Below are 72089 nucleotides of genomic sequence, written 5' to 3' on the forward strand. Positions count from 1 at the left end.
TTGTAGAATTAGATTGTTGACTTCATTAACAGTGTCATTCCTAGGCGATACTGTTGCTCTTGAACACAGCCAATGAAAGTCTCTAAAGAGATTGTTTTTTAAGGTCAGGATATACTGCATCTGTAAGATGCTGCAGGCTGTGAACTATTAACCTAGTGTCTCATTTAGTACGATTTCAGCACCGTTAGTGTTCAAGTTTGGAGAAGAAAATGCTCCTTCTCCAAGGTTGAGTAGTTGTTGTGGGCAATCATTATACGCAATTCTGCTCTTATGTTTGTTCGCAAATTCAGACTTTGAATGGAACGCCATAATCAAGATGATTTTAAGCATGCATGAATGATGTCTGCATGTTTCTCTTTTGTAATGATGGGAAGTGTCTGTCAAAAATCACCAGCAAACACAAAAATATCCCCACCCCCACCCATGACAGCATCAAAGTTTGTGAGGTCCTTTAACGTTAGGTCATCAGCTTCAACAGTAACGAGACGCTGCATAGTTTCAGAATATATAGAGTCTTCCGTCCGGCATAACCATGCTGCTCTCATCTGAGATGTCATTTGCGAGAGTTGTGATTTTCTTTTAGTCATGTTGTTATTATTATACAGTTACAGTAACTATAACAGTACACAAAAAATGACATATCACTTTACAAAAAACTTAACACATTAGATACTTTACATAATAATTCAATAAGATAACCTAATCTAAATGAGTTTTGAAATTAAAGCAATGTCTATGTCAAAATTTCTTTGATTTTTAACATAAACAGTCTCTGTCGCTGGAATATTAAACTTAAATATATGGTATCACGGATGTTTTTGTAAAGATAATAAGGTTCAATATTTTTGCTGCACATTTTATTTCTTTATTTTTAAAATTTTAGGCAGCGCATGCCGATAAATCGACCAGACTGCTAGTTTTTCTGTTTTTTTTTAGACTTCAATTTCAGCTATTGTGATTTCTTAATGAAAACACTTCTTTAGCAGAATAAAAAATAGCCTGTAGCACTCAAAGATAATGTATCATCATATTAGTGAAAGAATTGTCAGAAAAGGATTATGTATTAGTTTCAGATATTACCCCCTACATTCAAACATACAAAAAAACTTTATCTCTTTATAATATTAGTATGGATTACTTTTTGAGGTAAAGTTTTTTACTTTGAAAGTTTGTTGATTAATTTCTTCTTTTATCAAACACTGAAAGTATTCACTCACATTTATTTTTTCAGCCAACGACCACGCATCAACTCCAAAACTGTTGATCTTCCAAAACTTGAGAAAATGCCAGATGGCACGCTGGGGAAGACATACTGGAACTTTTTGTCATCAAATGTAAGTGCCTATCATGGTGTTGAGCGATCCCAAAAAAAAAATATATATATATATATATATAGTTATGAAATTTTGCAGTATCATTGCTTACTGCTTGTTGGATAGAGCAGTATCAATTGTCTTTTGTTATATAATATTTCAGATGCAATATGAAATAAGAGGTTGTATATATTTTTCATTTTAGATAATTATTTTTATAGTGCTAAGAATATGCAATTCATTCTTTAATGATGTAAGACATATTTTTTTGTAGGTATATTCAAACAGGAAAATCTGATTAAAATACTGCCATCTAAAAATTGTTCATTGTAACAGCAAAAGTATATATAGTAAGAAGTTCTCTGTGTGATAAAAATCAGATATAGTGTAAATACATATGAACATTAAATCTTGTGCTTTTTAGCTTATAAGAGGGGTTGAACTCCATAGCACACGTGCGCTGAACATGAAGTGCTAGGCTCCAAAAAAAAATATGAACACACAGAATGATTAAAAAGTCATTTGGCAAACTTTAAAGGTAGGTCTGGCATGCACGTAACAAATCATTTTTGACGTGACGTCTAATAAATCGATGAACGCTGGCTGCACGCACGAAAAAGTGTCCTGTTACGTACATTGTCCCGTTATGCTCATTGTACGCTTGCGCCACATCTATCTCTCTTCCACTCGATTGGAACAACCATCAATTTGACTTTTTCCAGGCACATTAAACTTGAAACACTCCCATTCGTTTCCTACTTTTCCTATCATCATCCTATCCTTAACAGAATAACACAGATTTGAAGAAGTTAAATAGAAAACATGTATAAAACTTATAGTCAAAATAATCTTTCGTTAATGTAATAAACATATTTGAATTAATGAGTGCAAATAAAAGTAAATTTATCAATTAAATTGTAGATTTCATTTCACTCCTTCTTTGTAACCATACAAAATAGTGATTATTCAATAAAAATGATTTAATTTTATTCATAAAAGTATGCAATCATTTAATCAATGTATTGTTATGACGTTGTCAGGTTAAACTATCGTCCATAAACCGACTATAGACAACCAATTTTTTTCGATAGAACATGGCTTCTCAATTGAAAACATCTGATGATGTTGATGGGGCATTCGCAGGTTTTAATAGCATTTTCGATACAGACGCTGTCCTGCACTACCATTTCCGTTTGTTTCCCTTTGCGTTTGCACAAGATGGATTTCCCCAAACTTATGACGGTAGTTCTCCATTCTACAGCGACAACGTTTGTTTCTCAGCTGATCCTGCAAGTTACAACTCACTCGCTTGTCAAGTCCCTCTAGCTGTTGCCTTTTCTTTTGCAATCCCATGTTTTATTGTAAAAATTATTTGTTTGTGTATGCTACCTACCCTGAGTCTGTCTACATACTTTTTAATCATGTGTGTGTCTGTATGGGTGTTTGCATGTATGTGTCTCCTACAGAAACAGTTATTAATTTTTTTTATCTCCACGTCCCACCTCTTTAGCCCACATCCCCCCACTCCCCAGTTTGAAGCAAACTGCTTTGTGCTGGTTGCACCGCTGGTGACCCGTTGTTCCAGAAAGTGACCCCGGACTCGCGTCTGATGGTGCAGTTTGTTGATGACGTGAACATGGGCTATGTCATCCAGAGGTACAGAGAAGTGCACGACCTGGTACACACCTTGCTGCATATGCCTACAAACATGCTCGGTAAGCATTAATACCTTTGCGTCTGTCCCGGGCACAAATGTTTCCATCCAGTTGGTGGGTGAGGTTAATTCTGCTTATAGATTAAAGAAAACTGCCTTTATTATGGGCCAGTTTTCCACATGGAAAATTTTGACCCCTATATCCCCTGGGGATCAGTTTTTTTTAAACATGTTGGTGTACTCAAGTGGGAGACTAATGTATCATGATAAATGACTGCACCAGGAAAAATGTTTACACACTTTTATGTGTCTAAGTTTGTTGCCAATATTTGTTTCAAGCATGTGCAATTTAAATAATGAATAAAATAACTATATTTGTGGTCACCAATTCTTGACAAACTTTCTGGTGTGCTCAAAATCACCATAATGGGCCCTTAATTGATTAATGGCATGACCATGTTAGTATCTTAAATTGTTGTGGGGTCTGAGTTTAAGTTGTTCACACAGAGCCCAGATATGTGAGCACTAAGTCACAGTTCGGCCAAAGGGGATGAGGGGTCATATCACCACCAAGGTGGTTCAGGTTCAATTCCCGCTGGGTTTGGGATTTTCGGGGCTAAAATTTTTCTTTCCCAAGCTTCAGTATTGGTCTGTGTATTGTTCTTTCTCTCTCATACAATTGAAAGCACTACCAAACAACGGCAAATCACCTTTCCAAGACAACCTTGTGCTACCCCAATCACTCATGTCATGTGATAAACCAATGGACTCATCATGACTCATGTGTAAGAACAAATTTTTATGGATATATTTTTCGGCTAATTTTATTTTTAAAACAGGAGATTTCTGTTTTTACTGTTTTTAATTTTTAAGTGAAACTTCTTTGCTAAAGGGGCTATAATTTTCGAGCATTGCGAAAATTCTGATTGCATGAGGAGACTAGTTAGGTACATGGTGTGAGAACCAGTAGAGGAGGAGAGTGCATCAGCGACGATGCCACTCTAACGCATGCGCTACTGGTTGAATGGGAAGACGGAAGAAAAGGGGGGGGGGGGATAGGTACTTAGCGTAGCATGCTGTATGCTAGTTGTAGCGTTTGCAAGGGGAAATGGTAGGGGAGGGTTAGAAATGATGCAGCACTGATGCTACGGAATTCTCATAATGCTGCTTTGTGTTTATTGATTTGTGACAATTAACTTTATAAGTATCATTCATTTTTATGTGATGAGTGTGATTGAAAGTATAAAAAAAATTATATACTTAAGAAGTTAACTTTATAAGTGTAATTTATTTTTCACACTGTGATTTAAAATGTCAAAGGACTTATAGATTTGAGAGATAAACTTTATAAGTGTAATTTATGTACGATTGGAGTGTTTTTCTTTATTTGTTCTTTCATTTTATTTAGTTGGTGATCATGATTTAACATCATGCCTAAAAGATAATAGAAAGGCAGAAGCAGGTAAAAGATATTATCAAAGGTAGTGTGGGAATAAACCGCCAAAAGAGGTGCCAAAATTTGCCAGTTAACGAATGCAAGAGTTCAGAGTGTGGAAAAAGGCATTTTAAATTTGATATACCAGCATCTTGACTATTCTCAATTATTATCTCTTGTTCGACAAAAGAAAATACTGTTATGATTTATTAAAAATGAAATAATAAATCGTTGTGGGAAAACTACTGGGTTCGTAAATGGATAGCCCAATTAAAGATTTTACTACACAGTTTTTTTGATTGCCAATATTTACATCACTAACCAATAATCTTCTAAAAATGCCTAATAATCAATTACACTTAAAAATGTGTACTCCCCAGTCACTCTGTTTTTACACACCGCACACCTCGCTGGGCCGCACCACTGGCGCAACTCTCGCCGCAGCACTCCTCGTGGACCTCCGCTCGACGCTTCGCTCGGAACTTCGCTCGGGACTCTCGCCGAGAAACTCGCTCGCCCAGGAACTCCGCCGCACCCGCGACACTATCGCCCGGATCAACTCCCAACTGAACCGCTCGGAGACCGGCGTCTTGGGCTTATATAGGCCCAGGCGCCACTTCTAGAAGTCGTGAGCGCGGCTGGGGCCAGTCGCATCATTCCGCGCCGACCCGACGCCAGATATCTCTAGACACGCGTCGACAGCTGCCAGGTGTCAGTTACGTCGCTGAGATAAAGCGTCGCGCGGTGAGCGGAGGGAAGGAGGGAGGGAAAGCGGCAACCCTTGTAATCTACCAGACGCGCGCGACACGTCTCACGTCGAGGAGGCCACGTGACGTCAGTGGCCGTGCTGGGCCGCCAGCCAGCTCTGCACCTGCGCGCCGCGGCCCAGCTTACGTTTCGTAACAATACTAATACTATGTATTTGTGTGGTACCATAGAACAATAAACAGTTAACATATGGAAGAATTTCAATTATTAAAAACAAATTTTGAATAATAGGTACTTTGTGAGTATTAGAGCTAATTTCCTAACTACAGCTATTTGCTCCTTGTTTTTCCACTTGGATATGCCTTTGGAGTCCATTGCCTCGTACCTAACCGTACCACTTCTCTACTTTGGAAGATCTTGCCTTGTGCACTCTTTGGAAATGAACATGATCTTAAAGTTGCCTGCAGTTCTGCTAAAGGGAGGGTAACTGTGTCATGACTGTCCCGTATGTCCAGGAGAAGTGACGGTGAAGTGGGTGGAGGCCTTGCAGACTCGACTGCCAATGTGCATCGGAGGCGCCCTGTTCGGGGCGATGCGACTCGCCCCCAAGTGAGTCCGCAAGTGCTTACGTATCACTGTTTTGAGTCACTGTGTAATTAACATGCGAAAGCCGATTCTCTTTAAAACTAACTACATGCACTTGTACTGAACTTATTCTTTATCGAAAGCTAGGCTCAGGGGCGGCTTCAGGCAGGGCCAGCCGGGCCTGTGTTTTTAATTTTTATTTATTTTGTTTGTCTAGTGTTCTGTTAAAAACATGGACAGTAATGTGAAAAAAGGAAACTTAAATTATTATCTTAAAATTTAATGTGCCTGTCAATACTAATTTCAATTCATGATTTCGTATTAGAAAAACTTTCAAAGATTTTATTGCTACTTTTAACGATGTGATTATATCGGCAATTTTATCTTAATCATTTATAAAACTGACCTGAGGATAATACAGCAGGAAAGAATATCAAAATATCTTAAGATAAATCAGCAAAACTATCGTCAAAATAAGTTCCAGGTTGGGTTAAAAATGTTTGGATTAATAAATTTTTAAAATTTTTCGGAGTGCCTCCAAAAAAGCTAATATCCCAGGTCCCTGCAAAGTCTAGGGCCACCACTGGCTAGTTTTATCTTTTGGCATAGTATTTTTACATGTTATTAATGAACAAACAAATTATATGTTCAGATGGGTAAAGGTAGTGGCAGATAAATGGTGTAAAGATAGAGGTAAATGGAGGCAGGTTACTGAGATGACCCTTCTGAAGGCTGCAAACAGTTGTAGATAATGCTATTCCAGCAAAGTATCGTGCTAGATCACTCACATTGGAGGTTTTAATCCTGGCAGGTTTCAAACCCAAATTTTTGCAAGTGGTAAATGTGACAGTTGTTGTGACCTGGTATGCCTATTTTTCCCCACGTCTTTGTTCCCTCAATCCTCCATTCATATTTCATACTCTTCACTTCATTACCTGTAATGACCCTGAAATGGGCGAGACTAAGCTTCAGAAAGGTGATGCTTACCTGTCGCATCCGTCACACCATCTGTTAGCTGTTTGTAGTGAGGACAGAGTGTGCTTCCAGGCAGCGGCGCAGCTACACCAAGCACTACCTGCCGTGGGCCATCCAGACCGGCAGCACTGCGGAGTTCCTGATGAACGTGTACTACGAGAAGCGCTGGGAGCAGCCTGTCGAGGACCTGTGCCGAGAGCTCAGGGTCCAGCCTCTCGCTCTGCCCCACACAGTCTAGCCGAGTGCTTTGTCAGTATGCATGGTTCAGGGCTACGCAGACACTTTCATAACCAGTCTGTTGCTGCTCAGAATTCAGTGCAAACATAGCCAGGTTTACACTTGTCGAATTGCCAGCAAGTCAAGAATAGTTGTTACACCACTTAATATCTTAAATATGACTGGCTGCGTATCTGTGTTTCTTTCCGTTTATGAACATTAAAGTAAGAGTTGGTGTAAAAGTAACTAATTTGTGTTTGTGGCAGTTAAACATTTTGCAGTCTTCACATGATTGAAACATGCTCACAAGCCATCAGTGTTGACTTTGTCATCTGGCAGAGAAATGACGGAAGATTTTAATCACGGCTTTCATTAATGTTAAATTAAAGGTGAGCCAGAATTGTTATTCTGTATTTTTCAGACCTGATGGTAAAAAAAGGTAGACAGTAAACGGGTCTTCTTTGTCAAAACATTTATTGATTAGTATAAATTGATTTTACTTTGAATAACTCGAGTGTACTTAGACCCATTCTAATGGATTTATAGAATAAAAGTAGAGTCATGCGAGTATGGACTTTTAAGGTCAAGTCGAGTTCGAGCGAGTATTCAAGAAATGTTTCGAGTTCGAGTAGTAAAATCCATAAATATCCATTCTTTATATATAACTGTCATGTTTAAAGACCAGCAAATATCAAGGCCCTATATAAATCTCGGGTGTGAGGATTCTCATTGCTGCAAATATTTTCATGGTCTTTAAAAATTTTGTTTCTTTTGAAAATGCAGAGCATTATTAAAATTTACTTGTTAACAAAAAAAAATGTATAAAGGCATGTTTTAATCACTGACACCGAGCAAAATTTTATTCAAAACCATAGCATAAGTGGAAAAGTATTTGTCAACATTCTTACCAGTCACCAAGCTGCAGGGTATATTAAGGATTTACACTGTTTCAGGAAATTTTTGTAGCCATACAATAAATATCAATTTTTTTTACAATAGTTATACTGTATATATTTTCATATACAAGCCTAATCCTAAACAAAACTCAATATTAAAAAAAAAAAATACAGCAACATTTTACTATAGCAGTGATTATAATCAACATTTTTGTAAGTCTTTCATGGAGAAACACCAGCTGTTCAATGTGCTCTGTAGAAAGGTTTTCTTGGCGTGTGGATACAGTGTTTCCAGCACATGAAAACAGTCTTTCACTGGCCACTTGTGTGGCAGGTATAGCCAAATAATGCTTTGCTACACCTTTCAATAAATGAAATTGTTGCTGGTTGCTGTGCCACCATTGACAGACATTGTCAGTTCGGTCAATTACTGGTTCAGAAATAAAGTTTTTAAGCTGATGTTGTGCTTCATCATAAAGTGTCCCTGTAAAAGAAATAAAATTTCAAATAAAATTTATCTCTTATTTTAGTTATTTTGGATTTATGCTGCTACACATAAAACATTTCCACTTTTTAAAGTGGTATGAAATATGGGTTAAATTTTGACAAAAGGTAATTTAAAATAAGAAAATTATCTTGAGTCAGATTTTTTTGTTGGAAATTCATTGAATTTTACGTGAACAATATTATAAACTAAGATAGTGTGACTAAATGTATAGGACTTTTATTGCACATTTAGTACCTGATGAAGCAGATGAATGTATGTGCTTCATCGTGTCAAATGCAGACCAAAGATTGTAGTTGTCTTTGTCAATGGTAGATGAAGAACTGGGCTGCTGTTCACTGACGGACTGCGTTGTAGAGCAGAACTAGTATTATTCAATTCTTGAATTTCTTTTGAAATCTCATGCAGTCCAAGAGTAACTTCATGGCTCTCGAGCAACACAGACTTAAACCTAGGGTCTAGCAGCATAGCATTTCTAGACAGCTTACAGCGTTTGTAGTCTGGAAATCTTGACATGATACTGTTTTTCAGCTGTTTTGCAAACATAAGGCCTTCCCCACTTTCTCCTGCTGCAATATGCTTGTTGATTACATTCAATATTCCATGCAGGACTGGAATTCTCAGAGACATTGTAGGTTGTTTGTCGACACACATTTCATTGGTAGCATGGTTTATAGGCTGTAGTACTGTTACGATACCAGCAACCATTTTCCACTGTTTGGCAGACAAACCATCTCTTCCATGTTGTATCAGATCTGCCATTACAGGTTATTTCTGTTCTAACAGTCTTGACAGCATTATAAACTCACTATTCCACCTTGTATCAACCATCTTAAGAAGGGTATGTTCTGGGAACCCCATATGCCTTTGTTTGCTGTGCAGTCGCTCTCTTGCAGCATTGCAGTGGTTGTAATATGACACAATGTCACGAGCTGATGCTAAGAGTTCCACCACACCTAGTCCTTTCTTAGCATCTTGAATGGCCAGTTGGAGGGTATGTGCGAAACAAAAGATGTGGTTAAACTGTCCATTTGATAGAGCATTAATAATGTTTCAAGCATTGTCCGACACTACATACAAAGGAACACACAAATTGTCGAGTCCCCATGTCTCTAGAAGTAGTGTAAGTTTCTCCTTGATTGCACTTCCTGTGTGGCTGCCTGGGAAGTGTGATATATCCAAAATATGTTTCTTCATTTCAAATGACTCTGATATGTAGTGACAAGTGAGGGAAATATACCCATCACCAGCTCGAGATAACCACATGTCAGTGGTGAAAGAAACTGAATGTAAGCCACACTGTTTGTCATTAGAAAGTTCATTTTGCAAACTGCTTATCTCCTCGTTATACAAGGCAGGTATTATCGACCTCGAAAATGTCGAGGCATGTGGTAGCTGATACTTAGGTTCCAGTACTGAGCACAGTTTCATAAACCCTAGATCTTGGACAATTGAGTAGGGTTGCAAGTCCATAGCAATAATTTTCCCTACACTTTTAGTAATTTCTTGTGCACGAGGGTGATCCTTCGGGAAAACTAATGGCTTAGAAAAGGAATCACCTAAAGTCAACTGCTTCAGTCCACTTCCTGTTTTCCTCTTAACACCTCGATTTTGTTGATTTTGTTCACTTCGTTGTTTTTCTTTTTCGTGACTCTTTTTGTACAAAGCTAATTCGGTTTCGTGCAAACTGAGATGACGAATTAAAGCACTGGTTGATGATGATGGTGTCTTCAAATTCTTTCCACAATGTTTGCACGTGGCATTTAAACTGGCCACTTTGTCATAAAAACTCCACACGACAGTCTTTGAAGACCCACCTGGCAGTGGTTTCACTGCTTGCAGACTGCTCATTATGTAATAAATTAAGAACCCATAAAACGAAAAAAACTAACGTATTTTATGCTGTTGAACTGGGTTCCAAACTGCTGCGTATAAAACTGCTGCTGGGGAATTTCACCGCTTCGTGTCTAGCCGAGCTCGGCGCGTCCCCTATCGCACGAAAAGCCGTCTCAGCTGTCTGTTATCTTACCCGCCCACACGAAAAGCCGCTGTGGTAGCTTCTGCACGAGCGAGCGCGTCCGGCCAGGCCTAACATTTCAACACATTCCCTTCCTTATTTCAACCTTCTGCGTGAGAAACTGTCAGCATCCTCCTCCCCTCCCACACCGCGTGCGACAAAAGCCAGGTTGTATAGTCCATTCTCGGTAAAATAAATATTCTTATGGGCTTACACGACTGTCCTTCGCCGTTAATAAATACTTCATAAGTTATTATGATACAATTTGTTTATTAGTCACACAGCAGTTTCTGCTGAAAAATCACTAATACCTTGAATTTTATTGAATAGTAAAATTTAGCAGTGCCGTAAATATATTTATTTTACTGCATAGTTACTTTTCCATCTGCATTCCGTGTTTTTTTCTCTTTTTTTTTTACGCTGTGAAGGGACGTGGAAAAGATAATTGCTTGAGCTGTCAAAATAAACATCGCTGACGGCAAGGGCGGAAGCGCATCCTGTCGGTCTGTCGCTGTGATTGTCTACTCCAAAAACATGTCACAGCATTTCAGGATAGCATTGTTCTTATATCTTTCGTTTATAGCCGAATGTTTTCTATCTGAACCACACAAGTTCCTTCGCCACGTTTTGAACGAAAATAACCACCAGCCGGCTAGCATAGCCGAACTCGCATGACGCGAATTCACTTAGCGGGAGTATTTATCGGAAGCCATTGTTCGGGGTATGCGAGTCAGAGGTGTAATGGGTTTATTTTATTTACATGCGCAAACAAGGTTAGTTAACACGTAATTTTAAATATTTTTATACTTAGGCCTAACCAAAAAAGTCTGAAAAGACATCATTAAACTTGAACTCGACTCGTGAGTCGTGAATGGCCATGCCGAGTCCGAGTACTAATTAAAAACTTGACTCGAACTCGAAATTCAAGTACTCGCAGGTCTCTAAATAAAAGCAAAAGAACGAATCAGTTAATATTAATTTGTGGGCGCCAACAACTTCTTAGAAGTTGTAATTATAAGTAAACAATAAAAGTGTGTTAATACGTAGACTTGAATATGAATGACATAATATACATATCATGATCGAAAAATAACAGTTATCAATTTTCAGTGACATTCAATTACTACCAACTGATATTCATAATTTGTTTCATACCAGTAAAATAGCATCAACCTCATTGAACCTGTTTTATTGCAAGTCTTCAATCAGTGAATGTTTACTATACAAAATGAATTAATTTTTTTATTATCCTGACTACTCAGTAGGTAGAGCTGGGTATGTCGTGGTAAAATTTGCTAGTTCGTTAGATTAGATGATATACAACATTTAAACATTAACTCAAGTTGTCATCGACTTAAGCATTCTGGTATTGGCGAAAGGGGTATGTATTTATTGATTTTACATGATTTTTAACTATTACGGTGTGTTAGTTTTGCAAAACTAGTACCTAAGTTTTACTAGATTCTTTTATAAATATATGACCGACCTGTAGGAATAGTTCATTGTACTAGAACTATGCATTACGGTTTCTGTCTTCTTTATACGGGAACTCAGCAACGAATATTCCGCATCTTCATCCTTGAAACGCCTCTCCGCTGTTCCGTGTCTTTGTCCTGGAAACGCCTTTCTACGACTTCGTCCAGGGAACGCCTCTTAGCAATTCCTCGTCTTCGTCCTGGGAACGCCTCTCGTTGTTTCCGGATGGTCTCGTACTGTCAATTATTCAGTATATTTCTTTCTTCGTCCTGGAAACGCCTAAATATTTCTTCCAATCTTCGTAGCTGTGATTAATATTCTTCATCTTGGGAACGCCTCAATGTTTCTTATAATCTTCATATAAATCGTAATTCTTCTTCAGGTCAATAAATATTTCAAATTATCAATATTATAAATTTCTTCTATTATTTCATGCTAATTTTCAAAGTATTCAAAATGTCTTAATTCCAATTTCTTTAGTAATGTAATTTCACGTCTTGTTTCTACGAAGGTTCCTATATCAATTCCCCTTTTCGTTTTCTCACTTCAAAATTCCAAACAAACTTTTATTTTCCAGCAATAGTTTTTGTTCTACCGTCTTCGACCAATACCAGATTGTTTTACAAACTTTTAGTCATATAATATTAATCATGAAACTTGAAAATACCCTTCTTATTGTTTAAACAAAATATCTTATTCCTTGAGCAAAGAAGTTTTACATTAAAAAGATATACCTACAAAATAATTGACTTATGGTTAATAGAAAAATAAAGACATGTACACTGAAGTGAAATTATAAAACATGACACATTAATTTTGTTCCTCCATCTTGTTATATAAAGTTTCCAAGTCCAACCTTTATAACAGCTGGTGAGTTTCCCTCATACAAGCTGGCCAAACGATAGCTCTCTGAAGAGATAGTCACAGCAAGTCATCATAACTGAATAAAAATGTGAGTTGAGACTTTCAGTACTTGCCAGCGATGTATGACATCTAACTTCGATTACAATCAAATTAATGTGTTCTCATTTTGCAAATAGACTTATAATAAAAACTCAGACACACAGTTTAACGTATAAATATATACACAAATTGATTTTTTCAACTACATTTCTTGATGTGAATCTCACATAGTTTCCACACCCACAGCTAACATTCATTACCGGAGAAGCAACGTCAACTATTGAATCATTTTATTAGCTGACAAAAATTTTAAACTATATAATGAAACTGCTCCATGAAAGCGAAAAAGACTTCAAAAAATTATTAAACCGTGACTTTGGATCTGATTTTCGACAAATTCTATTAAAACATTGCCAATCTTGTTAAAAGACTATAGTTTCCCTTTGGCTTTGTGAACTTTGGTTCACTGCTTCCACTTCAGATGGCAGCACCATGGTTACACATGTCCTTTCCATTCACAAAATTACTCCTACAAAACGTCGTACACTGAGAGTTAAGATGTTGCACATTAAAAATTTTAATTCCCAATTCTTTTCCTCGGTGATAGTAAAAGATTTTGGGAGTAGAATAAACTGGCTGAGGATGTCTCAACTTTATGCATTCTTGTTATGGGTATTATTTCACAACTTGGCTGTCCAGTAAGAATATTGGCACTGTTCAGTATAAAGTGCAGTTTGTTTTTACTTCATTTGTATATACACTATAATTAATAAAAAAAATTTAAAAACTTGCAGCACAGTTATTTCCTGTCAAGTGCTGGTTCGTTCTTGGCTATTTTCATTTTTTTATTGAATAACATATGGCCAGTTGCATCATAAGAGTTCAGGCGTGATCTCAAGTCATTAGCTGGTTTCATCATCGTTTGACCACATTTTCGACTGCACCATTGAGTTGTGACCACTGAGTGAAGATTGTTGGGAACTTTGATTTGAACCGTCTGTCAGGTTGGTTCATAGAAATGATCTTGGATCAACACTGCGCCAAATGTTATGTAAATTTAATCACACCTAAATATTAATGTAATAAAATTGCAGATCCTATATATAACACGTATCAAAATTTTTACATATTCTAGTGGTACAACCACTTCTCATGCAAAATACCCATATTTGAAATGTATGAAATTCTTATTTGATTTAATGTATATGTATTTTGTTTCCATATTAAATAAAAGTACATATTTTTTTAACGACAAAACCTATTCATATTTCAGACTTTCGTTTTGTATTAACTTATAAATACCAGTATGTGTTTTCAGTTATTATTAAAAATCTAAAGACAAGGCAGTGAATATATGTGCTGCTATCTTTTGGTAATCGCATCAACCATTTGTTCATTGAGTCAGAATCGATTGTAGCAACTTATGTCGTACCAGCCCTCCAATAGAAATGCACTTAACATTTCTTTCACATGGCTGCTACATGTTGTCTTAGATTGGAAATATATTCACACAAGCTAAGATCTTGTAGTTCCAGTATGTGTTGGTGCAACGTATAGAAGAATGATCTGTGGGTCATTCTTGGGCTAAGATCATTGGATCGCAGATTGAATATTAGAATGGTGCAGCTGGCCATTATGCATTATCTTACGAGGCAGTTATTTTCATTAGTGATATCTGTGTGATCAAACAGTGAAGTGGTTTATCTGATGACAGTCTCATTTTTTTTTACTATAGTTAAATACTTCTTCAGTGAAATCAGTCATCCTGAAATACTGCATCACTATATAACTGTGCACTGCCAGAATATTTCTCCTTATAAATAAAACAGCAGAGCAGCTCCTAATGTCACACAGAAGTGCATATTAAAAACTATGGAATTGGGCATATGGATTATATATCTCTGGTTATTCATACTGTGTTTGGCACCCTTATTCTATCAACATTCATTCCTATGAATGCTGTATACTAATGCACATAATTATAGGAATAAAGGAACCTAGGAATTATGAAAATAATTGCAACTGAAGCTTACTGAACTTTTTTGAATTTTTATTTACAAGACAATATACGTGTACTTCTGTTGAGGCATTGTTATTTTTCAAATGCTTGACAGTTCTGATTGTGATCACCCATCACTTGAATGCTTTACAGAGTGAAAGGAAGAAATAAAGTTAATAATTTAATAAGTATACAATATGGTCATTTATGAAAAGAAAATGTGGTGATACAAAGCAGGCCTAGACATATGTTGTTGTTGTTGTTGTTGTTGTTGTTGGTGTTGTTGGTGTTGCTGCTGCTGTCATTCACAGTGGCTAGCAAACAAAACTGTCACAGTCTTTACTTGTAAAAACTACAGCTGGGCATGTGGGTATCTTCAACTCTTGCTTTTCTGTTTCGAGCCATCAGACGATCTTCTGGAAACGCTAAACAGAGTCGATGTTCCGTCGAACTGTGCGTTGGGGATGTCTGGTTCAAAATGGAAACCAGTACCTGCAGAGAGAGAGAAAAAAAAATTCAGTGATTAGTAAATGTGTTGAATGCGTTCCCTTACAGCAGGGGTGCCCAACAATAATTAGTGAGTGCTAAATAATAAAACTCAAAAGCATATCATGTCAGCTTCTATCTTGTATGGTCATTTTAGTTTTTCCATGCTCTTCCCCTTTCACGCACTTGGTATAGTGGTAGTGTGTCTGTAAGTTCAAGCAAATGACTATAGTATCAGTAGAATCAAAGTTTTCTGTAGCTGAAAAGTATTGTCTTTAAGGCCATAACTTTAGGGCAGTTAAGAAATAAAGGTTGTGCCTGTGCCAATGGTTTCTTCCTGTAAATTGACGACCGTCTGCAAGAGAAGTCATTACCTTATTTGCAGGATGCATTTGTTTCTATAGTGAATGGCTGTGATAGGTGTGCTGACAGTTAACATGTAGGTACTTGAAAGCAGCTCAACCAGTCACGAAACACATGCGGTGCTACAGAGATTTATAACAAAGCTAGTCTCTAAATCTTTTTGCGAAAAATACACAACCCTAGTTATATTGTTTTATTTGAATTTATTGGCCAGGCAAGTAGTGTTTTCCCATTAGTGTGGTTGGCCAAGTGTAGTGAGTTATATTCATATAGTTTACATATAAATATAAGAGATTGGTGTTTTATAGTTATGCAAATCTAATTAATTATGTATTTATTACATACTAGCTGCCTGATCCGGCTTCGCACGGTTGTATTAATTGGGGGGGGAGGGGGAAATGAGACCAAATCTCTTATTTACAGTTATAATAAATGAAATAAAATGAAAATTAATTAATTTTGACAAAAATTTAATACAATGCTTTGTAATGTACCGAAGAAAAAACTAATAGCACCGATGGTTTCCCGACTCTCAAGCACGCAACGTTGTCATGGAGACGAAGTGCCCACTGTTTCCCGGGCTTAAACACCAATCAACATTGATGATCAGTTTATTATTAATAATACATTTTTAAGACCATTGATCGAAATAAAAACTACCCTATCTCTCAAGTTGGAAAAAATTACACATAAATGCCCATTTTCATCGAAATCAGTTGACTTGGTGAAGGGGACCTTTTTAGAAATCAGATGTAGTTAGTAATTGTCTTCTTAATTTGAATAATTTATATCACTTTCAAATCCCGACCGACTTTGTTGTACCAGTGTATAGTTATTTACCTGTATATATCTAAAAATTGGTGGTCTGTATTTAATGAGTGATGAGGACTACACTAACAATGAAATAGTCGTTGCCATGGAGACGAATGAAGCATCAACAATGCTACAGCCGTTGCCGTGGTGATTTTCTGCCAACTCATACATACATCACATTAGAAAACTCTAAAATTATAAGATTAAGACCATTAATCGAAATAAAAACTATCCTATCTCTCAAGTTGGAAAATATTACACCTAAATGCCAATTTTCATCGAAATCGGTTAAGTGGTTTAGGAGTCCATTGAGGACAAACATTGTGACACCAGATTTATATATATTAAGATTTGTGCAATAATTTAAGTTTATGTGGTTCATATATTAATGTGTAGGCCCTACATTTTAATATATTATCTATTCCATTCTTACAAGATGTTATGTCATTGATGTAAGTAATATAGAGCTTCTTGATCTTTAATTAATTGAAAATTTCCATAGTACCTATAGTTTTAAATGTCAAATAAAACCTGGGTGTGTTTCAGTTCATAAAATATCTTAAAAGTTTTTTTAATTTAGCTTACTTAGCTGCTGTTGATTGTTTATACAATTTGTTACCTGAAACCAGAGCACATATCTTTTTTTAAGGTTTGGAGTCCTGTTGTCATGGCAGCTATGTACTATGTTGGTCTGTACATGTATATCGATATCAGCTTTAATCTATATTAATAAAGAACAGAGTTTGTCTGTCTTAAGTTTGCGTAGCACGGAGACAGTGGGCCTAGAGCCGTGAATTTGGGTACGTGGATTCTCCAGTGGGGTTCCATTTGCACAGCTACGAGATTTTTTCAAAATTCGTCTTTATCTCTTCAATGTTTTTTTTTGTTGTGATTTTCGACCACGTTTATTGAATAATCTCCATGGCAAGAGACCGTAGCATTGTTGAACATAACAAGCCATTAGAGACTATTGTGCCTGTACAATTCCAAAGTGAAGTGTGTATTATTTGTCTGGCCTGGCATCCATCAGAGTTTTTTTTTTATAGTTTTAAATAAATTGAATACAAATGTATAAATATTCTCGAAAACAAACTTTGAATCTAAATACATATAAGAGTAGGGACCTTTTTTAGTACCAATTTTTGTGATACAGTAAAACTTTTTATAGATTAGATTTTAAATTTATACTTATAAATATAGCAAATGTACTTAAATATGATTTTTTTTAAAGATGGTTTTAGTGTACATAGTTTTCATCTTAAAATAATCTTGCATAGTATCTCATGTTAAACACAATTATAAAAATAAACATGCTTCTAAATTTTCTTTTTTTTTTACTAGGTATTGTTCAATTGCTGTTTTAATGTGTTGAAATGATTTCCAAATGTTATATTGGGCCCATTAATATACTAAAACCGTGATGTACACATTTATATTGTATGACAATTACTTCACCTCAGTTTTAGTACCTATTTGCACACGCTAATGCAGTAGCTTCTCTACACTTTGAATACAAACTAATATTTATTTGTAAGTGTAAATATTTGAAAGTGAATCAAATATGAATAGTAAACTATGTATTTAAATATTTGAAATTTATATATTTTTAGTACTGCATAACCTAATGGACTCGAATTGCTAGAGTACTATGTACTTGTGTGATAGAGGCAAAGTGATAGTCGACTTTTTCCTCGCATACTCATGCATGCACTGCCATACAATTCGACAACACTTTAGTTTAGATACTGTACAAAGTAGTAGCCATACCTTTTAAAATAATGGGAATAAATGATTGACGATTGTAAATAAATATTTGAGTTCCTTCTGATCTTAATATTCTTGCACAAAATTATATGATGAAAAATCATGTCCAATATTCCTAGGTTTTCTGTTTGGTCAGTAAGTTTATGTCCTTTTTAATGTGTACGGTATTTAAGTTGCATCAAATTTTTCAGCCAGCCAGTGGATTTTCTGGGCGTTCTAAAGTTTCCTCCACTGAATTCATTTGAAACACTGCTCCATTCTAATCTTGTCACCCTTTATCATCTCAAATGACTTAAATGTCAATGCGATGCTAGGACTTAATTCAGAGACATCCAAATACAATCAAATAGAGGGCTGCATATTTTGGATGAATGACTTTGTTCATGGAAAAACCTATTCAAACTTGTCAATAACGAAAAAAAATTACTTCAAGATCATTATAAATGTTCTATTTTAGATGCAGTTCACATAAAATGAGACTAGAGGTAGTAAAAAATCCTATTTTTAAATGATAAAATGCAATATATGATTAATATTAAAACCATAATACTTACAGCGTAAAATTGCCATGTCATTAACATTAATTTTTGTTGTTTCTTGTTTTTGATATGTGGGCCTCAAAAATACTGCTCAAGAGCTCTGCCCGGATTCACTCTGCAATGAAAGGTCTTTAATCTGGCAGCACCAACTGAACCGGTCGTGTTCAGATTTTTTCAGGTGAATTCAGGCTGTTGACCTTGTCCACCAGGTTGCGCTGCTGCATTGCCAGCATTTTTAGATAATGCATAGTTACTGTCTGTTTTTATTTCACTACAGTGTTACCTGTTTTATAGTGGACTACATTTTACATGTCTTACTTGAACACTCTTTATTCCCATTAAAACCATATTGATGTTCCATAATTCAACATGACCGTGTTCCTGAACAAGCTGCGTTAAAGACCTTCCATTCAGTCTCAAGGAAAATGTAGTTCTGCGCGTGATCGGGCGAGCAAGGGAAGAGAAGCGCACCCCTGGCAGCGGCGGGTACGGCCTTGAGGAACTCGGTGTTGACACGCTGGGAGCAGCCGTCGGCGTGGTCGCTGCCCACGAGTGTCCTGGGCGCCATGCGGAAGTCGGGGCGAGCGTTGGGCACGCGGTGGTGGTGGTGATGGTGGTAGGCGTGCAGGCGCTCGTCCTCCACGTAGTCGCTCATCGAGCCCGACGCGCAGCGCTGCTTCAGCGCCGTGTTCTTGTTCTGCACACCACGGCACTGCGTTACTGCCGTGCAACTACCACTGTCATATTCTGTGGCCACCAGAATCTGTTGTCTTAGTTTTTATCAATTAGAAAAAAAATCTATGGGTGGGTCACTCAAATTTTTAAATACATATCATCAAATCCTTACTACCTATTCGAAGGAGTGTATATTTAAGGAAAAAAATTTTAAGAAAAATGAGAGCCTCTGAAGTTTACTAGGTCAATTTTTTTTTCTTTATACCTGTCCTGTAACCATTCCTCAAGATATTGTAATTTAACATGTAATTATGTAAATAAAATAACCAAATGTATTGATTTTGGAAACTTAGTTTGTTAAACAAACAATATCAAAGGTTGAATGTTTTAACACCAAAGCTAACATTCTTATTTATTGTACATTATTTTATTTTTAACCCTTGAGACCTAGATTCGGATTCGAGAGGTATATTCGAGGTACGCTATGGGATTCGAATTCGAAATTTGGATTCGATAAAATTGGAATTTGGCCTATCACTAAAAAATACTGCTTGTTCTTGGCCATGGCCATGCCAGATTATCAAACATTGATACAGTTTCAATGGTATCACCAAAGGAAAATTAATATACAGTACAATGGCATTCAAAAACAGTTGTAATAAGCTTCTCTATAGAAAGAAAACATTTAAAGGAGCATTAGTCATCCTAGAAAAATCATCACATAAATGTACCAGTGAAATGTAACCTGCTAGAAAACAGGAAACATCATGCTAAAATGAAAACTAACATTACTGATAAACTCTGAGCGAACTAAAAACACAGGCAGCGCAGTAATGTGACCTGGCAACTACACCAATAGTTGGAATCTGTTTGGAGCCAGATTACTCAATGTGATGAACCATAGAATGACGGATTAGACCTTTCACCTTATTAGCATTTGATGAGATTCATGCTGATAGGGAACCTCACCAATGTTAGTTTGAGAAGATGAAGGATTTTAGCCTATTCCTTAACTTGCTTCTGAAGTACAAGTTAAAAACTAATTTCAAACTATTAAAAATTTACACATGTGATTGCTTTTATAATTTTTGGGGGATGGCATAGTGGAAAGCAATTTTCCTTTCACTTCTGTTTTCTCTGTTATCGCTCGTCCCTTCTCATACCGTCATAGCCAGCTATTATGTGGGTGTAACTGTGAGGCCAGCATGCGAAGGGTGGTTTCTAAACATTTATGTACTTAGGGACTGACATAGAAACCAACATCCAAAGGAAATCTTAAAAAATATCAAAGTAATTACAACAATCCTGCAAAAACAACTGATATGATAAAGCTTCATTTCAATTTCTACAAACTGTTTCATTTCTAAACTGTAACAAAATTATATTAAATATGTTGTGATATTTCAAAGTTATTCACCTACAGGACATGATATTATATTTATCATTTTTCCTCAAGCGAAATGTTTCATTAGGGAATATATTCTGAAGCAGCAATGGCTTAACTTGCCTGGAGTTTTTGTACTTGTTGGTTTTTGAGAGACAGCTGTTGGTTCAGGTCTGCTATCCGCTGCTGCAAACTCTTTTCTTCTTCCTTCATGTCTTGATTCGACCGACAAAAAACAACAGTAAATTTATGAACATTAATTGTTCTATGAAGAATACTTGGCAAACACTAGTGAAGATACTCACTAGCATATGTTGCTGTTTGCTAAAATACTTGAGCAGCAGCAGGAAGTAATGATTTTTGTCACATTATTGCACAAACAAAGCTTAAGGCAACATGACAGCCAACATGATGGACTTCAAACCACTTGCATAATGACTTGTAGGTAAATGAGATACAGTCGTACTGGAACTAAACCACAAACCATTCCCATGCCTTGGTAATAATGTTAATTAATTCTCCAAGGAGGCAGCAAAGTTTTTGGATAGATGTAAATCGGATTACTTTCACATTAAAATAAAATAGACTAAAGTAACTAATGATAGTACAGATTTAGCAAGTCTTAGCACAGTTACCTAGGTGATAGAACCAAAACTAAGTTATGAAAAGTGTGTAAACATGAGAGTGTCACTCCATAATAAGTAAATTTAAGAAAGTTGACAACTCAAGAGTCAAAACGAATATTGTCTAGCTCTTAACAGATCTGCTTGCCTACAGAACCTACTAGTTTACAATAGTTATGTGTTTTGTCAGATTTTATATGCAGGGTGTCTACCAGATCTAGTAAATGAAATTCCCTGATTTTTCCAGGTTTTCCAGGTCTAAAACTGAATTTTTCCAGGTTTTCTTTAACACAATTACGACATTCCACGAAACTGAAAAAACTGCATAACAATACATTGATGGGTTTCAAAGTATTTCAACTTACTTAAATTAGTACAAATATTACCTTCTTCTAGACGTGGCCAAAGTGACTCAATTGATGGCAAATAAAACATGCTGCTACAAATATTTCACACACAAAAAACATTAGTAAAAGGAAGCTCCCGTCAATTTCGCAGTGACTAAACTTTTGCGTCTATAGCACGTGCTTCAGAACAAGCCAAATCCAACACTCGAGCCTTCTTAAACTGCAATGCCTTGATCTCCTCTTCAACTCTTCTTTTTTCTGCCTTCTTCTTGTCTGTAGCTTCCTTTTCTTTTTGTTTTGTTTGCAGGGCTTCCTTACGCCTACAACTAGCATTTCTTACATATTGTAACATGGACTTGATGATATCAACATGCTCTACACCTCCAGAACGTTGAACAAAGTCATACACTTGTCTTTGTGCAATCAGTGTTTCTTCCTGCAAGTTTTCAGTCAGCAGATTAGAATTCACTGAAAATCCTCTTTCCAATTATGCATTTCCATCATCATCCTCACAAACTTTAGAAGGCCTGTTTTGGCAGCTACTGTATGTGCCTTAAGAATGAGCATCCACAAGTGATCAAGGCGCCCATCTTCTCGAGAAAAAGACGAGAACAGTGCTTCAGAATCTTGCGAGGAACATACCAACTGATATGATCACTCAATGTTATCAGCTTCTTGTCCTGATAGCCACCTGTTTCGAAGACAACATTCTAAACTGTACTTCACACTCTGTTTCCTCACACCCAAATTTAAAGCCACAGACGGACATAAGCAGGAAATTCCTTTGGTAAGTTTGTACTTCAGGGGACTTTTGTCTTGAAGTTTTTTTACCAAAACCTTTGGACAAGTCCTAACATCATTTATCAGTAACAGAACAGACTTTTCTGGTACTTTTTGTTTCTTGATGGCATGACGTACTGCATAACCCAACTTGATATTGTTAACAGTAAATAGATTTTCCTGGTTATCTACATCCAATCAAGATACATTGTGTTTTTTTCCCTAAAGCTCTTCAGTACCTCTGGTTTCACAAACTTTCCTGCCAAAGCTAATAAAATGTTTACCAGTGAATCATACAGAAAAGGTGCCATGGGTGCTTCACATTGGAACATTGTAAGAAACAATTCCAGCTCTGATGCCAAAGAGTGGAAGAATGTAAATTTTACTTCTAGAAGATTATCTTCAAGAGCACTTTTCACTACATTGAAAGACAGATGAAATAGAAACTTCACTAACAAATTTCTTTGGAACATTGTAAGAAACAATTGCAGCTCTGATGCCAAAGAGTGGAAAAATGTAAATTTTACTTCTAGAAGATTATCTTCAAGAGCACTTTCCACTACCTACATTGAAAGACAGATGAATACAAACTTCACTAACAAATTTATTTAGGTGGGGTAACATTTTCATGGCACGCTCAGCAACTGCAGTATTTTCTAACCATCTTATTGCACAAAATTTCTTGAGAAAAAGCTCTGATCCAGTTATTCTAATGTAATCTGCCCTCCTTGCAGGTACATTCTTAAACAAAAAGTAACTGTGCCTCAAAAAACTAACAACGTCCCATTGTGTAGCAGAAATTCCAGTTTTTAAAGCACCATGGACCGTATGAAGCCCATAGCTACCAATTTCTAGCAACGATGGCGAATCTTCACCAAAAGTGTCTGTGATATGTATTTTCAAAGCTAACAAAAATGCCCAGTTTACGTTGGGGGCATCCATAATTACTTAAAATTAAATGCACCTGTCTGTGTAATCCGAACGCGGGAAGCACATGCCGCAGCACATACGTCAGCAGGATAACAGACCAGCTTTAACCAGTTTGTATCACGTGATTTAACGCCACTTCCGAATCCGATGGTAAATAAAAGAAAATGGACGTGGGAACTGTTCGTTATTTGCCATTCAAAAATAAAAATGGGAGGGGATACACTTGATGCTACGTCAATGCAAGCTGATCAATAAACAAAAAAGTATTGCCAACTACAACCTACCAAAAAAAATTCCCTGATTTTTCCCTGATTACAATATTCCCTGATTTTTCCAGGTTTTCCAGGGTCAGTAGACACCCTGTATATGTTATGCGTACATCTGTGGTATGCTTGTGTTTCAAAACTGCTTATTCACAAATAGCTTTTACCATTATAGCAAGAGCTATATATCTCATGTATTTGAGGAACTAGAACTGTGTTATAGCTGTTGATAATTGTTAAAAATTAAGTTAGAATTGTCTTGGGTTGTGCTCTGGTACAGAACACACACAATCTACGTAATCAGTAACTATGAACTGTGTACCTTTCATTCTATTTGTCAGCATTTTCAGTTTGCTTGTCAACTTCCCCACTGCAGTCTCGTGCACTGTCTCCAACTCTGCTATTGCATCCTTTGCTCTTTTCGCAGACATGGCATGGAACATGTACTGCTGCGATATCTGGTAGTTCCAGAAAGAAACGGCACGGTTGCATATCTCAAAAATTGTCTCGATCCGCATCCCAGCCAGCACCATCTGAACAAAACAAAAATGGTTCTAGTCAGTTAACAAAACAGAACGAAAATTGCTACTTCAATCTATGCTTAAGTGCTGCACTTGATAGTTTATAATGGTATGATTTTAAATTATGTTATTCAATGATGTGATTTATTTTTAAGAATATTACAAACTTAAGTTACTGAAGTTACAGAAATAAAAATTAACAATACCTTTCGAATTTGTTTTCTCAAAATGTTTTAATATTTCTGAATAAGCCAATTAAAACTATGTGAAATAATATACTACTTATCAGCCAGTAGGAAAAATTAACAAACCCTATAGTGTAACATTTTAATTTTCTTTGTTGTTGTCTGAACAAAATAAAAAATAAATACAGTAAGGCATTAAAGGCTAAAATAAAGAATTGTAGGTTAAACTCACAAACAAAAATAGCAAATACAACATTACAACTACGAACTCACTGATTTAAATTCTTCTGAAGGATTAAGATCTACTTCTACGATGTCATACTTTTGCGGAAGAACAGTTTTACATGCGGGGCACTTATTTTCTCCCTGAGAGAATTCTCTGGCACCATCTTCTTGGCAGAAAGCATGTGAGCAACTCGTTACCCATGCACGTGTTAGTAGTGGCTTTTTGCATTTCTTATAATTACATATCATATGCAACTCTGAAGACATATCTAATTCACACTTCTACTAAAAAAAATTTAATTTCAATATGATATGCCTTATTATTTTCGAATTTTGAAATAGGCGCTTACATTTCAATGATATAGTAATGGCTTTATATTATTATGACGTTGAAACAAGAAATAACATTAAAAAAAAACAAAGTAAAATGAGTTATAATCGTAGGTAACACTATTGTTTTTGAAGTATACACTAATGAATTTTTAAATAAGAAAAAAAAATTAAATACGGTAGTTAAACACCTAAATATTGTTTTTAATTTTTCTTTTCATCAAATTATCATATCACACATAAAAATATTTTTTTTAATGATTTTATAAAACGAAATTAGGTTTGCAGATATATGCTCGTTGAATGTATGGAGATATTTTTCGAGAGATATGTGTATCTTAGTATGTATAGTATCTGCGACGAAACGAAATATTTGTTTTATTGACGTATGACAGTTGTATCATAACCTGAAAGTTAGTAGAATGTAAAATTTAATAATGGCAGGAAAATGGAATGGGTTTACTGAAGACGACATCAAGAAGCTTCACGATAGAGAATTGGGTAGGTATGATTACAATTACCTCTCACGGGTTAAGAACAAATAGGAAATTAATATTCATTAGTAACCAAACTTGTCTATGGGTGAAAACTAAAGATAATTGAGAACCTACGATTCATATCCAAATTATGGAAGAACAGCAAAGGTGGCAAGCTGCAATATCAACCTATTTTAATTCATTCTCACCAAAATATCAGTTGATTATGCTAAGGCTTGTGTGATGATTGTTTTATGCACAATAAAATTTCCGAGGTCCCATAATCCTGCAACTTTTCTGTGATTAATGTGCTGGCACTATATATGAGGATCTATATCTCAGTGCAAAGTGTCCACATTCAGGAATGTCAGGGACAGTATCGGTATGAACAGAGAATTCGTAATTGGTGGGAATTCAGGTAATTTACTTGAAATCCTGGATAAGTAATTTTTTTTCTGTACCCTAATTGTTTTTGTTGGTGGTTTACTGGATTCTTTCAGGCAGCACACGGAGGGAAGATCCAGTCCCAGGAGGAGAGGTACGCGTTGCCAAGCGGCAGGCTCGGCTGCTGCCAGGCCCCGGGAGGAAGAACGTCACTCGAGAAAGGATGCTGCAGGCGCCCCAGCAGGATGCTCTTGTTACCGGTAGCAAGGAAGACGTCCCAGAGAAAGCTTTCCTTTCCAGGCCAGAGGTATCTTGTTGTGCTGTACCAGTTTATTACATTGTTTGATTGAAAATTAATTTTTATATTATTCTTTTACAGTTACACTTTTAATTTGTATAGCTAGGTAATTGAAAAATATTTTTGGTTTGTAATAATAGTTGCAAAATATAAGCCTACCTTTGTTTGATTTAATTAAATAAATAGGCAATGTTTAAAAAACTTTTATGATCAATGTTTTTTTATGTCTAGAAAACAGCAGGTGAGTCAAAGAACAAAAGTGTTCATTTAGAGAATAGCGCCGGCACTGTCGACATGACTTCTGCGGTGAGCATTGTGGCTGCAACTGAAGGCAGTCCCGCCCACACAGAGGGGCCTCTACTGGTCGAGGGCGGTGGCATCGAGGGGCCTGAGCAGGAGCCTGGCGGGGGCAAGGGCCTGTCGTGCTCTCTGGACGAGTTCCGGGAGAGACAGCGGCTGATGGAAGAACAGAACAGGCAGCGGAAACAGCTCCTCTCGCAAGCTCTTGCAGACAGGTGGGTGTGCACCTTTAAGGAGATAGGATTTTGTTGGTACACACATGGAGGGAGTAAAACTTATTTTTAAAGTAATGAACACCGGTTCATAATAAGCCAGCTGAAATTGAAATTTTTCAATGAAACTCTATTTGTGTGGCCTTTCTTTTGGTTCAAAAATGTTTTTGCCAAACAATAGATTTTATCATTAATGTATTTATTTTAACTATGCCTTATTTTAAATTTTTATTATGTAAATTATTATGAGCAGTGTAAATGTTCAAGGAAGAAGCGAACGAAAGAGGAAGCTCGGCATCTACAGCAAATTCAGGACGAGCTCCAGAAACTCGACCATCTGCTCAGCAACGATGTGTCCATCTTGAGGAACCATATCGAAAATGCAAGCATTGAATTCATGGAGGCCCAGTGAGTATACAGTTACAACCGATCACATTGTCGTTCCAGCTATCCCTTAGTATCGCACTCGTACTTACTTTTTAATAAGTGTTATGTAATAAATTAAAATTTTATGATGAGAAGAAAAAAGAATTTAGCTGCGTTAAAAGGCAGGGAGGTTCTGATTTTAAAATATTTAAAGTCTTTGAGTTCACTTTAAAAAGTTTTTTTAATTTATTATGTGTTCCTGTTTTTGCAAATAACATTTATTTGTATCAATTTAATCTACAAGCTCTGGATGCACATTGTCACGTAAAGATATTGCAGTTTTAAGGTGTGAAATAAGCACAGAGGGAAACATTTAGCGTACTTAAAACTCAAAACATAAAATAATTTGGTTGGAAAAAATTGAACTTTGTTATAACGTTGTTGTGTAATGTATGTTCTTGTTTCATAAACTATAGTTGTGTATCCCTCAAACAATTTATGAAAGTAATTATTCCCCTCTCATGAAATTCCCACTTGTGTGGATTAGGAGTCGCACTAGAATGGCCGTGATGTTGGCAGGAAGCGCTACGACAAGGCAGAGAAGGAGTTCCTGGCCGCCAAGCTGGTGCTGTTCGGCAAGCTGGAGCGCAAGGAGCTGCTGACGGGCCACCTGTGCCAGATCATCGAGCAGAACGAGCTGCGCAAGGCGCGCAAGCTGTCGGAGCTCATGGACAAGCTGGAGTTGGGAGTTACTGTGCAGCAGCCGCAGCCCCCGGGGGACGCCTCCACGGTGAGTCGTGTGGCTCTTCAATGGACCACGTTCTTTTGTTTTTGACTGTCAGCAAGCAAATGTTTTGCAAATTCAGTTTGCGAGTGTTTCATGTTACTGTGTGCGTAGTGCCTGACATACTCTTTTTGCCTGAATTTTTTTTTTTGTCAGTGGTGGAGCAGAGAATTTTTTCAAGTTTCATATAGTATAATTTTTTACTTAATGTGAACTATGAGGAAAGTTATTAATATTACTGTATTTTTGAAGTCTTAAAGTTTCAAGGTTTCTTTAAAAACTTCTTAAAATTACATGATTGCACAATGAGAGCTTTATATTGCATTCAGTGGTTCAGCTTATTCCATAATCTGGCACCAAAAAAATTGTTTGGTTTCAGATTTTGTCAGGTGGACTATCTGGCTGTTGATCTTAGCTACCAGCTTGAATTACTGTGCTGGCATCATTTTTAATTCGCTCAGAGTTTATTTTGATTGTCAGCTTTCATTGTAGTGAGGAGAAATATTCACAAACCTATAAATTAGCATTTAATTATTTTTCTTTATTCATGTTAAAGTTCATAGAGTAATGCCAGGTTAAATTACTGATGTGTAATAGTCTCGAAACCACTTTTTTTTCTCTCTATGGAAACTGTATTTTACATTGCTTGTTATATTGAAATTTATTGGACCTTTATCATGTTTTCTTGTTAAATTTAACCTTTACAGTAAAACTTGTTTAAGAAGTTCCCGTTTAATAAGTTTTCCCGCTTATTAAGTTTACAAAATTATTCCCTTGATCACTTCTATATATCCCTATGTTAATTTTTCCCATTCAAAAGGTTTGCATTTATAGATGCTTCCCGCATAAAACGTTCAGCATTTCAAGAAAAAAAAAATTGTAATACCGTTTATCTTTAAACTTTTGAAATATATTTATCATTGATTTTCAAAAATTTTGTTATTTCCAAACAACTGCAAAATAATTTGAACTGCAAAAACCTGCGAAACCATTGCCGTAGGCTACACGCTGTTATTATTGTATTTTTTTGACCAACCATCTGCTTGCATTTGTATACACTGAGAAGCTGTTCCATCTTTCCACTATCTCTCTTATCTGAACATTTGACGAATGATAAACGCTTCAGTTAGTTTAGTTTACTCATATAATTGTATAGTATTTCCAGTATACCATGATAATAATAGGTAAGTGTAATTTTTGATTTAATACAGTGTGTCATTTGAGTAAAACTTTATTTTATGTAGCAGAAGTTCCCTTTTAAGAAGTTATCCCTGTTAAGAAGTATTTAGCACCCAGTCCCTTGAAAAACGTCTTAACAGAGTTTTACTGTATTTCTTTTACTGAAAAACAAACTGTGAGCTGGAAACAACCAAAAGGTACATTTTTGGTAGGAAAATAGCAATTTGCTGATCGTAACTAGTTCTGACAGTTGCACTCTCCATCAAATTCCCATTGTATTCTGGCCGGATAAGGTATGGTCCATTGTATTTATAACTTGTCATTTAGTTTGAGGGTAAATGGTGTGTTAGATGATAGCACATACCTAGCATTCTCTTTCGAATACTAGTCAGTTTAACTTTGAAGATTTTTCTTTTATTTAACTCCTTATATAAATTGTTAATAGACATATTAAACCTTATTTTAACGTTAACTCCTTAACTGTTTCTCTTTTTTTTTTTTTTTTTTTTTTTCATTTGCTATACTGACTAGTTGTGCAAAGGTAACTGGTAATATTGAGCACTATTACATTTAACTGGTTAAGTTATTTTTATATATATATTTATTTATTTATTTAGTTAATTTGTAAACATGAAGCCTACTATGTGAATTATATAATACAAAATACAGCAGTTACATTTTTCCATGATTAACATATGACATTTAATTGTGAAAGAACCAAAATATTGCACCAAGAAGTAATACCCAGCATTAAATATTTATTCCCTTTTTATAGGCATTAAAATCGTGACTCTTGTGAAACTAGTGATAATAGTGTTGGCATTACCAACCCACAGACTGAGGCACACTACCAACAGGAGCACACATTTGGGTTAAGCTACAAAACAAATCTTTTATTAACAATACTTTCGCTTGTAAACAATCCTCCAAGGTAGAAATGCAAACAGTGAAATTAAATAGCAGAGCAACAAATTAGCAGAGTTCTTGAGAGAAAAACAAATCTAGGAGTTAATGAGGAAACAAAAAATATCCAACCATGGAAATTTGAATAAATATTGGTATAACTTTATTTATTCAAAAAAGTACAAATAAACCTCATATAATGGTAGCTGTAGGTACATTATTTATATATTTATTTATTTATATAAACCATGGTTTAAATCAAGTGTATTAATTAAAATTAACAATTTTTTTATATGTAGTTTTAATAGAGATATTAATAAACAACAATAGTTTGCTCATTAATGTTTCTTGTGATACAGGAACAAATAATTATATACTAATAAAAATCTTATCATTTAAATCATCTGAATAAGTTGTACATTATACCAAGCTAAATAATCCTCAAATTAAATTACGTAATTAGTAAATAGTAGACAAAAGTGTAAAAAAAAAAAAATTGTAGGAGATCCCTGTCTGTGGGAAACACCGTTTTTATGAGAATCCTGCTCCTGTGGGAAATACCCTTTCTGTGGTTAAGTTCTAGTCAGATGTCAGATTTTCTGGACTTCAGTTCTTTGATGTTATAACTTTTCTGGTTTAATATTATTACCAGAGTAGCCTGCTACCCCATGCCGGGGCGAGCAGCCCACGTCCGTCCATACCAGGACAGCCAGTTACAATCATTCTGTTTGAACCCAGCTGATATTGACTTCACCATGGCTAGTCGCGTAGACACTGTAGAGACGCAAAACTAAAATTAAACACTTGATTAGGTGTTGAGTAGATTATTGCAGGGTTCATACTAATTACTTCGTAAGAAAACATTTAGATTTATTATGACACATAAAAAAAAGGGATAAATAATAATACACATAATACTGACAAGTGGCATTTTAGACATAAAAATTACAATCACTACGTGATTAAGTCTAAGTCCGTACTTGATGGACGGAGGGAGGGGGGGGGGGAGTCTACACCAAAGCTTGCACACCGTCCCAAACCAACTTCTTCTTCCACCAATAACAAATTAAAGTTTTACTTACAATAATTCTCTCTGTGTAGTAGAAATTTACCAAAACTGTAGCACACGCGGCACCTCCGGGTACCCAGGTTGTAGACTCGGCATAGGTGACACATGTAGCACAGTCAAATGGCAGCGGTCTTCGCACTTCGGGGCGAGTTCCATTAACACTTGCGACTCACGAGAAGTTTAAGATCGCTTGCGGTAAATACGTTGCCGTTCCTTCCAAATTATAAAAAAAAAAAAAAAAAAAAACAGCTGATGCAGGCCGCGGCAATGATGGCACTGCGTAGCACTCTCCAGAGTTAACAGTTAACAACGACGGTGTGGGTCGCGTCCCTACTCTAGTGCATGGAGCTACACCGACACCCCATATTCATGGCTCTCCGCTCCAGTTCAGGAACTATCAGCTGTTCCGTCGTCGGTCAACGCCCGCAAGCCACTGTCTCCCCCATAGTCCAAACAGTCTCTCTCCTGCATATGTCACACACCTGTGACGTCATCCACCTCCCTCTGCTAATTCCCCTCTTTCATACGTGGACAAGTCCATTCAACAGAGGTAAATGGCAGCACGGAAAAACTAAAGTCTTTGATTAATTTTAATTGAGACTTTTGAAGACGTAAATAAAAATAAATATGAAAGCATTAACTAAAAAAATTACATTAACATTAAAATTAAACATAATTAAACATTAAACATAATAACATGAGACACCAGAAGTGTCTCACCAGAGAGCGGGATGTAGTATGGCTTTCATTTGAACACGCTAATAACCAAAATAACTAATGTAATAAAAAAAGTGGTTTAAACCAAAAAAACCTTGTTCGGACAAAAAAACAGGTTGCTTGGTTTTTATTTTAAAAAACTGGTTTCTTTTTAACCCTGCTTACTTGGTATTAAAACATAATTTCTAGAGACCTTCCCGGCCCATGGCTTAGGGGCAGAAAATCTGAATCTGAGCATTTGCTGCACGCAGGCATGAATGCATATGCACAAACACACGAGCATGCACACACACACACACATGCACGTACATCTCGTTGCCACGCGAGACAGTTCAGTTCTCCCACTCCTCAGTCTGCCTGGCGAAATTACCTTGTGTAAATTTTCAATATAAATCAAGTTACAAAAAAAAATTATTCAAAAACTAACAAGTAACCAGGGTACTGGTTACTATAGCAGAACCTTTTGTTTGGGTTATTGTGCTAAGACAATGATGAATGTTGAAAATGTGACTTGTATAATGGCATAATGGCTGTTGCTGTGCTGCGTTAAAGCATGGGAATAATCATCACAGGCTATGTATACTAAGTAATTCTGTCAGGTGCCGGCACAGCTGCGACCAGGAGGCTGCAGTGAGGAGCAGACAGCAGTAAGTCAGAAGGCGGAAGACAACACGCAGGAAGAGGAACAGATTTTGCCATGACATCCTGCCAGTCGATTGTCGCGCGGCTGATACAGTCGTCTGTCTCTGCGTACTAAGCAGCCACCATTTTTTAATTTTGTGCAAGATCTGCTGTGGTTTGTTACCACCATATTTACTCGCATATAGGTCGCGGAAATTTTACCAGATTTGATGGGGGGGGAAAATGAAGTGCGACCTATATGTGAAGAAAAAAATTTTAAAATTTTTGAGGAATTTTTTTTGCAATACAGTAGAATCCCGCCGATGCAACCTCCCTCTGATGCGTCCATTCCGTTTATACGACAGTTTTTTGAGAAAACGTGAAAAATTTGAGCAGAGAAAGTAAAAAATTGAGTAAAATTGGCTGAAAAACAAGTCTGTTACACTTTGTTGGGCGCTATGGGTTCATGTTTATCTTGGCGAGAGCTGGGGGCAGTGTCTAGCCGAGCTCGGCGCGTCCACTATCGCACGAAAAGCCGTCTCAGCTGTCATGTTATCTTACCCGCCCGCACGAAAAGCCACTGTGGTAGCCAAGAGCGTAAGAAACTCGTCCGGCCAGGCTGGCGGTAGCGGCGGCTTGACGTCATACGTGACGTGACGCTTACCTCTCCCATCCCCTGCTAATTATTCAAGGCTCATCCCTCCCAGAGCCACAAACCATGTAAAAACATCCCCCCCCCTCCCGTTTCCAACTAACATTTCAACACATTCCCTCCCTTATTTCAACCTTCTGCGTGAGAAACTGTCAGCATCCTCCTCCCCTCCCACACCGCGTGCGGCAAAAGCCAGGTTGTATAGTCCATTCTCGGTCAAATAAATATTTTTATTGGCTTATATGACTGTCCTTCGCCGTTAATAAATACTTTATACGTTTATGTTATTATGATACAGTTTGTTTATTAGTCACACAGCAGTTTCTGCTGAAAAATCACTAATACCTTGAATTTTATTGAATAGAAAAATTTAGCAGGGCCGTAATTATATTTATTTTACTGCATAGTTACTTTTCCATCTGCATTCGAACGTGTTTTATTTTCTCTTTTTTTTTACGCTGTGAAGGGTCGTGGAAAAGATAATTGCTTGAGCTGTCAAAATAAACATCGCTGACGCCAAGGGCAGGAGCGCATCCTGTCAGTCTATCGCTGTGATTATCTACTCTAAAAACGTGTCACAGCATTTCAGGATAGCATTGTTCTTATATCTTTCGTTTAGAGCCGAATGTTTTTTACCTGATCCACACAAGTTCCTTTGCCACGTTTTGAACGAAAATAACAACCAGCCGGTTAGCATAGCCGAACTCGCATGACGCGAATTCACTTAGCGCCAAAAAAATTGTAAACGAAGGGCGATGTTGCACCTGGATGGCAAACAAGTAGAAAAAGGGAAGGGGAGAAGCAATGGTTTCCCCAGCCACTATCTTATCTGTGTCGGGAACTTCCTCACGCGTCAGACTAATCGCACGTTTAAAACAAAAACCGCTGTAGATATAAAAAATCATAACAGGCCTTTTTTATTCAAAATTAAATTTACTACAACTTTTATTCTGTCCTTTTTTGCAATACAAAGCACTGTTTTCGATTTATAGTCTACAATTAAGACTTTTTAAGAAGTCAGGAATCTAACTTGACTTCAATTTTCTATATTCTGTTATTACGAGTACTTGTTGTTACAACAATTTATCACGCCATTATCAGCTCTCGTAGTAGCGGAGTTTTACAATACCCGTTAACTCTTTCGTGCACGGCGCGCCGGCCGTTCGCGTCATTAAATTACCGGTGCGACCTATATGGGGGGAATCTTAAATACCAAATTAAAGACATCAAATTATGGGTGCGACCTGTATGCGATGGCGACCTATATGCGAGTAAATACGGCATTACAGTTGGAGTTCTCTCATTGGTAGAGACAAGATTTTATGGTTTTATTTTTTGTCATATTTCATTTTTAAAACAGAGCATTTCTGTGTTATTGTTTTTATTTTTATAAAAGCAGTTTTGTAATATAATACTTACTCCACCAAAAATAGGGGAAAAATTTATATGCAGCATTTTTGTGGTAAGGTAATTTTTAATAAATTTGTCTAAAATGATACATTCAGAACAATTAAAATAAATTAGCTTGTATTTATGGTTTAAAATTGATTCAATAAGAAATGCACAATAAAAAATTAAAATTATATTTCTGATCCATGCACTTTGATTAAATTTTTTGTACCGATATAATGACATTCCCTGAATTTCAAACATTAAAAGATTCCTTTTTTTTTCATGATATGAATTAAGTTTTGGTTAAATGCTACCTACTTAAGTCCATGATATAACTTGCTCAATACACCTATCTCTCACTTAGCACGTCTTCAGATTGCACGGATTCATTCAGCGCGATGAGAATTTTACTGCCTCAGTCTTGAATAGCACATCTTTAAATTTCACTTAACACTAAACTCAGCAGGCAAAAAAAAAAGTCTGTTTCAATATCTGTAAACAACAGGTGTGCCGTGGGATACAGTTAGCCAACAAGGGGGGAAGAGATGTGCGCGCAGATCTGTCTATGCTATTGGCTGTTGTACAAACTTTAGCTATGGCAAGTTAAATTGCGGCTATGGAGTGTAAAGGACCAAATGTTTTTACATCCGCACGTATGCCGCAGTGCTGTACCGTGTTGTTGTCGCCTGGCCACAAACCGGGCTGTGAACTCAGTATAGCCAGTGGCACGGAATTAAATTAACGGCACACAGATTGTCATGAAGACCACGCTTATGTTGGTCGCACTTTAGTTTTAAGCAATTCAACTGTGCGCACAATCGTACGAAATATGGACTCTTACCAAAAGTTTATATAAGTCTGATGCTGTTGGTTGTACTAGCGGGAATATATTTTACATTAGATACCGGAACAGAAATGGACAGATGATTCACATGGAAAAGGTTGTTAAATGAATGTTGCAATGAAAAAAAAAATCATTGGCCTGACGGTATTGGTGTGAACCAGGTGGTGATACGTGAATAAGCACTTTAATTTTTCAAAAATTAAAATAAAATTATCCGGACAGTAATATCGGTTTACTGACAGTAAAGGATGGTTTTTGAAGGTACGCGACGTGAGTTGGTCGTCACGCCCGGGCGGGCAAGTCAGCCAGCCGACTGACGAGTACATAACCATGTATCTACCATTACACAGTGTCATATTTGTCATACAAAGTGTGATGGGAGGCATATAAATATAAATGGTGTGACATATTTATAGTTGAGTGTTATTCAACGCATTTATGTTACGTAAAGTATATTTTCCTACCCAATTTTGGAACACGTTAAATAAATTAGCCTTGCTATGTATGGAAACTAATGCTTCAGAATACGCTATTTCGAATAACACGAGCATTTTGAGGAACAAATTAGTCGTGCTAAGTGAGGGATAGGTGTAATAGAAACCGAAATAACGAGGTTTGTATTAACCAAACTATTTTTAAATTTGCACACAATATTTATATAATTTTTTTATCAACTTTAAAAGTGTTTAAATTTGCACAAAATTTTACACTGCATCTAATTTTTTTTTTTGGGGGGGGGGGGGGGGGGAAATTGTAAAATACAATTTTATGATGACTACACCCGTGGCTCCAAAAATAACTATTTTCTCCTGTATCATACTTAAAAAGATTTAAGACAAGAATAAAGCAAAGGTATAGATTATTACCTACAAAAAGACATACTACCATTAAATTTTGAAGAATAAAATTTCCAAGCTTTTTCCCCCAACCTAATTCTAAAAGAAATGGCATCAGTACCTATTATTTTAGTTGAAACATATCTTCATTACATTATTCAGGGATATTTGTATTAACCATCCTGTACTAGATGTAATATTCTACCCTTGGAACAAAATCATCTTTGTATTTCATAATAACCATACTTTTGTATTAAACATATTACTTAGCACAATAACTCCTATTTATGATTTTTAGGGACTGTACAAACAATTTGTTTTAGTGAGAGTTTTTTATTAACAGGATTCTTATTAATGAGGGTTCACGATATATGGTGTATTAACTTTTACTTCTGTGTTATGCAGTGTTTTTGAGTTGCTTTTTGGTGTTACTTTGGTTTTAGTCACAATTCGCCATATATACTTTTTTCTACTCATCCCACATTTTCATTTGGGGTCATTCTGTAATCCGGCACTAATGGATCTGCTTACGTTCATAATTCAAGGGATTCGGGTATTTGTTGACCTTGACCGCCAGGTAGTGCTATGGCTCTACCCACCTTGTTAGCTCACTCAGTGGTTATTTTGCTTGGCATGGATCAGGTTTTTGCAACTTGTTTTAAACTTGATTGTACTGTATTAATTTTTTGTTGGTATTCCTGTTAAAACAATATGTGTATTTTTCTATTATTATATTCATTTTATAAATCTATAGTCGATAGTTTTTTTTATTTGTACGTGTTTTCCTGCTTTTTGATCAATGTCTTTACTAGTATTCTTAGTTTGTTCTTTGTTTGTTCATTATACTTTAATTGTCGTTTGCTGCGAATGGGACCGTACAGGGAGGCCGCTCTTACGTTCCAGCCCAGCCAAGCCGTAGGGACAGAGTTGCCGGTCTTTTCCGTCATGAGCGATGATTTTTCGATCATTTTAGTATGTTTCTTTGTTTTTATCTTTTTGTTTATTATTGGATAGTTTTTCTATCATCATGTTATACAATTGGTTTATTTTGTGTTTATTTTTGTATTCTTATGTTTGTTGTTTATGTTTGTATTTGTCTTGCTCCGTTTTGGTCATTGCAAGTGTGTGGCTCTCTCTCCCTACATGTGCCTACATGTTGTGGATCCCACCTCAGGTAGAGCTTGTCCGCTCTTGGTACCGTTAGGAGGGGGCGTTGTGTCCGCGTACTTGCAGCTACCAGTAATCCAATAGAATCGCTGATCTGGCAGAGTTGTGGTTCCGAGAGTGCCAGATGAAAGAATTTTCACTGTAACTAATTTCTCGTGTTGTCTTTGAAAACGTTTACAGTATTAAGACAGTTCTAGAATAGGAGAGTAATTCTAGATGTTATCCTTCTAAATTAAAGGTAGTTAAGTAATAGTTTTTAATTGATAATAAATTGGTGCTGTTAGTTAATTGTTACTATGTTTTCTTGGCATGTCAGAACATTATTTTTAGCCACAATTAAGGTGCTAGACTTCGTGAGGCATATGGTAAGTGAAGTGCTGTGGTCGATGCAGGTTGATTTTATGTAGTAATCACCACATAGCCTGTGCAAGGTCTGTTAAAAAATGATAGGACCTGTATTATTTTCTGTGGAACTGAAGGGAAACTTTGTAGGTGTCCTTGAGTGAAGAGTTGGAGAATGCTGTCATGTAAGTGCTTAAATTTTTTTTTTTTCAGTTTACAGAAACATATTTGTTGACAGATTGTAAGTAAGGGAGTGTGTGATAAGACCTCCTCTAATTTTATTATGCTAAATGACATAACAATTCACACATTCATATTTCATCCAATTTTCCCATCAAGCTTAAAATTACAAACAATCGTATATACCAACAGCACAGTGCATTTTAAAGAATGGTTAATCTGGTTAGAAAAATTTCTCGAAGTCTATAATGTTACCTCATGCTCCAAGTCCGTTCCTTCGGGTCTTTTTGGCCCTACATTCATGTAATTTTCTGACATTGAAAATCAGATTGGAATTGTACTTGCAGCATTCATTCTCTTACAAGCTGACTGCCGATTATTTGCATGCAGTAAGGACCCCTCCACCTTCCAAGGTAATGTTTTCTCGGACCTACTAACTAAACTCTGAAAGAGTGGAGAATTTTTCTCATGTATTGTTCAAGGCCTGTTTTTTTTTGTTCTGATAGTTTCTCAGATTGATATTTGTTGTGACAAGTATACTGAATGTCTCTCTAAACTTTCTTACATTGTCATAGTGCTGTATTAATTACTGTTTGTAACACTTACAGTAAACTATGAAAAGTGCTCAAAGCTAGGCCTTATTGAACCACAAACTGCTAAACAAAATCTGTACATAAAGTAGTAGTTAAATATTTAAAAGATCTAAAATAGCAGGAATCAAACCATCGTATAAATGTTCCAAAGCACAGGCAATTAAAAACTGGTGGTAATGAAGACTTCATGAATTATAACGAGAGCACAGAGATCTCCAAAATAAGCTGTTTTTCTACCTTTTGCAATAATGATTAACTTTAATTAAGTTTAAGATCTGAGAACAATATGTAAAAGTTTTTATCGTACTCCTCAATGTACCTATCTTGTTTATGCATTGTGAATTTGGTGCTAGTATGTTTTACTTAAAAAAAATTGTTTGTTTGGATACACAATTTTTTTCACATTTTAAAAATGGTGTCTTTCGTGTGCATTATTTGTACACTACTAAAACAGCTATGTTTTAAGAAGCATACATTAAAATTTCTGCTATTGATTTTTAATCAAATTCCATAACATATAATTTTTATGTAAAGTGATACAATCTTTTGTTTAATAATAGTACATAGTGTAAGTTGGTTTCTAATATTTCTTATTTATTTTTGGAAGTTATAGTATTAACTTATTTTGTTGGGTTTGTTTATGTAAAATTTAAATTTACAAACCTTTTTTAAAAAAATATAAAATTTTTTTTTAGGTTTTTTTGTGTAAAATAAGACTAAATTTCTGATAGAAATCCAGGGTACTATGAGTATTAACGTTGAGATTATAATTTTAGCCTGCCTGGCTATTACTGTTAACTTGAATGTGAATGTTTGACAATAATATTTAATATGACTGTAAATGTTTAACCTGTGATCATCATCATTAATCAAATAGTTATGTGATATTGGACACATTTGTTGTCATCTATTTTGAATATGTATTTTCTCGCTTACATTGAGTACTTGTATCATTCACTTGCTGAATTGATTTAATCACATGAAAGTCATATTTGGTTCCCATTTATTAAAAAATTTGAAAATAGGTAATTAGTATTTGTATTGTAGTTCAGAAATTCGGGGAAAAAAAAAAAAAAAATTATAGTTATTTGTTGCTGTTTGTGTGTGTGACATTGAAAGTTAAGTGTTATGATACATACGGGTAACTCCTGCTTATCCATGCTTATTATCTAGGGAGACAATTCCCCAGACTATTCAAAATCATTACTTATTGTTGTCAGTTTTATTTTACTGTCTTAATGATTTGCTATTGGATGTGTTTTATACTTCAAATAAAAGCAAAGCATGTTGTTTTCTGGTATAAACTCGTACTGTAATTTGTGGTGTAAAGAACTGCTTTATGTTATACAGGATGAGTCCGAATTCGACCAGCAAACATCAGCTGCAAGTTCATCAGAAAGAATAAGTTTAAAAAAAAAAACACAACTATGTTCTAAAGGGTTTTCCAAGGCTGGTACCGCCTTGGAATTTAGAGCAGAACATTTTTTTTATTGGAAATAATAGAACAAGTATGCATTAAAAGTGGAACTATGCATCAAGATAAAGCCTAATTGAACAAATTTCGACAATCACTGCAAAAATTGTCAGTGTTCTATCTTCGATTATTTGCTATAAAAACATTGTTCAGCTCCCACTTCAAAGGCATGTAACAACCTTGGGAAGCACCCTTTTTTGTGATGAACCTGAAGATGAAGTGTGTCAGTTGAATTCTGACTTCTTTTGTGTACTGTTTATTTGAATACTTGGGAGATTGACTTTAAGTATGCCATCATCTAACACGACACAATCACATTGCAGGGTGTCTACCAAATCCCAAAAGCAAAAATCAGTGACTTTTTTGGAACTTTTTGGGACCTTTTAAAAAAATTTTATGACCGAAAATATAAATATATATTATGCATTAGACTCTTTTGAAATAGAGTACACAAAAAAAAATTTCAAGGTTATGCACTATCATCTAACCTAAATATTCTATATTAGGCTATTTACCGACACTAAAAACAGTTTATACACTTTTCTTGAGTTTTTTCAATTCATTCTCTATTTGTAATAATCTCCTTTTTTCTCTTCAAGCAATTTTTTCTTTTTCATTTTGAGTAATTTGATTTCATGTGCAGCTCTTTTTCTTGCATTTAACACCTCATCCTGTTCGTTATGTTTCCTTCTTAGGTCTTCCTTCCGTCTTGCTGAGGCATTGCGAAATTCCAAAATCATTTTTTTTGTAATCTGATGTGCAAGAGAAGAAATGCCATCTGAAAAACCAAATGAATCAATATTCAAAATAGTTAAGTAAAACATATTAGGTAATTGTACTGCAATATAACACAATCTGAATTGTAAGTACTCCCACCCTAGTCCAAAACAAATTAGTCCAAATTTAAAATACTCACCTGGAAGTGAAAAGATATGATCATGAACCAGTCTTTGTGCTACAAGAGATTTCTCTTGAAGATTTTCAACCAAAAAATCTTTGTTAAAAGAGAAACTTCTCTCTACCGCTGCATTTCCATGGAAACAAATTAAGAAGCTTTGGAAATATAGGATTAATTGAACATGTGCATCTTGCATAAATGAGTTGATGAAATTAAAAATGAACTTGTCAAGGCTTTCCTTTTTCCAGTTGAAACATTTTGCAGCTTTCAAAACCTCGGGATGTTCACAAAACCTGGTGAACTCTCTAAGAATAATCTCTCCATCAGCAGGTGCCAACTGATTGTGTGAGATGAGTTCCTGAATGGCAACCTTAGCTCTAAGAGCTCTAACCGAGTCTCTAACCATTACTGAAGGAGACAAACAAGTTGAGCCCAATACAATCCTCTTTCTCAGAGGTCTCTTTTCATCAAGTTTGGCATACAATGAGAACAGAAATTTCCTGCAGTCAGTCTTAAATTTCAGGGAGTCAAGCTCTTTTGCCTTTTTGAGACTGAAGGTAGCACCAAAACCTATCTCTATGGAATCAGTATTTCGTAAGATATTCTCATTCTTGATATCCATATTCTTCAACTGAGAAGCGTTTGAAATTTTATCCATCACACTTTGCTTGAAAACCCTTCTCCCTATGTTTTTCATCAAAAGAAATAACTCTTGGTGAATGAAAGGAAGAAGAGGATAATTTCTCTGGAAATTTGTCAGAAATTCTTCAAGCTCTTCCGCAATCATAGCTGAAAAATACAGTTTAGCTTCCAAAACTGAATCTTCAAACAAAATTTTTTTCACAATGCCAAGGTTCTGGGTGTTGGGAGGGTTTTTTCCCATCTCTTTGTCTGTTAAAATGGAATCATTTCCAGGCATCTCTTGATTACAGATGAGTTTTCAGTCTACCGCACAGCACAAAACGTTTTTGGAAATACTCTGGAACCAGTAATCTGAGAATAAACAGCACGCCGAGATGGATAATTCTTAAAAAGTTGATACAATGCTCTAAGAAACTGATTAAGTTGCCAACCAACCTTTGTATGTGCTGTTTTGTAGGCACCATTAACTATGTGCAATGAACAAGTACCAATATTCAAAGGTTCCTTTTCAGTGTCAAGCGTACTCTTCATGTAACTTTTGAGATCAGAAATCAACTTCAGATTTACATTCGGTCCATCAGTAGATAGTTGAATTAAACAGTCCAGGGAAAGTTTGGCTTCACCAACACACACTAGCACTTTTTACAGCAAATCTACAGCTGTACAGCGCTCAAGAAAAGCAGATGTTAGGTATCGAGTACATGATATACTGTTTTCTGAATCCCAATATTTAACAACAATGTCCATTTGCTGTTTTTGGCAAATATCATTCAGACTTTCATCAATAGATAGTGCAAAAAAAAGGGTTTTTCTGTACACTATCAGACAATAATGAAGCAAAATAAGGCCCAAGGCCATACGTGACACTATATGCTACTTTGTCTTTTTGTAATTTCATTTTTGAAGCTATAGTACTATCAGGAAACATAAGTGGAAAAAGTTCCACTGCAGCTGCTCCCGAGCGGGTTGAAGCATGCGTACAGACGCAATGAACAGCCCACACTATCTCTGCTTTTGTTGAACTATCACTTACAAGAAAAGTGGAGAGCTTTTGTTCTTGATATCTCTCTCCTGGGACAGTACTACAAGATGTAAGCTGTGAACTGGTGCTAGGTGCTGGCTGAGATGAATCATAACTTGGCATGCTGGGCCCGGGCTCTGATGAACTAGTGGTGGGCCTAACCAGGGTCGCAGGTACCTTTGTACAAAAAGAGAGCATTTGCTGCCTGCCCGACTTGTGAACATTAAGAAACTCACAATGTTTTTTTTCCTTTTTCGTGGCATTTAATTGCGTTAACTCCAGAGTGAGATACATCAGCATATTTTTTGCATAGAGTACAAAAAGCCGAAAACGTATCCTTACCAGCGCTTAGCCACAATTTCCATTCCTCTTCATCCAACCAAGTGTTTTGAAAATGACACCTTCCTGGCATTTTTAACACTGATAAAACATTACAAAATACCTGATATAGGTGTGCTGAATACGTCTAACACAGCTTTTTTAACTATTAAAACTTCACATGCAAACACGCAATACTAATAAAAAACAATATAAAAACGTTGAAAACACAGTTTTTGTAAACACACGTCCAGAAAATACTTCTAAATATTACAGAAACACTTGATACTTTTTACCGGTTTTCTTTTACGCAGAAAACTTCAATTAACCAATACATTACATTGTATATCCTTTTACTGCAAGCATAAAAAAGTTACAGATTAACTGCATAGCCATCACGTATAACACACGCTCGTGGCGCCATATTGTCAACAAAACGATACACTACCCATCATGCCGCGTAAAGCAAGACACTTGCATGCTGAAACATAACTTATGTGTACTTTCTTTGATTACGGTATTTGTTTACATAAGATGGTTAGTTTTCGCTGAAAAGTTGAAAAAAGAATGAAAATTTTAATATAAAATTAAGCTTTAACGTATGATAAAAGAAAAAAAATACAAAACAAGCACCCTTAGTTGGAGACTGAAAATTATTATTTCTATTACGAAAAAAAAAAGTGACCCATATGGCCACTTTCGTGACTTATCCGTGACATCCGTGACTATGTGTTCAATTCCGTGACTTCCGTGACCGGTAGACACCCTGCATTGTTTAAAATTGTGATCTTTTTGTAATCACAATCTTCAATCCGTATTGAGGTTCTTTTACAAGCAGTTCCAGTGCAAATTCTTTCTAAAATAATAAGCAAGTAAAATAAATACCCTCTTTTATCACATAATCGTCACACTCGCGTAATCGTCGCACCCATATTTTTGGGTGTCAATATTTGGATAAAAAAAAAAACTTTAGCGTAAATGTTGCATGATGTTTTTGGTTCCGCTATTAGATTCCGAGCGCTTTGTGAGGTTTTTTTCCGTATAAAACGATGTATTTAAAAATATAAATCTAATATTTATTTGGACATTACCTCTTATTTAATTAACGGAAATACGTAGTTGTCTGATGTGTAAATTTTCTTTTAAAAACGTTTTTAAACATTATAACGTTCATCTTTTCGTCTGCGTCGCCGCGGTGCACCACTTACAAAAATGTAGCCAGCGCACGTTGCAATCATTAATGTTTGGTTATTTTGCTTACCGTATATAGTGCGCACACGTAGCCCAATATCGATATCTCGCTGACGCATGCAATACGCACTCTCTTCCCGTATAGAGCGCGTACACGTAGCCAAATATCGATATCTCGCCGAGTGCATGCAGCGCGCGCTCTCTGTCGAGTGCCGAGTGCCGCGTTAACTACATCTGATAGCCCGCACTCTTTCGTGGTGTGTATACGGCAATAGTTACGCGTTCGTTCGGCTTGCATTTGGATCATAGATTTTATTTTTCTATTTGAAGTTGAAAGGTGTTTGTTGCATGACTTATTAATTTAAATTGTTTGGCGTGCTCTTTTATACTTCACATTTTAAATAAACGTACTTTCCATGAATTGGTTTTGTTTTTATGAATAACTTTATCTAACAAAAAAAAATTTTTCCGCATAATCGTCGCACCATACTTTTCAAACTTGATTTTAGATTAAAAAGTGTGAATATTATGCGAGAAAACACGGCTAGTGTAGGTTTTGAAAGGGTGTTATTGTTAATGGTAAAGGTGTTAATGCTTTTATTTTTCTACATATTGTCATGCATGCATTCACAAAATTCTCTCAAATTAGTTTTGAAATACCATTTTCATACACCTCAAACTCCTTGTAAAAAAAACTTTATTAATCAAAAGACGAGTGGCTTATTTTTCTGCCTGTAAGGTCCGGTTATCCATTATGCCTTACTACTATGCTCGTAGCTGCAAATCTTTATGTAGAAGGGCAAAGTTTGTCTTGATATGTTGTTAGGCGATCTCAGTACTTTTTCTTGGTGGAAAAAACTTGCCTTCAGTATTGGGGTCGTCCGTTTAGATAATAGACTTATGCCTTTTTATTGTTAAGAGCCAGTTGTTTACCAAGTTTAAGTTTTATAAGCAGATCATTACTTTTGTCTATTCTTGACCCTTTTCTCCACGTAAATACCGTATAATTGCTGATTGCAGTATCTGTTTTTAAAATTGTCCAACCACCCGGAGCTTGCGTTGAAATACAACTCAACTGACATTTTAACTTTTTCTTGTAGTGTTGGGCCTGTCAAAGGCATGCCTTTTCCTAGTTTTGGCTGAACCAAAGATAAAGACATAAATAACTTAGCCTAATTTTTTACAGTTTGCTCTAGAAATTTAGATTAGATTTCACCCATTCTAAAACATTAGAAACACCAACTCTGTAACCAACCACAACAATAAATTTTATTGTTAACTTCTTTGATAGCAGCTTATTTATCAGAGAAAGTGACAACATGGTTTCCCTTAGTCACCACAGCATGTAAGCCGGAAATAAACAACCACTTGAACGCACTATTGTTACACAGATCCACACTTGTGTGTTGGCAGCTAGAGACTGAGGCGGGCATCATGGTCGCTGGAGGCGGTGGAAGGATTGGTATTGTAGCTCTATTTATGCTGGGGAGTCAACTCAAGGACAGGTGTTCACATCTCCGCTAGCCACAGCTTAGCACTTTTTCATCCTCATGAGAATTCCCTTGCCTTACAGTACCAGGGCATGCTTTTTGGATAACCTTACTTTGGTTAACTGGAGTTTTACTGTAACTTAAAAAATATTTATTTATAGATTATGTTTGCTAATTACATTATTATTTAAATTTTTGAAGTCATATTTCTTTAGGTGCATCATGAAAAAATTACGAGGGTTAATTTTTACGATGTGCATGCACCATGCAACAAAATTTCCACAAGATGAAAAAAAAAAGTTACATATACCATCAAAAATTATAAATTTGCTCTTAAATCTTATACTTTAATGATTGATATTGAACACTGGTTCATATAATAAAATAAAAAATTACTTATTGTGAATATTAGTGGTATAAATTTTCTTTATAAACTTTATCAAGTGTATGTATACAAGTGAGGTTATATACCTGTATGTATAATTTATTTGCATTAATAATTAAAATTACTAAATTAAATAATTTATTTTATACATGTGTTTATATTATTATTGAATACTGAGTATTTATTTGAATTTTATAATTGAGTGAATTTATACTTTGCTATATGTATATTATCACTTCAGTCCTTTTATTATTTTATTTCTATTAATTATTTGCATGAAAAATTTAAGTTGGTTCTTTATTAAATTAAGTAAGTATAACTTCTAATGCTCGTACAGAATTACACACACCCATTTTTTTAAAAATACATTTCTGTTTTCTTCCAACAGTCCACGAGGAACGAGAGTTAAGTGAAATATGAATGTAATAATGTTCTCTGAAAAATTGTCCGCATGTGGTAAAAAATTAGTTGGCAGGTGGTGAGTTGAAGAGGACTGACGAGCTCATGTAATGGCTTTATGTATTACTTCTGATGCATGATTTTAGCACTTAAAAGTGTCTTTACCATTAGCAAGTTAATTTTATACCAAATCAGCACATTTTAAAGTTTGAGACTTTTTAGGTAACCATATGAAAAATGTATGACATGTTGATGTTTATAGTGTTGTATGTGTATGCAAAAAATTTATGAAATAGGTTAACTTTATTTTTGTACTATTTTGTATATGAAGTGTCAGATTAACAAGCTGTTATAATGTTAAGCTCATAAATATGTATTGCATTTATTAGTGTAGTTATTGTGGTAAAGGAATAAGCAAGTCAGTGTAACATAAATCATGCAATAAAAGATAATAATCAGTAGTCAGAGGCCTTAAGAAAATATGAAAATTGTATGTGTTCCTTAAACCACAAAAAAATGTACATAAGAAATTGGCATTTCTTTTTTTGTGTAACCACACATTATTTTGTGAATAAAATTTTTGGAAAATAGTTAAATAATGTTTTAATCACTTAAAAAAAGTTGCATATGTTTTGCCTACAAAATATAAACACAAAAGTAAAATTCTTTTAACAAGATTTTCTAGGTACTTAGAAATTTACACTCACTAACAGAGAAAACTTATTAAAAGGAAAAAAAATGTACATATTTATGTATCAAGTGCTTATTTTTTCATTTATTATGTAAGAGTTTTTATTTAAAGAGTTTTACTGTAGTATAATTTTCTATTTGACAGTAAGCTTGTTGAGTCTAAACATTTTAGAGCCCAAGTGTATGAAAGAAACACAGAATATTTATGTAGTAAATATTATAGTTTGAAAAACTAATAAAGGTATTTATCAGTTACACACTAAACAGTTGAAGAGTTCCACTATTCCACTTCCTGGCTCCATCATCAGATCAGTTTGAAGGTACCAAATTACTTACCTGTCATCCAGATTACATATACATGCACTTGCAAAGTTTCAAGTGGATACGACAATTAGAAGTAGGTTAAAATATACCTCCACGATTTGTGTACATAGTTAGTAGTTACAAGTACAACTAATATAAGCATGTTAAAAAGTATATCAGTTTTGTATAAGGTATTTTTGGACTTGATCATTGAGAGGACGGTAACGTTGCTTCATCATTGCACTATGTGGGCCAATCAACTCTGGCCAGAAGGGCAGGTACATGGAGTTTACAAATTCTGGCTGTTGTTTGGTTTACTTGTGCTGAGTTTATTTGCAACTAACTATCAGCTCAATTTCATTCCAGAGGATACCCTTTTTGGATGAGAGCCCTCAATATTGCTTTTATTGATTGACCAACCACATTAAAGTAATCTTACTTGGCTCAAAGATATAGTGCATGTTCACAGTACCTGTGCAATAGTTAAGATCAACTTGAATTTGGATGCTAGTATCGTTAGAAATTGTAAGTTGTATTGTTGAAAGGTTTAATGTAATTGCTGTGTGTGCTTTTGTTTGATTTGTTAATGATAAGATAACAGTTGCAGTTGTACTGGTCATGTGCAGTGCAACTGCATGGGACTCTTGTTGATTTGCTGGCAATTACAATATATTTTGGTAGCATATAACTTCATTAATGCTTTGTTTCTCACTTAATGGAATACTTTCCTTGTTGTGAGATTAATTAACTATTTGCTGGTGCCCATATTCTATATAAATTACATGTTTTGTTATTGTAGTGTAGAAGTGATTGTAATTTCTTCTTAGAGCCCAGCCAGAAGCCCAGTTTATTTATTAAAATAATCATTATAGAATTATTTAGCATACTACTTTAGGGCATAGATAGTCATTGCTATATGTTACCTTACAATGGATAGTTTTCTTTAAGCCAATTTCAAATAATGTTAATATTTATCAGTGCAAGGCATGATTTGAGGGCATGTGTAAGCAATGAATTAAACCATCCTTACGTAAATTAACAAAAATTACAAACTTAATACTAACATATACAATGTTAACAAATTACTATTAATACAAGAATTGAGCTGCTCGGGCCATTTATAAAACTACATTAAAATAATATTCTTTTTAAAAAAACTTTGCTCGCAGTGTACTGATACACAGTACAGAGTAATGGTTTTTTTTATTTATTTACGTTTTTCACCGCCGCAACTGCGTGTGCGGTATTTGTTCATGAATATGTTGGTACTCTAGGCCGGCATTAATTTTCGTGCGTTGCCGTGACAAATACCAAAATAAACAGTCGCCGCAGCTAGGATGTCCAGAGACAGCAATTAACATTTTAAAAGTTACGATTTGATTGGCTAATGTGTAAGTAACGCTATTTTTCTGGACTGCGTTTGGACAATGAGAGAAAGGAACAAAAAGTGAGTTAAGGCCTATCGACGATGGCGTCACGAGAGGCATTTGTGTGTGGCGAAATATTGTGATTTGGCCGTTTTATGGCCTTCTACGTCTCGTAGAAACGTGTGCTACGACGGAGATTAAGTAAGAGTACGTCTGGAAATAATAATTTTCATTAATGAAATTAATTTTACCAAGTTATTCACAATATTTGGCCAGACGTCACGAAGGCTAAGGCTTCTGTTCAAGTATGGCTACATCCTAACTTTGAAGTGACGCTATACCGTTTTCTGTTTATTAAAGACATGTTTTACCGCTAAAAACATTGTGCATTTGGAAAATTATTACTAAACTAACTGTGTTTTGAGTTGCAAATCCTAATAATTCCTTTTACACAACTACCAAGTTCAGTAGTCCCGAGTTATGGAATTTTTAACTCTTAACGAGTGAGTGAGCTGGCAAAAATTACCCTGAGATTTAAAATTTAATTTTTTATTGCAAAAGTTACGCATCTAAAAACTTTAATGTGTGTGCACCTTACTGGCAACGTGGAAGCTAGCAATTTGTATTTGTTTTAAATATTATTGGAGTGGCTATGGAAATTTATAAAATAATAAAATAAAACTTTATTTATTCTTGTTTTGGAGAAACCTATGGTTTTAATTGTAGCTAGTGATAATTACACAAGTCAGAATATCAGAGCACAGATTTCCTTTTTGTTATTTTTACAGTTATGTTTACCCAACTAATAGGCCTAAGTATAAATGCTACAAAATTAGTGCCAGCAATGTGGAGTACAGTATATGTGGCTGCTTCACTAAAATGGCACCCAAAAATGGTATATGCTGTGACATTACAGAAAATGCAGTATATTTATTAGAGCTAGTACTTATACCACATTTCTAATGCTATGGCTGTATGTTACATAAAATAAAACTGCTGTCAGGCCGACGACATGCTAAGCTCGGTGTGGAGGATAATGTTTCCCCTTCCCCCCTAACATGCAAGGGAGTCATGCCTGTCTTGTTGGCTGCAAGCAAGAAACAGTCTGTCTGATTACAGCGAGCTCAGCTGGGTTGTCAACATCCAGGCAGTTGGTAACGGGATACCCAGCTGAGCGGAGCTCCACCCTCCCTCTGGCACGTGCTTTTGAGAGTGGGGGTGACGGTCTGGCCAATAAGAGTTCACAGCCTGTAAGCAAGGGGAAAAGTGCTAACACAGGAATGTCCATGACGGGGCCGCGCTACAGCGCAGAGCAAAATAGTGAGTACGAGTAGGTAGCTCGGCCGGCTACATCTAGTCTGTAGTGATGACATGCGGTTAAAGAGAGGGGTGCCCAGCAATTCCAATAAAATACCTCTAAGAGAGAAAATGGAAGAGACAGGTGTGGTATGGTATGGGAATGACTATGAGCTCACCATTCAAGTGTGTATCATTGAAACAAGTTGCTTCAGAATCTAGTAGGTTCAGCAAACACCTATAATATTTAATAAAATATGTTGAAACCAAGATGGCAGCTTATGAAAAAATTGTTGTAATTTTAAATTTAGTTGTTCAATGTGCGCATTGTCCCTGCAGAATTATCGATAGAACTTCTTTCCGCTAAAATTTCTATTTTTTTTCTGGGTTAAATCTTTACAAGGGGAGAATGTGATTAATGATAGGTAATTTAACTATAATTTAACTCTTGCCCACACAATTGATTATTCGCCCACCTCTATTCACTTTAGTACAAAAGTACCATCAATATGGTATTATCGTGTAATATGATATGTGTAATTACAGATCCATCTCAACTTGTTTTAATGAAGTTAAAATAATTTTAAAGAGAAAATTGAGACATGATGCTCATTACTGTCCAGTGGGAATTTTTTATGGCTATTATTCAATTATTAAATATGCCAAGAAATTTCTTTGGATCATGCCATAGGCTACTGATGTTTTAACTCTAAAAGTAACATAGTAAATGACATAAATTGTTATCAGTGTTTAGTGCATGCTTTTTAAGATGAAAAGCTTTTGTTGTTCAAAACATTTCCAAAGAAATATTGTTGTGTGATGTAAAGCTTTCTTCTCGTGATATAAAGGGAGTTTCTAGATAACTGTGGACGAATCGTCAAAGTAAATTGGCACATTAACTTTATTTAATGCTTGATCTCATGCTCAATATTGATAATTTCACTTACTTGTCATTAAATTATTTAAGGGGTTTCACTGTAGATTTATGTTAGCTATCTTATTTTCATGGTTATTATTAAGTTTTACTACATTTTACTAAATATTATCTAATCACTGTAAAAAAAATTAACAGTCATTGGGACTGCAGACAGAAGTGAAAACTTAAAACTTTGGAATAACTGTGTTTTATTTTTAATTTTTAAATTAATAATAGTCTGAACAATTATTTTGAACTTATTTATTTACATCAGATACTGATGTAACATTAATGACATTATGGTGTTGGTCTGACATCATCATGATCTCCCTTAAGTGGATTTTACATACCGATGAAATAGTAATGATCCTCAATTTTATCGATTAAACTGGGCATCTAATAATAATACAAATAGTAATAATATTTTTACATGCCTAGAGATTCAGTTTTGTATCCCACTCGGATCCTTTATTTATTTTTTTAATAAAATAATAAAAAATAAAAAATGAGTAAGTATTGTTATGATGATTATTTATGAAATCATAATTATTATTAAATTATAAATATATAAATAAAATAATGTAATGTGACAAATACAAACAATTAATTATAGACAAAAAATCACACTATTTGCAACGATACGAAACCAATTTACATCCAGCCATTTTAGTAAGTTTTTATAAGCTAGTTGTAAATCACGCCTCTAAAAATTACAATGCATTCTTTTGAATATTTAAGGAGTAAAAGGTCACAATTACATGTAAAATAATTATGTACACAGTTGGCAATTATATAAAAGTTGGACTTGATCTTATTGGGTATAAAAAATATATATATATTATTTTATTGTTTTACTTTTCAGAAGATTATTGTAAAGAATTAATTTAAATTAAGAAAATTGAAATTCTTGATCTCTATTTTATCGGGCGAGGGCTTCAGAAGATTGCATACTGATTTTCTCAGCTCTCAATACCTAGATTTCTATAAATATCAGTATGATATCAGCATATAATTTATCCTTACATCATTTTTTAGTCATAACATGTAAGTGGTATGTCCAAATTATGTACAAATTCATTACTTAGCTATGACTTACCAGTGATGTCAGACCTAGGTCATGTGTTCACTGGGCAATGCATGTATACATAAATTAAACTTTTCACGTGGTCAATTTAAGGGCGCAGTTGAACAGAATTTTCAATTTGGCACCATTTATAGCTGTAATTTCTGGCGTTAAAATATGATTACGTACTGGAAAAGGTATTCATGTATATAGATTAATAAAGGTTATTTTAAAAAGTATAATAGGAGTTCCAATGGTTAATATTTTTTTCAATGTTAAAAAATTGCCATAATTTATAATGCAACATATGTGCTGTAATACATGAGAATTTCAAAGAAAACTTTTAAAATAACAAATGAAACTATAAAAAAAATTATATTATAAGAAAAATCACTTTTTCGTACGGAATTAGCTCCTAAACTTTGAATGGAATATTATATTAAAGTTTTAAAATAATTTATTTCTCTGTAGTAGCATTTAATCAACATTTGAAAACTACATTTTTTGATCGAAAAACACATTTTAAACACATTATACTTAACATCGTTGAAAGAGGAAATTCCGTAGATTTTGAATTGGTTCTTGCGGTTTACGTAGCCCGTATAGATTTTGAATGGTATGTGAAATACTTGTGCACCGCGCGCGGCAGCGTTCCGGTGTACTTCGAAACGCGCCGAAAGAATGCGCCACGACTAGCAAACCGCGAAGGCCGCGCTCAGTGTTGCCAAGTCAAATTTTGTGTCTTCGCAGAGAGAGAGGAACGGGTTTTTTGAGATCTGTTGCCGTATTGCTTTGGAGTAAATGTGATATTTAGTACAATTTTAATTCTGCAGTTATTATTATAACATATATATTTAAATAACTTATTTTGAATAGAGTTACCGTGTGAGGGAGACTAAACAAGCTTTGCAAATTTAGTCTCTGATTTAATTAATAATGTAAAAATTAGTTCATTTTCACGAGAATGGGCAAAGAGAAAAGCTCTTATCACCGGTTGAAGAAATCAAAGAAAACTGTCGCAAGAGAATTGTACTTTCGGAATAAGAAAATTGAAAAATCAAATGACGAAAACACTCAAGATGTTGAGCAATCGCCGCTTGCATCACTGTTATTAACAGTTTTGTTAGTAATGCTTATTGTTACGCTAACATAGAATTATGTAACATAGTGTTTGTTTTATGTTTTTCACGCAAGTTAATTGCAGTTGCTCGAAATATTCAAAGTGTTTATTGTTTTCGCGATGAACACATTTTCTAAAAAAAAAGTAATAAAAAAATACAAGTGAAGGATATAATTGAGACCTTTGTATCTTGTTTGTAAATTTTATTTAATCCAGAATTCTAACTTCACCAAACTAATAATAGTTGCAGAACTGTATAAATGTGAACACTTGAATGGCAGCGGCCAGTGTGGGCTAGGCGCCGGCCTGCGGTGCACGAGGACCCGGGCTCGGATTCCGGCTCGGGCAGAGCTGTTGTGGTGTTTGTTCTTCACGCCATACTGCGGAAGGCAATAGCGAAACCATCGCAGAAACATGTCACGTAGAGATCCTTGGATGTCAGTGGTTCTCTCCCCGACGCCTCTCGGGTCGATACCTGCCTTCGTGGCGGATCACGCTTTCATTAAGTAATAGTATGGTAATATCATTTACCGAAGGGAGAGGGGTCAATGCCATAATAGGGAGTTAGTTTTAACTTGTGCAAAGTATTCAAATAATTCCTAACTGAACACTTTGAAAAAAAAATATGTACTGTCCTACCATACACAAATTTATGTAAACATTTTGCAAACTGATGTATCCTTTGACTACAAAAGCTTATTTTACTTATTTTTTGCTTATTTGAGCACCTAAAAGTTGCAAAATACGAAGAAACTGCGATAAGTTACTGACTGTTTAAAAAATTTTGAGTGCAATATTATATTGTTACGGCCGCGACGAGCTGCAGTTGTGCGTGTTTCTGTGTCGTTTCGGCCCGCCTGTTCCTTCCCCTCGCCAAAGTCATTTTCTCCTGCGACATCCTACACTTTGGCGGTGCGCACTATCTTATGTCTGCCTCGCGTGATATCTCACCCTTTGTTATACATAAGTATGATATATACATAATGCTATATTGTTTGGTTTGAATTTTATGAAACACTTCCGTGCTTCACCACATGTAGCACGTACATGGCATTTCAATTTCTCCCCTCACGATAACAGCAACAGTCAATCTTTTTAAAATTGAGTGTGTGTATATATATACACACATAGTAATTTATTGATTGGAAGTCGGAAGGGACCAGCAGCTATATTTAAGATGTGTGATGAATGGGGCAAACATGGAATACTTGAACGAAAGGGAGAAAAAAATTGTGGTCCTTGCGAAAACCAGCCGACCAACAACTTTGTTAGGACAATTGAAAAAAAAAATTGTTTACCCGACCCGGAATCAAACCCGTATCACCTTTACAGATATTATATTAGTAGCTACTGTTTAAAATGATTCACGATTTTCGTTGAGGCAATTCTACAGGAAATGTGTTTAAAATATGAAAATTAGTAATAAAATGTTTTGAAGGTTACTGTAATTGAAACTAAGGTAATGTTTCCATGACTTAAAAGGAAAGTAATCACACTAATATACTACTGGCTTCAGTTTCTAAAATTAGTCTTAAACTACCACTTGCTAAGCGTCCGATTTTCGGATGAGACATAACGTGACGTTCAGTGTCGGGGATGTAAACCTCTTTTTTTTAACATGAAATCCCCACTTTTATAAATGGCTTTCTGTCAGTTTTCCTGTACCATTTACGATATTACACACTTGGTTAGTAGCAGACTGTGCATAAATTTTTTTGATCTCTGCTGATATTTGTGAAATACTTGTTATTTCAATCGTAATAAATTACCGTGATACCTTTGACACTGACTCATTACTGTCAAGATAATGGACATTTGACCATTTTAAATATAACAGTGTTTAAAAAATTTTTCATGCAGAACTTTTTTGTTTTACTTTTTATACCGATAATTAATGTTACCTTAGTGAATCACTCTTTTCATATTTTCGGAATTCAAAGTTAAAAATTACGGCCTATGAAGTGAAATGCACTATCTGCCTACAATAGAAAAAGCCACCAAAGTAATTAACCTTAATTGTTATTTGTTTCTGCAACACTGAAACGTTGGTTTTTTTGTAATTTATTTATTAGCCTTTATTTCAAGCAGTTAAAATAAACTCATTTCTTAAAACATACAAAAATATAATGCATGAGCGAATGGCGCTAGTATTTGTACAACAAAGGTTGTCGCACTGTATCGCAGTAGCCTAACATGTGTCCCATTCGCGTTTTATGCAGAATACATGCGCGGATGTACCACTTCGGACATACGTATCCCTCAATAATTTATAGCTGCAATACACAGAGTAAGGTCATAGTAGCCGAGGACTGTGACCCTCCGAGCCAAGTCCAGTGAACACGCAAGGCATCTAGACTGTTCGTTCAACGAGAACGTTTGGAACCATAATGTGAGTCCGCAAACATGGCCAGTGACAACTACTATGTATTTGGAGGGTCAGTAGCACCAGCTGTAGCATGATCTTAAGGGCCGGATTTAGGGGAGGGCAACCGGGGCGAAAGCCCCGGGGCCTCCACAAACGGAGGGCCCCCACAAACGGAAGGCCCCCACAATAGAGACTTCGGAAAAAAAAAATCTTTCAAATTCCGACAAGTAAACACTAGTATTTATGTATTTTTTTTTTTTAAATACTAAGAAAATCTACTTGATTTCAAAATAAATTATTTATTGGAAAACTCGACTGAAAAAAAATGTTACATTTTATTTGGAAAATAATTTGGGGCCAGGGTGCCTCCGCTCCTCTGTTGCCCCGAGGCCTCCAGACCTCTAAATCCGGCCCTGATAATCTTATTCAGGAGAATATCCGACTTATGAGATTGTAACACCATCTGTCTCCATGTTACTGGCTGGCCCATGCCTACTAAGACATTGCATCTTACAAATGTTGGTCCCCTGCAAAACATGATTTGCGTATTACAATAATTTGAAGTGCTGTGCATACATTTTTCCAATGTCTGTTCCGCATGCGTGCTATGGTACTTTTAGAGAAAACAATTTTTTTTTTGTTGCAAATGTGAGTATTTTGATGTGGTTTGTTTTTGTAGATTAATTCATATGTTTCTAATTATTTGCATTTATTGTTCCGAAATTTGTAAATTAATATAGGTTAACTTGGTAACTACTACTAATTTCATCGGGCCTATGATTTGCGTCTATGCCTGGACATTAATTACTGCCTTGTATTATTGCCACCTCCATTCTCATGTCGATTTTAGCTCATATTACGTATTGAATTCCTGCACAATATTTACACAACAAGGCACTCTGGATTTTAAATGGATTGAATGTTTAAATATTGCGGTATTGCATTGGAAGTTAATGTGACCAACCAATTACATTAAACAGTGTGGGATTGGGATAATCAGGAAACTAAAACTAGATGTGTTATTTCTCAAAATTTATTTCTTGATATGTAATAAAATAAATGATAGAATCATGTTATATCTTGCTTATCCATTGTAATTTCTCTATTCCTGTGAATACTATTAACGTGGTTTAAATATAAAATATATTATTTGCGTACTGCCACTGAAGATGACAATGTGGGAAAAACGTTGTACTTAAATAAAATGTAAATTTAAAAAAAAAACGCTAATAACAGCCAGCAATATCTAAATATTTTACAGTTATTAAACAAACTCTATGTACTGTATTTATTTAATTATTTTTGTACTGCTTAACATTGTAATAAAATGCTTGTAACTTACATTCTTTTTACTAACAATTTTAATTATAACTGCTGTATTACTAGTGTTTTATATTTTAGTATGTAGTCACACTCAAGATTTTGTATAATTAATTAGTGATATGTTATGTACTGCGAAGAGTTTTGTCACACCACCAAAATGTTTCTTTGCAAAAATTGCAACTTTGATATGTTTGAATTGGGTTGGCATAAAAGGAGACTTTTTAACAATGGTAACAGTTTCAATTTATATTCTTCTATAATTAATACTAAGTATGTTTTATACAGTAATTTTATCCCATCAAAATCACCCTTCTTTTCACAGTGATCATTTCATGAATCATGTATGATAGTGTAAATATTATATATATATATATGTGTATGTATATATATATTTTTATATACATACTGTATATTGGATCTTGACATACTGTTCTAGCAAAATTCTCATATGTGGCATACTACCTATTGAATGTGTACTTGCATAAGACTCAAGAGGCATTTCAAGTTAAAACATGTCTAATAGAATATTTATGTAGCCGCTAACTGTATCAGAAGGTATGTTTATGAGGCTGTTTAATTCGCTTATTAGTTTCTACTCATTTTTATACTGTTTCATGACGTGACACTAAATATAATGTGCCGCCAAATGTATGTAAAAATTTTGTAGGATAATTAAAGTAATTGTAACTTAATAACCTTCGTGAAGTTTATTTTTAAAGGTTATTTACCAACAGAATTACTAGCAGTGACAGCGGCAGGGAAATAATGGACGTCGCAACGAATATTTGGCTATGAAATAATGTCTACCGTCACTTGCAAATCAACATAAAAGGATAGTGAGAATATAATCGTAGTGTAAGATAATGTGTCTTTCATATAATGCTTTTGATATATTGTTTGTCCCGTCCACTCCCCTAACCAAACGCTGCTGCATCCTCGCCACACCATACGGATCGCGTTCAGCCGGCCGCCCGAGCGCCCCGGGGAGGGGAGAGAGCAAGCTGGCAACGCTGCGCGGAGGCGGTATGTACTCATGGAAGAGGGGAGAAGGGAGTTTTCCCAGAGCTCGCGCGCTCCGGTTTCAAGGCCGAACAGAGAGGCAATACAACCTCCCCGCTAGACGACTCTCTCGCGACTGAACCGCGCTGGGACCGGCCCTAGCCTAAATACAAGCGCGCGGAGTAGTGGGGGACATCGCTTTGAGACCCATAATGACATCACGACCGCAAAATAATGTTTCGGAACAGTGACGATTTTTTCGACTTGAACCGCGCCCTTAAATTCACTTACTGCTACTACAGCATGTCGATGACGGGTCATTCCATGTCAGTTCAACCACACCATGCACCGTCTCAGATTTTGACAAAACTTGGCATGGTTGTTCTATTCATTGAAGAAAGTAACCATACCAATTTGTTTTGCTCTATCTCTAATGGTTTAGATTTTACAGCCCCTTAAAGTTTATGGATTATTGGTATTTTAATCATCTGGCCGCCATTAACTAAATTTGTTGTCCGATGTAAAAAATTCATATATATTTTTTTATTTACTAACCATTTTGTCTGAAAAAATTTTTAAGTTTGGATCAATGTAGCAGGAATAATATAAACAATGAACAAAACTACTAAGTGTTTATTTGGAACCATAAAAAAATCTCAAAGTGTAATTTTTTATGATTATCAAAACAAAATGTAGAGTTTTACGGAAAATGGTAAATCTCATAAAGGGAAAAGGATAATCATGAAATCTCTGTTTTGTTTTTGTTCTAAAATATATGTTCTACCACATTAAACAGTAAGATTCGTGTTTTTTTTTTACTCCTTTGATAATTTTTTACACTTCAAAAAACTAAAATGAGTTAATTATTTAATTTTGGTTAAAAAGCAGCTTTGGCCGCTATTTGCCTGCCTGCCTGCCTGTGTTTCTGAATTATATACAAATGATTAAAATACCATATTTTCCATTTGGTATCCCACACACCTTTTTATAAAATAAATTACCTTACTTGCTGCTTCCTGTTTCCCATGCTGTCAAATCCTGCATTTCTGCCATGACATCAACCTGTTCCCTTTACACTCACAAATACGAACAGAACTGATCTCAGTAATGAGATTGCAGTTCAATTTAAATATAATTATTAAATTACACTACATAAAATATTAGTGTGTTTACTTACACATGCAATACTCCTATGTTATTAAGGCTTACAGTTCTTGCGGTTGTAACACTGTTAGGTCATTGTACTTCAAAATTCTTCTAGATTGTCAAATTTTGATTGGATATTTGTCATACATTCTTGTGAAAACTGATAGGTTCTTCCAGTCATTGTTTTTGGCGGTTCCACCGTAGGAATAATATGAGGAATGGGCACAGCACATGTATCTTCTTTCTTGGGCCAAAAAAAAAGATGGTGATGGTCCGCGGGGATGAAGAAACTGTAGCGTGACATCTTTTTGTTCAGCATTTATCTCATTCACCATGCCAAAGTACCAGAAGCTGTCATAAACACAAGCAATAAAACATCCAGGGTACAAATCTTCTAATTTCACGATATAGTTATGCTGAATGTTAAATAAATTAAAAACAATAGCTGCTTTTTCATCCTTGCTAATTCTTCAAGCCTCAATTGTTTGTGAATCATTTTGTGGCTGAAAGTTGTAAAATGATCTTGTCCCTGGAAGAGTTTGAACATCTTTGAAGCGACTTTCCATAGCAAGACGAGTCAATTTAACTGCTTCTTTAGTAATCAAATGGAAACTGATATTTTCAATTCTGGTCTTGCAGAAGTCAAACAGTTCAGCCACTGTTATAAGTTGTTTTTCCAGAGGTCGTTTAAGACTTTCCCTCCGAGCTATGCGTTTTACAGTAAGCCCTATTCTGTCACATTCCGTTTTGCCATGGCTGGTCGCAAAAAAAGACCACTGAGCTCTCGGTAAAAAATCTCTCTCATGTAGACACAGGTTTACGAAGTTGTATTTATTTTTATATTCTGCTGCACACCCATCACTAAAGTAATGAATCTCTTTAATGTGTGGGTGGTTCTCTTTCAAAAAGGCAGTCATAGTTTTTTGGATTTTGTACACCATACTTACATCATGTTTGAGGTCATCAGATATGATGCAAAAAGGTAGAACAAGCTTTTTGCCAGTTGCATCCTTGCAGTGAATGATTACAGGATAAATAGTGCATGAATCTGAGGTCCAGTGGTAACCTTGGGCTTCCTCTTGTAACGTGAAAGCATAATTTTCACTGAAGTCCATTGAAATTACAGCTACATTGGAAAGAGCTGTTTCCTTTAAAATTTTGAAAGTAGATGCTTGTGATTTGGCAATGTAAGAATGAGGTATTAATTTGTTTAGTTTTTCAACTAATGTTTCTATAAATTCAACAACAGAGCTGGAACACCTTATCATTTCAGTTCGATCTGTGGAAACCCACTGACTTAACTCAATAATGTCTTCATTGTCATATTCTTCAAACTCTTGTCTGTAAAAAATGGACAAGGTTATCTTTTGATGAACATTTGTCACAATGCTTTAACATATATTCTCTTGTTGCTCCTTCACAAACCATGAGCAATATCAGTTCTTTGTAATCTTCCTCTATACCGGCTCCATGAATCAATAAAATAACATTCTGGTGTATTGTGCACCCGCATACTAAGTGTGTGCCACTAGAGGCAGCTAAAACGCACCATTTAGGTCTCAAGAAACAGAATTTTGAAAAATCTATTTTCAAATGAGGATGCTCCCATTTAAGACTTGAGTATAGCTAAGAAAGATTACAAAAAATCAAACGCTTTCTCTCATAAACCTTTTTTCCTATACTCACGACATCCTTCATCCTTTGGGGATTGTGCAAAAGAAAAAATGTGAAATGTTGAAATTTTGTGTACCTAGATGTACAAGCTACTGAGGTCAAAATTTGCGTAAGTAGCTGTACATCACCCCTATAAAAATTAATGTTGTACACAAACATGTTTTCGAATAAATTATTTTTTTTTATATGTACAAACTATCAATAGAGGAACTAATTTGCCTTGGGCGCCATAAAAGTAGAACATGTGAAACAAAAAAAAATGAAGATTCTTGAACAAAAAATATATTTATTTTATTAAATTACACATTTCAGAAAGAAAAACCTCGAGTCATAATTAAAACTAAAACAAATATGAGATAACTATAACTGTCCAGTCTATGGTACTTCTTGCGTAATGTCTGAATGTTAAACATATATATATATATATATATATATATATATATATATATATATATTGACGTCCCTCGCCCTGCGGTCCCTAAGTCACTGTTGCGAATTGTCCTGAGACTCGCCCTGATTTGCCCGCGTAGCTCCAGTCGGAGAGTTAGTGGAGTTCAGGCCAACGTGGCCGGGACCGGGAAACGTGGAACCGGGAGGGAAATTTGCATAGGTTAGAGGATATGAAGAGGGTTGTAAGGAGAAGACGTTGCTGTCCGTTTCACGAGCTACTTCATTCTGTCGAAGCCCTATCGCAGCCTGGCCGACACGTTGCAGGACGAACGTTCTCCCTCGCCGCGACCCGGACTCCCGGAAATACACTGGTAGCAACTTATACGCGACTGAATATGACTGCGGAGGCAGTCCCGTGGCGAAACGTGCTGGTTGCGAGAGTTCTACCGTACTTGACGCGCGCCTCGAGCGGAGCGCGCGAGAGCACGTCTGCTCGGCTCGGAGACTGGCAAGCGACTACCTCCCCGCCGCCCGCCCGCTGGCGCGCCTGTGCGCGCGGGCCGTGGAGGAGGGGAAGGGGAAATAGGCCGGCGTGGGAGAGACGCGACTCGCGGCGGGCCAGGTGCGGTTTACATATTACGAACACAGCACTTGAAAATAAATACAAAATTATTTAAATATACGTTATTCAAGAGTTAAGACGACATTATAGGTAATTATACAAAAACGTAAACACAAGTTATTCAGAATTATGCAATGTTACAGATTATACAAAACGTGAACGCTCGTGATTATTTAGAACAGAAACATAATGACACAATAATTATCAGATATTAGAAATTATTTACAAAACACAAAATCGTCTTTGGACGTTCCAGGGCGCACGCAGGTGCGTCCCTGATCGTAGATACTGCACTTAGGTTGCACTAATGGGGAAAATACCTCCCCCTAAGGCCCATGTTGGTGGACAGGTACGGCCTCTACGTCTAGGAGGGTACGACGACTGTCGTCAATATTAAAACAATAAAATTTAATTAATTCCTCTAAAGTGTTCGAAACGTAAACGTTTTGGGGTTTTGCTCACTGAGGATAAGTTAGATTCGAATCTGAGATTCGTACCTGAAATATTACCGGACCGTACCATAATTATCGTACACACCTTAAAAACCCAGAAATTCGTCCGTGCAACAACAGCCTAAGTCAGTTCCTTAAAGTAATGTGTATAAAATAGGGAAAAAAAAAATTATATATGCATGTTCATGAACTTAGACGTGTTAATAAAATTGTTTGCAAGTCAGATTTTCAAAATTAAATAAAAATATAAATGTTTAATTAGGATAAAAAATATTCGAAACTGATATTCGAATTTGAAAACAAGCGTAACTTTGATATATAAAAATTAAACTAGATAATGGTGCAAAATTCGGCTTGGTGCAAACGTTTAAGGAGACCCTTAGTACACCACACAACCTTCAGAACAGAAGGATATGGCACCATTTTTTTTTACCACGAGCCCCCCTTTGTGGTGATTGTGTTTATATTGATCAGACTTGTCAAAAAAAAATTAATAAAAATGAAACTAGACGATGGTGCAAAATTCGGCTTGGTGCAAACGTTTAAGGAGACCCTTGGGTACACCACACAACCTTCAGAACTGGGGGATATGGCACCATTTGTTTACCACGAGCCCCCTCTTTGTGGTAAAAGTGTGTATTTATTTCCGACTTGTCAATAAAACAATTAATAAAAATTAACCTAGACAATGAAGCAACATTCGGCTTGGTGCAAACGTTCAAGGAGACTTTTGGGTACACCACACAACCTTCAGAACTGGGGGATATGGCACCATTTGTTTACCACAAGCCCCCCTTTGTGGTAAAAGTGTATATATTTCCGACTTGTTAATAAAAATTAAACTAGACAATGGTGCAACATTCTGGTTGGTGCAAACGTTTAAGGAGACGCTTGGGTACACCACACAACCTTCAGAATTGGGGGATATGGCACCATTTTTTTTACCACGAGCCCCCTCTTTGTGGTAAAAGTGTGTATTTATTTCAGACTTGTCAATAAAAAAATTAATAAAAATTAAACTAGACAATGGTGGACTCGTGGTAAAAAATGGTGCCATATCCCCCAGTTCTGAAGGTTGTGTGGTGTACCCATGGGTCTCCTTAAACGTTTGCACCAAGCCGAATGTTGCACCATTGTCTAGTTTAATTTTTATTAATTTTTTTATTCACAAGTCTGATCAAAATAAACGCAATCACCACAAAGGGGGGCTCGTGGTAAAAAATGGTGCCATATCCCCTAGTTCTGAAGGTTGTGTGGTGTACCCAAGGGTCTCCTTAAACGTTTGCACCAAGCCGAATGTTGTACCATTGTCTATTTTAACTTTTTTTAATTTATTTATTTACAAGTCTGAAATAAATACACACTTTTACCATAAAGGGGGGCTTGTGGTAAAAAATGGTGCCATATCCCCCCAGTTCTGAAGGTTGAGTGGTGTACCCAAGGGTCTCCTTAAACGTTTGCACCTAACTGAATGTTGCACCATTGTCTATTTTAATATTTATATGACATCGTACGGCCGAAGGCCACCCCAAAGCCCGACCTGCAACCGCCAGTACTCGGCTCCGCTAACGGAAAGCACCCCTAGCCATGGCCCACCTGAGTCAAGTGAGCGGACCGCAGCCCAAGGTAGAGAATAGCGAACCATTTTAATTACACATGCAACGCACTCCCCGTGCCTACAAAATTCCCCACACAATAATTAATTAATCAGAAACAAACAAAAGCCCCTAACTAATAGAGTGCGACGTAGGAGTGCCCGGGTCACTCACACGTATTAAGTAAACAATACGTGTGTGAGTGCCCCCCTTGCGGCCTTCAGCCTAATTTAAATACAGCAACTAATTAACATCAGTGTGCAACCCAGTGCTTACATAATTGATTAGCCCCAGAGCGGTTGACAAGAGACAGGCAGTCTCTGGTGTGATGTTACAAATTCAAACTTTATTACGTGAAACACTAAATTGCAATTATTTAAGAGAGTATTTTGTCAGAACTTGTCATTAGTAATAATATTAGGAATTTTAAGCGGCCTTCAGCCTTTTGTAAACATAGTAATTTCCGAATAACGGAACTTGGGAAACTTTGGCGCGAGAGAACGGTCGAGCCCTTCCCTCGCACCAGGGTCACACGCAAGTTGAGAGCAGCTCGCGGGCCGGGGCGGACGTGCGTTCCACGGGGAGTCATCACCCTTTGTTCACCGACCGAGTACTCCTGGTAAATATAGTCATTTAAAACATCAACCTTTTCTTGTACAATTAAACTCCCCGTGTGTCCCCGGTCCTTTTCCGGTGTAGGGACTAACCCAGCCGCTCATTAATAAAACTCCCCGCACCAGTGGTTACGCGGGGCAGTTCAACGTACGGCACGGGCCGACTCCCGCCACCGCAGAACTTTAACTAAAAGCCGTGTGCACCGGCACCGGCCACAACGACACTTCGCTTGTGAACCTGATTTAGCCTACGGACCGTGGCCCACGCAAGTGGCCCGGCCCGCAACGTAGAGACGATTTACGGGATTGGCCGACAAACAATCAAGCTTCCCCCCCCCCCCCCACCCTCGACTGGTGTGAGGGCTTAATAAGTAAACACACGTAGAGGCATGCAGGTGTCCCTCTTAGATAACATGTGGAGTGTAATCGTGTATGTAAGAGCACCACAGTGTGCAGTTTTTTCAAGTGTAATCGTGTAATAGTGTAACCAAAACTTCTACATGTTCCGACGCCTCACTGGCAGTACCGCCGAGTAGAGCTCGCGCCCAATGTAATGAACCAGTGTAAATCGTGAACAATAAAACGTCCACCCCGCACCTCCCGTGCGCGACGTGCGACCCGTAAAACAACCAGAACCGTGTATGTAAATAAACAACCCAACCTAATCAGGAACCAAATTCCATCACCGCCGACGGTTCTAGCGGGCCACGCTGGGGCAACGAACCCACGACCATCACACGGTTAGACACCGAGCTAACCTGGCGCCCCCCCGGAACAGAAATCTCTAAAAAAGCCAGCCACCCCGCTAGGACTTGCGCCCGACAACGAACACGAGACCGCGGCTGACGGCATATATACAAAAATTACGCTTGTTTTCGAATTTCAGTTTCGAATATTTTTTATCCTAATTAAACATTTAAATTTTTATTTAATTTTGAAGATCTGTCTTGCAAACATTTTATTAACACGTTTAAGTTGATGAACATGCATATATAATTTTTTTTCCTATTTTATACACATCAATTTAAGGAATTGACTTAGGCTGTTGTTGCACGAACGAATTTCTGGGGTTTTAAGGTGTGTACGAAAATTAAGGTACGATCCGGTAATTTTTCAGATTCGAATCTAACTTATCCTCAGTGTTTTGCTCCGGTTTGCTCACGCACGAGAGTCCTTGCTTCAGGACCACCCGAACCTGTGTGTAGTTAGGATTAGGAAGTATTTTGAATTAATTTATTGTGTTCTGCCGAAATGTCATTGTTTATTTAGTTTATCATGAAATTATTAATGGAACTAACAACGTTTATTAATATCTGGGGTGATATTGTCGTATGCTGGTCGACTAGTCACTGACAATGCTGCCGTTCTGCCGGCTACTCAGGGATCGGTAGAGGGGGGTTCGGGCCGCTTGGCCGAGGGACGGCCGAATCTATAGATGGCTTTCGGTTATTATCCATTTGCCAGCAGTGCGTTTTGACTGAAATGCACATTATAGATCTCTTTCGGATGTAGGTTGACTGCTACAAAGTGGAGAGCCAACCACTTTCAGGTGAATGTGGTCTGATGGTGTTTCAACAGCTTGTTCAGCTGTTTGTTTACATTTTTTTTAACCATGGCACGGGAGTTGGACGAGTTTCGAAACCACATTGACGAAGTATTTGAATTCTCTGAAGAATTGGAAAACGTGGCGCGAGCCCCGAAAAGATATTTAAGAAATATGCACGATCCCTTTGAAGTTTATCGAGACAGGGAATTTCAAATGAAATATAGATTCTCCAAAAATGTGGTTAGAGATGTGCTGTATCCATATGTGGAACACATGGAAAAACTTGATAAAAGAGGATTGCCAATACCAGCAATTAGAAAATTGCTTCTGTCTTTACGATTTTTCGCAACAGGAAGTTTTCAGGTTAGTTTATAGTAGGCCTAATACTACGTTTGGTGTCTTCTAGGCATCCCTCGCTCACTGTTTCAAACAGTACAATATTGTGCATGTAGGATGTGAACATGCTTGTTGGTAACCTTCCATTGCTCCCAAACATGTGGCTGTTAATAAAGTTGTCACATCGTCAGTGAGCAGATACATAGTTCTTGCCAAACACAAACTGGTAAAAAAATATGGAATGATGAAACATGAATTTGCAGTAGGTAGGCAAATATTATTGTATAATAAATGGTTATGGCAAATAGTTGTTAATGTCTAACAGGGCATAAATTCTGTACTTCAGCAGGTTTGCGGTGACCTTGATGGCATAAGCCAGACTACAGCAGCTGGTGCAATAAAAGATGTAACTGAAGCACTGGCTAGTCAGCTAAGACATCATGTCAGACTGCCCAGGACAGATGCAGAAATGAATTTTGCAATGCAACATTTTTTCGATATAGCAGGATTCCCTGGTGTAGTGGCACTAATAGACTGCACCCATATACCCATAGCCAATCCTGGTGCTGACCACGGTGAACTATTCAGAAACAGACATGGAATATTCTCCTTGAATGTGCAGGTAAGCATGAACATGTCTTTGTGTGTTCGTTTTGTAGGTGTTTAAAAACATAGCTAATCTACAGAAATGCTGTCACAAAAAAAAAGCCTATTAAAGGCCTACATGCATTACAATACAATAAGTGGAATGTTTCGGTTTGCTAGTAAATAATTTGCATGGTACCAAGCTTTCAGAGGTCCTTCATATACACTGTTTCCATGCATTTTTATAGACCCTCACAACAGGCACCACTGACCTAATATGTCAACATTATTGTTGTCATTGTTAAAGTAAATAAATGTTGGACACGTGATGAATACAAATTGTTTGTATAAAAAAGCTTGTAAATTGGGCTGTGCAACATGATAGAATGTGTACCATGGTCACCTATTTTCAACATACATTTGTTTTCTGTGGGCAGGTAGCAGTTGGTCCAAATTACAAGATTATAGACATTTGCACAACAAGACCTGGATCCTTTCATGATGCCAGAATATTCAATTGTTCTGGCCTCAAGATCTGCTTTGAAGAACACCGTTTAAAAGGTCTAATGCTGGGAGACAATGGCTATGCCTGTCTTCCATACCTCTTTACACCTCTTCTTCGCCCACATACTGAGGCAGAAGTAATGTACAACACTGCTCACAAACGCACGAGAAATGCTGTGGAGAGAACCTTCGGTATTTGGAAGCGGAGATTCCGCTGCCTCACCAAGAAACTTGAAAACAAAGTGGAAAATGCTGCTGCAATCATTTGTGCAACAGCTGTGTTGCACAATATCAGCATAGATGCAAATGAACCATTGCCAGATGATGAGTACCCATGGGTGGATGAAATTGATGTCGCTGCACCACCAATGGGTTTGTTTCATGGCAACAGAAATGGTCATCACTTCAGAACTGCCTTTATTCAGAGACATTTCATGTAACACCTATGTTAACTTTGCTAAATTTCTGAAATTTCAAAGCTTGCACAAACTCTTCAGTAATTGTTTGAAAATGCAAATATCTGTGCTTATATATGTGATTAGGTTGCATAAGCATGAGTTGTGGCATAATGCTTTACATATTAACACCTAGGAGTAATTTGTAAGTGACAAACAATAATAATAATTTCAAACATAAGTAGTTTATAAATTTCATTTGTGCCACCGCCAAATTATAAGTGTGCATTAATTGCATCTACTGTATATAACCACAAAATTTATCACCAGTATTTACAAATACACCTTTTAGTACATAAAACATATCATTACAAGATGCAGTGAGGAAAGCAGCAGTGCAAAATTTATGTATCTGTAGGAGAATGTAAAGATAGCTTCGAAAAGCAAAAACATCACACCAACAATATTAGTATCCTCATACCTGTTGATATCAGAAACAATTATTCTCAGACATTAGGTTTAATGCCAACCTCAAAGCATGGGATCAACAGGGAGGGGAGAAGACAAATTGTAGCATGTACTGTTTGTAAGATTTTTATTAGATACTGTAGGAATATATCACCATTAATTACATTATGAGACTGGAAAGCAAAAAAAAAAATTAACAATTCTTCATCAGTTCTTTTTCTTTAATCTCCTTTTCAATTTCTGAAATACGCAACAAGTTCTTTTCTCTTGCAATTTTTAGAGAATGGATTTCCGCATCTTGCTTCATTCGTGAGCGATGAGCTTCACGAAGCATCTCCATCTCAAAATCAATTTTTTCAATTCGTTTTTTTACTTCAGCTTCAACCATGCGTGTCGACTTCACAGTAAATGAAGAGTTTTTGCGAGGTGCAGCTCGAGGGGTTGAGTTATCTGAGACAAACACATTCAATAAATAATTATAACTATATCACTACAAACACAAGCAATGATGTTACTGATTTATTCATACTGTTATTGCAAAATGAAATTACAATGCATAAGCTGTAACTTAAGAATGGTAGCTATGTTTTATCAATTAAAGAGTACTTAATTGTATTTGTCACATTCAAAACCACATTACCAACCTCAAAATTATATATATATATATATATATATATATATATATATATATATATATATATATATATATATATATGAGAGAGAGAGAGAGAATTCATTTTTATACATGTAGGTATGTGGGAACCCTGTAGGCTTTTAACTTTCATTGTATTTATTTGATTTTCAGAATAATATACTTATTGATACATTTATAAAGGATACATTTTTAAAAAGTTGTCAAATATTTGAAAGATAAATAACAGGTTTCAACTATATTGCAGCAATGTTGTTTGCCAAAAAGCCACTGCAATTGAAATATTGTTGCAATATTTTATGTTTTTAAATTTCCTTACATATTGTGAAACATCTACTCTCAGCATTTTTCATGTGTTAAGAGGATTACACTTCAAAAACATACACAATTAAATTTAAGTTTCACAGCACAAATTATTATTAATGTCATAGGTATAGAACCTACAAACTTTATTATTATGAAGCAGATACCATGCTACTGTACTAACAGAACATTAACTTGAATATGAATTACAAATAAAATAAGATTGGTAGAATTTACTTTAAAAATTCAATAGGGCCTTACATTTTTACTTTAGGTACTTTTGTTATGAGGAAGTCCCATTATTGCTGCATGCAAATGTAAATAAAATTATTTTTAATGTTCGACTTTATAATATGTATTTCTGAAATATTCTAGTAAAGTATTTAATATATTAGTAATCCTTTAAAACAGTTTTACATCAATGTTTCTATAAGAATGTTTCTAAAATATTTAAGTTAGTAAGTATTAAACATTTTAAAAATATTTAAAACACTGTCATAGTTTTATTGGAACAAATTATTTCACCGGATTTATGACCTCCAAATATTACTCTTTCAGATCTCTTATTTATTTAAATTGTGCTGGTGATCGTGATTTGGTAAAACAATAACATAAATTCATTAGGTAATTAGCAATTACTTACTGTGTGATGAGGCCTCTTCGTTATGTGAAACAATGTCAGGATGTACTAAACCAAGCTGTAATGTTGGTGACATATCAGGATTGTCCACATCATCAGTGGTTTCGAGAAGTGTTGCTGATGACATGTCACAACTTTGATGACTGCTGCCAGCCAGAGGTACCTCTTGTATGTCAAAAGTAATATTTCTTGCTTCCTGGAGATGAACAGCATTACTGTCCCAAGGACAGTTCACGTCCAGATCGAAGTGAGGTTGAATTGATGAAACTATTGTCACCACTTCTTCAACTTCAGGCTTCTTTACAAAGGCACTGCCACCACCAGTCTTCATTGCATGCTGCCTTTCCGCTATTTTATGTTTCTTTGCAGTAGTTTTCGTCTTCTCCCAACACCTGAAAACATATATTTTTTCTGTTTAATAATAAGCACATGGTTTTAATTCCTCAACATTGCGTTAAATGTTACCAAATCTAAAGACTTCCAGTAAAATGATAAATATTATATAAAAAGGCATTATGCCACTTGTCATTTGTAAAGTGGAACATAAATATTCTAATGGACATTTATAATACAAGTGTTAAATGATATGCTGCAATAACACTGTTCTTGTCATTGACCTAGATGATGTGAGTATTATTTACTTTAATGAAATTCACTTTAATAAACACAAGGGTCTACATATAAAAATACATCACCAGGTAAAAGAATTGAAATTTACGAACTCGGACAATACAATTAAAAATAAAGTAAAATCATGCTGTTAAAAGGTAATTGGCCTATATGATTGATTATGAATTCGGAATTTATGTTTTGATCTCCACATAACATATCCTCTTTGGTTAAATAATTTAGGGGCTGAATCTATTAGTAATTACAAGGCACTTTACGAAAATACACAACACAATGCGTTTAAATTTTCCAATATATACATAATACATTAAAGTAAATGTAAACGGGCATACATATATTACATACCTTTTAAGCTGTGCATCGTCTCGTTTCGTTACATCACTGGCATTAAACTCCACAGAAATTCGTTTCCACGCTAGCTTCTTTTCGTTGTTTGTGACAGCATCTGTTTTTTTATTTTCTATTATATGCTTGTACTTTTTGATTAAGTCATACAATAAATACTTCTCCGCCTGGGTGAAAGGAATCAATCGTTTATTTTCGGTACAAACACTCATCGCAATAAGCACCCGATACGACTGAACCACATTTTCTGTATAAATATTTATGGTGTAACAGACAAATGAATATCAACAAAATATGGGCGCTTTCCTACACCAGTTCTAAACACCCCAAAACTCGCTAAAACCGTGCGCTGTTGCCATATTTAAATACCATTTGGCTGTGAAAGCGCATTCAGCTGGCAAACTCTCGAAAGTCCTTTATACGTTGTGAACGGTTGACAAGCTGCCAAGTGAATGTCTGTTAACAGCACTTTCGAGAGAGGTCTATAGTTTCGGCCCTTAGGCCCGAATTCAGAGTTTACCTTCGAAAGCGCATCCAACTCTCATTCATCTGGCAGACTCTCCACCTCTCATACTTCAAAAACGCCTTTCGAATGACTGCCAGCTGAAAGCTTGTTCCCATCCACTTTCAGTGAAGATCTGGCAACATGGCACAAAAATTTTCTTAGATCAAGTACTTGGAGTGTGTGTGGAAAAGCGCCCTATTTCATTTCGATTGTCTTTTGTTTGCTCTCCCGCTGAAAATAATATTTTGTTTGGATTGGACACGAGGTTAGATTTACCAGACACTGATAATAAAAAAGGACATTTATCTCGCAAAAGGAGGACATTTCACAAAAACGGAGGACAATATATATATTTTTAAAAAAGCCATGAATTAATTACAATGGAGTACTATATTTTACAATGTTTTGGCATTTAATACAGTTTCAGTATAAAGAATCAAACAAACTACGCATATACAGCATATTAAAAACACGTGCTTCTGCATGTGCTGCTACCTGTCGCCGCTTGTTCATCACTGGGGCGAAGCCCCTCAGCGCGGGGGAGGTACAAGCCTTTTTAGGGGCTCTTGTCCTCCCTTTTTGTCATCATACATATGTTGAGGGGATAGAAGGAATGAACCCCCTCCCCCTCTTGCCAAGTTGTGATGTTGGCTGGAAGCGAGCACACTCCCAGCTGGTCTTCGAACAGAGGAAAAATGTTGCCATTTTTCCCCCGGGTTTCCTTTTGGTTTTCTACCCCCCTTTGCCCACTGAGGATGAGGTCGAACGCAGGTTTACCCCCCCTGCGCATTTGCCCTAAGACGGTCGGTAATTTAGAAAAATCGTGGGTCTTTATTTTATATTGAATGGGTGAATTTAAACATTAAGCCGAAAGTGTTATTTTCAAGCTAGTCGGTGGTCGGGGAATGCGTCCTGGTCTCCAAAAATAGAAAATAATGAGTAAGTAATTTAATTAATTAATTATAATTAATTAATTAATTAGTGTAGGCTTTAAATTAATTTTATGGCTTGGCTGTGACGAAGCCGGTGCTTCGTTCGTTGTGTAGGGAAATTGGCTCTGGCCAATTATTTGCACAGTTTTTCTCTGCTTAGATTTTAATTATTAAACTTTTGCGGAATTTAATAATATTAATTTTAATTTTAATTTTATTATCTGGCTATGTATGAATTTATTTGGTAATTTATGTGTTGGTACGAGAAAA

General features: G+C 36.0%; 4 protein-coding genes and 1 long non-coding RNA gene across 8 annotated transcripts in view; 3 read left to right on the forward strand and 2 right to left on the reverse strand.

Moving 5' to 3' along the window:
* LOC134540483 (ubiquinone biosynthesis protein COQ4 homolog, mitochondrial) overlaps nt 1–8295 on the forward strand; it is a 14524-nt gene extending 6229 nt beyond the window's left edge. For all 3 annotated transcript variants that reach the window (XM_063383279.1, XM_063383269.1, XM_063383289.1), the window contains 4 exons: nt 1232–1334; nt 2899–3028; nt 5626–5719; nt 6743–8295. In XM_063383279.1, the coding sequence (XP_063239349.1) occupies nt 1232–1334; nt 2899–3028; nt 5626–5719; nt 6743–6908 (493 nt within the window). In that variant the 3' untranslated portion in view covers nt 6909–8295. The remainder of the gene's footprint in view (nt 1–1231; nt 1335–2898; nt 3029–5625; nt 5720–6742) is intronic.
* A 6415-nt stretch (nt 8296–14710) lies between these two features.
* Nucleotides 14711–59594, reverse strand: LOC134540490 (E3 ubiquitin-protein ligase CCNB1IP1-like). Of its 2 annotated transcripts, none has more exons than XM_063383303.1 (5): nt 24629–24997; nt 23972–24182; nt 20830–20921; nt 19119–19344; nt 14711–15174 (listed from the first exon to the last, which is right to left on the reverse strand). In XM_063383303.1, the coding sequence occupies exons 1-5, from the start codon at nt 24845–24847 to the stop codon at nt 15059–15061; spliced, it is 864 nt and encodes a 287-aa protein (XP_063239373.1). In that variant the 5' UTR covers nt 24848–24997; the 3' UTR covers nt 14711–15058. The 2 variants fall into 2 exon arrangements, with proteins under 2 accessions (XP_063239373.1, XP_063239382.1); XM_063383312.1 differs by lacking the exon at nt 24629–24997 and adding an exon at nt 58663–59594 and having other exon boundaries at nt 14724–15174.
* LOC134540475 (RAB6-interacting golgin) lies at nt 25263–43204 on the forward strand. Its single transcript, XM_063383256.1, has 6 exons — nt 25263–25411; nt 25887–26077; nt 26300–26583; nt 26848–26988; nt 27526–27736; nt 32198–43204. The coding sequence occupies exons 1-6, from the start codon at nt 25348–25350 to the stop codon at nt 32297–32299; spliced, it is 993 nt and encodes a 330-aa protein (XP_063239326.1). The 5' UTR covers nt 25263–25347; the 3' UTR covers nt 32300–43204.
* A 4742-nt stretch (nt 59595–64336) lies between the features above and the next one.
* On the forward strand, nt 64337–67585 carry LOC134540500 (putative nuclease HARBI1). Its single transcript, XM_063383326.1, has 3 exons — nt 64337–65887; nt 66207–66482; nt 66883–67585. Exons 1-3 carry the CDS (start codon nt 65591–65593, stop codon nt 67387–67389), a joined length of 1080 nt encoding a protein of 359 aa, XP_063239396.1. The 5' UTR covers nt 64337–65590; the 3' UTR covers nt 67390–67585.
* LOC134540507 (uncharacterized) lies at nt 67429–71151 on the reverse strand. Its single transcript, XR_010076449.1, has 3 exons — nt 70383–71151; nt 69411–69799; nt 67429–68262 (listed from the first exon to the last, which is right to left on the reverse strand). It is a non-coding gene; the product is annotated as an uncharacterized LOC134540507 (long non-coding RNA).
* Nucleotides 71152–72089: the final 938 nt, after the last annotated feature.

The sequence above is a fragment of the Bacillus rossius genome, chromosome 1 (assembly GCF_032445375.1).
Source record: "Bacillus rossius redtenbacheri isolate Brsri chromosome 1, Brsri_v3, whole genome shotgun sequence".
In the NCBI taxonomy this organism is placed as follows: Eukaryota; Metazoa; Arthropoda; class Insecta; order Phasmatodea; family Bacillidae; genus Bacillus; species Bacillus rossius.

What these genes read in the sequence shown, in the direction of transcription:
- LOC134540500 (XM_063383326.1), top strand. Translation starts at nt 65,591, where the DNA reads ATGGCACGGGAGTTGGACGAGTTTCGAAACCACATTGACGAAGTATTT. An exon ending in TCGCAACAGGAAGTTTTCAG is followed by an intron (nt 65,888 to 66,206) that starts GTTAGTTTATAG and finishes TCTGTACTTCAG; the next exon opens with CAGGTTTGCGGTGACCTTGA. An exon ending in TATTCTCCTTGAATGTGCAG is followed by an intron (nt 66,483 to 66,882) that starts GTAAGCATGAAC and finishes TTCTGTGGGCAG; the next exon opens with GTAGCAGTTGGTCCAAATTA.
- LOC134540475 (XM_063383256.1), top strand. Translation starts at nt 25,348, where the DNA reads ATGGCAGGAAAATGGAATGGGTTTACTGAAGACGACATCAAGAAGCTT. An exon ending in TCGCAAGCTCTTGCAGACAG is followed by an intron (nt 26,584 to 26,847) that starts GTGGGTGTGCAC and finishes TAAATGTTCAAG; the next exon opens with GAAGAAGCGAACGAAAGAGG. An exon ending in ATTGAATTCATGGAGGCCCA is followed by an intron (nt 26,989 to 27,525) that starts GTGAGTATACAG and finishes TGATGTTGGCAG; the next exon opens with GAAGCGCTACGACAAGGCAG.
- LOC134540490 (XM_063383303.1), bottom strand. Translation starts at nt 24,847, where the DNA reads ATGTCTTCAGAGTTGCATATGATATGTAATTATAAGAAATGCAAAAAG. An exon ending in CTTCAGAAGAATTTAAATCA is followed by an intron (nt 24,183 to 24,628) that starts GTGAGTTCGTAG and finishes TGTTTTGTTCAG; the next exon opens with ATGGTGCTGGCTGGGATGCG. An exon ending in AACAAGTACAAAAACTCCAG is followed by an intron (nt 19,345 to 20,829) that starts GCAAGTTAAGCC and finishes CGTGGTGTGCAG; the next exon opens with AACAAGAACACGGCGCTGAA.